Source organism: Panthera tigris, chromosome F2 (assembly GCF_018350195.1).
Source record: "Panthera tigris isolate Pti1 chromosome F2, P.tigris_Pti1_mat1.1, whole genome shotgun sequence".
NCBI classification, from domain to species: Eukaryota; Metazoa; Chordata; class Mammalia; order Carnivora; family Felidae; genus Panthera; species Panthera tigris.
In genome coordinates this window covers 60427075-60493998 of record NC_056676.1, presented here as the reverse complement: position 1 = coordinate 60493998, position 66924 = coordinate 60427075, and the positions used below count along the sequence as shown (strand labels likewise).

The window sequence follows — 66924 nt, the reverse complement described above, 5'->3', positions numbered from 1 at the left end:
TGGGTCCAAACTTGTCCATCTCACTGCTCTACTATCCTTAGCATAACCCTTGTGCTCATGGTCCAAGATTACTGCCGGAGCACCAGCTATCATATCTACATTCCAAGCAGAAAAATGGAGGAAAAAGAAGTCTGGACTCTTTTTTTTTTTTTAATGTTTATTTATTTTTGACAGAGAGAGAAACAGAGCATGAGTGGGGGAGAGGCATAGAGAGAGGGAAACACAGAATCCGAAGCAGGCTTCAGGCTCTGAGATATCAGCACAGAGCCCTATGTGGGGCTTGAACTCACAGACCATGAGATCATGACCTGAGCAGAAGTCAGACACTTAACCAACTGAGCCACTCAAGTGCCCCGGGTTGCTGCTTTTAAAGAAATCTTTTAGGAACACTCACATATCACTGAGTAGAACATATTCACTTGGCCACACCTGCATGCATGGGAGTTTGGGAAATGTAATGTTTTACCTGGGGCCATGTGCCAAACTAAAGGAAAAGGGAAAGATAGTGGGAAGTAGTTCTCAGTTTAGCATGGAACTCAATATAGACCTTTATTCTATATCAATAGGAAAGAGAAAATTATCAGATCCAACTACAATAATATTAAAATAGTAACTATGATTTACTGAGCTAGATGCTTTAGTTCATCTTGGGCAATGAACACCACAGCCATGAGGCTATAGATACTATTTAGCCTAATTTTACAGATAAGAAAACTGAGTTTCAGAGAAGTTGAGCAACTTGCTGAAGGTCACACAGCTATGGAAAAGCCATGATATAAACCAAGGTCTACCTGGTTCCAAAGTCTGTTCTGTAAAAATCTTTGCTCCTTGATATGGTTCGTGTACCAGCAGCCTCGGAATTACCTGGAATCTTGCCCCCCCACCCCCGCCAAAAAAAAAAAAAAAAAAGCAAACAAACAAAAAATAGAATTTTTGGACCCCACCCTAAACTGCCAAATGCAGATCTGCAATTTAACAAGTTCCTGAACTGTAAATCTATTAAAGTTGGACAAGCATCATTCCCTGCCATTCTGCCATAAATATATCAGACCTCACTGATAATAAAGTTCGCCTTTATTCTTTAGGGAAAGAATTTCAGTCAGTTATATTTTAGTGTGAGTTTATATAATAATGTTAATTCCTCACATAGGATTAGCAGATAGGGGAATAATTTCCAAATAACATGGAAATTACATTAGTTCAAATATGATTCCTTTCCCCAGCACATTAACTTTTTGCCCCCATCAAGTTAATGCAAAGCAATTAATACAGTTGAGCACCTAGCCACAGAAAGCACAAGACTGTACATCACTCCCAATCACTTCAAGTCAGTACTTGGCTCAGTTTAGCCACATGCTGTGTCTCTAAAGTGCTTACTGCTGGAGTTTCCTTTATCTCTGTGCATTTTGTCCTTGCCTCTTAACTTAGCAGCTCCCACCTTCCCTTTCACCCCTTCCATCAAGCCACCTTCCCCTTCTTTTTAGGAAAAGTACTCTATTTACTAGGTTACGTCTTTGATGAATGGTAACTTAGTATGTCTTTTTTAAGTTTGCAAGGATTTTTCATTAAGATGTTAACATTTTTGATAGTTGTATAGGATTTAAGAGACCTACCCAGCTTAATTTTCTTCCAGTTTGCCCTATTATTTTTAGTAAGCAGTTTTGCTAAATGAAAGGAACAAAGTATATAGTGTTACAACAACACAAATGCCCACATTCTGCAATGATTAGAGGGGTTCAGAAGAAACACTATCCATCTACTTTTGGATAAATACCCGTTATTCTCAAAGGTGCAGCACAATGCACAGAAGAGATGATGGGCTTGAAGACAGAAGAAATGCATTAAAGTAGTCACTGACAAAAATCCCCAGCTAAAGAGTTAAAACTGCTCTCGGCATTGAAATGCAGTTAGTATGATGAAAGTTTCTGAGACAAGTCCAAGTGATTAGCATAGGCCCCTACCCAGCTTCTGCTTTTGCAGCTTCACCTGGTCTCAACCTCAGTTCTTGACAAACTCACAGTCTCACCTGGCCCACAGACCTATATCATCCCTGGGCCTGCTCGCCTCTGGTGATTTTTCTTTGCTGACACCTACCTGTCTGATCAGATCTTTTGTACACTTGGACAGAGAGATTTGCAGTCCCTCTCCAGTGTATGATACTGACTCAAACCCATATGCTCAAAGCATGGGGCTGTGAATGAAATCTACCATTTATGTGGCTCACAAAGCTCTCTCTGACACACACCCCATTACCCAGTCATTTACTTAATACCTCAGCACATTAAGAATTAATATTTCGATGTTTTGTCCTCAATCTGATATAATTTCTTATGTCTTCTTATATAATTTCTATGTCTCTTTATAATATTTTTGACTATGGTTGTCCTTAAAATGCATTCCCGCTTTGGGGCACCTGGGTGGCTCAGTCGGTTGAGTGGCCGACTTCGGCTCAGGTCATGATCTCGCGGTCCGTGAGTTCGAGCCCCGCGTCGGGCTCTGTGCTGACAGCTCAGAGCCTGGAGCCTGTTTCAGATTCTGTGTCTCCCTCTCTCTGACCCTCCCCCGTTCATGCTCTGTCTCTCTCTGTCTCAAAAATAAATAAACGTTAAAAAAAAAATGCATTCCCGCTTTGATCAAAATATTAAAGTCCCTTCTATTTTTAAATGTTTTTAAGCTTATTTTGAGAGAGAGGGAGAAAGAGAGCGTGCACACACAGTGGGAAAAGGGTAGAGAGGAAAGACAGAATCCCAAGCAGGCTCCGCACCATTAGCACAGAACTGGAGGCAGGGCTCAAATTCACAAACCAAGTGATCCTGACCTGAGCCAAGATCAAGAGGCAGACACTTAACCAACTGTGCCACCCAGGTGCCCCTCCAGTCCCTTTTAAAGATAAAATGGATATTGTTGACATTCGAGGAAAAGCCAGAATATATGATTGTTTTCCCAGTTACTTTCTGTCCATTTCTCTGCTTAGTCCAGAATCTTAACGAGGCTATTCACTCTAGATTTTCTTAAATAAAGTTTAGAACTTTCATGCAACAAATATTTTATACTTTGATTTTTTTTATTTAAATAAAATTTTTAAAAATTCTGGTGCCACATGCTCGATACTCACCCATTACTAACATTGAAATACTCCTGAACATCTATCCATTTGCCTTATATCTCTCCTAATCGAATGCCTCCTACTTACCATATATAGTTTTTTTAATTTTTTTTTATTTTTTTAATGTTTATTTATTTTTGAGACAGAGAGAGACAGAGCATGAACGGGGGAGGGTCAGAGAGAGAGGGAGACACAGAATCGGAAGCAGGCTCCAGGCTCTGAGCCATCAGCCCAGAGCCCGACGCGGGGCTCGAACTCATGGGCCATGAGATCGTGACCTGAGCTGAAGTCGGACGCTCAACCGACTGAGCCACCCAGGCGCCCCTATATTTTTTATATTATAAAATAACCCTCCTTTTAAAATTTGGCAACTCAAAGGAATAAGTCTACAAAATTGTGTGTAAATCTTAAATAATTACCAATCAGTTGGTAATTTTTCTCTGTAACTATTTTTGTTTCACATTCTCAGTTGTGTGTGTATGCATGTGTTGTGTGTGTATGCATGTGTGTGTGCATGTCATTGTGAAATAAGAAAGAACACAGCTGCTTTCATAAACATATGCAGAACAGTGGCAGCCTCCAGTTCTTCAGACACGGATTGTCCCAAATCACACAAGTCATCAACTGAATAATCAGAAAAGGAAAACAGGATATTTTCAACCAAAGAAGATGAAAGCCGATTTAAATTGGTCCTGTCATGGTTTCAGTCAAACAAATCTACGGTTATTAAAATTAACATGCAGAATCATCAAATAAGTATTGCCAGGTAAAGGAGATAGTGACTGCAGCTAAATTGTATAACAAGAAAAGTTAACTTGACATTCTGGTACAAGGAGATCAATGAATATGTCGATAGGATGGGACTTTAAGCCAGAACAGAACATAAACCTTGGTCAAAAGAATCAAATTCAGCAGATTTAGGTGACTAGGGCTGTATGTGAAGAAACTATATAAAAATCCGTGAAAGGGAAGGTGGGCTTCGGTGGAGATCTAATGACTAAGTATAAAAATGGTTCAAGAGGAAAGAAGTGATAGTACCTTGGGAATTCAGCACTGGAGGGAAAGTGGGAGCAGAAGAAAAGTGAGAGAAGAGAAGGGGAGAGGGGGAGAGAGAGAGACATTTTCAAATATGGAGTACAAGATGGACACAGAGTGTAGTTAAGAGGGACATTTAAGAGTATCCAGGTATTTTCAATGTTCTTAAAACTTGAGTATCTGATAAATATTTGCCATACCTTGCTATTTCATTGCTCAGAAAGAAGGAACAAGAACAATAGCCACAATGTACTGAGTAATAACTCAGTTCCAAGCATTATGCTACATACTTTGAATATATGATCTCATTTAATTCTTTCAACAATCATGAAAATTATTTTCCCCATACAGGCGGTAATTGGTAGGGCCATTTTGTAAAGCCCTCAAATTTTGGGCAGGGAGGGGATTTACTTTACAGTTATAACATTACCCTAAGTAATACAGAAGATCAGGGTAGATTCTCTTGAGGAAATAACTGTGGAACTAAGATTGTGGAAGATTAAGAATTAGACTAAGGGCATGGTCTCATGGTTTGTGAGTTCGAGCCCCATGTCTGGCTCTGTGCTGACAGCACTGTTTAACTAAATAAACATTAAAAAAAAAAAAAAAAAAGACTGGGGGTGGGGGGTGGAAATACAAGACTATTCTAAGCACAAGGAACAGCCAGTGCAAAATTCTTGAGGCAGGAGTACTCATAGTGCATTTGATGATTTTAAAAGTGGAGAAGTGGAGTGACTGGGGCACAGTGCAGGGGCGCAGGGGTGGTGCAGCGAGGAAGCTGGAGCAGGAGACAGGGGCTACATCAAGTATTCTGGGTAATAGCCTAAAAGCTATGGAAGAGTTTTTAAAGGGGAGGGGACTGTTCACACATGTGTTTTGCAAAGGTTCTTTTGGCTGCACTGCAAGGAATTGATTAATTGAAGAAGAACGAGAGTGGAAGAGGAGAGACCAGTTAAAGTAGTCAATGAGAGAATAGAAACTTGGTGAAATGGACAACAAACAAAAACAGAACAAAACTAACCTTTATATAACCTTCCTCCATCTGCTCTGTGTCAGTGTATGGCTACCCAGTCTAGACCATATAATCCTTATAAGTTCCAAACCAGAGGAATCATCTTTGCAACTCCCTCTACCACAACTCCATAAGGAATCCGTTACCATTTCCTATCGGTTTTATTTCCTTAAAAACAAAACAAAACACACACACACAAACGAACACAAATTACACTTGGTCATTTACTCTAGTCCTCTCCAATATGCCTGGATGGTCTTTCTAAAATGCAGAATCCTCCATCAGTGTCCATATACATGACTTTCGGTTTTTTTCTCTTCTGTCCTTAGTTTGTTCTCTACCGCCACAGGACTTTTGTACATGCTGTTCTCTCTTCCTGGGACTCAACCTCCACATCCCAGCTGCAAAATTCCTCAAGAAAGACCTCTCTTCCACTCCCAACTGCCCTACTTTTGGGTCTCCTTGTATATTTGACTTTTTTTGTGCCACAGGCATGTCTAAAAATTTAAAAATCCCTCCCTAGCTATACTGAAAGCTTCATGGAGGCAGGTTCTATCTCTGTTGTACCCCAACTATCTATAAATCTAGGTTGACTGAACCCTTAGATTTTATGGAGCTTGTTTAAGGGTTTTATGTTACTTTCGTCGCTACAGAGCCATTAAAATGAGTTTTTGTGTCGTGGCAAACAACGATAGCTCTTCCCTCTAAAACAAGTGCAAGAATAAAGGTAAAAGCCAGGGAGGGATTCACTTCCCTGGCAAGCACTGCGCGTGCGCTATCTGCCAGGTTCTCAACTCTTGAAGACGCTCTGGCCAGAAAATCACCTTAGCGCCTGCTTAGTTCGGGGCTGCACAACCAGAGGGCGGGGTCCAAAGAGGAGGAAATGGTCACTGCGCCTGCGTCCGCTCCTTCTGGGTCCTAGGCTGGCTGCGCAGGCGCATATGTACCATTTTGACCGTAAACATCCTGCCGATTTGAACCGAGGATTTGGGCGGCAGGAAGAGCCGCGGCGTAACGGCAGCCATCTTGTTTGTTTGAGTGAATCGGAAAGGAGGCGGTGGCTGTGGCGGCGGCGGGAGCTGCTCCGAAGCTACACCTCACAGGGGCTCCCCCCCCTTTCCCCGCCCCCTCCCCCGACCCTTTTCCCCTCCCCAGGCCACCCAGCCCGCCCAGCTCCCGGCGGAGTACAAGGTAAGATACTCGGCCGGCCCCTCTTATCCTCCGGCTCCCTCCCCCTACCCCTTCCCTGCCGTCCTGCCGCCTAGCAGCCGGGCTCGGGGAGGGGGGGTGGGGGGGGGGGAGCGAGGGAGGAAAGCACTCGCCGTATCCCGGGACGGTGGCCGTGCTGCCACCCTCCGAGCCCTGGAACGGCAGCGCCGCCTGCCCAGGCCTCTTTCCCCGGGCCCGCCCTCGGCCAGGACCCGCGCAACCTGGGCCCGCATTATCGCTTGTCTGGTAACAAATGGTTCTGGTCCGTTCCAAGGCCGAAAAAGCCGTTACTCCTCCAGTCCCTCGGGGGCCACGTCTCCCGGAGGAGGCAGAGGAAACCTTGGGTCCTGGAGGGAAAGGAGGAGGTTTGAACGAGCCCGCTCTGGGACTGGGCCGCCTACTCGGGCAAAAATGGCTGTCTAGGAAGACGCGGGGCGGGCGGCGGCGGCGGGTCGGCGCCCGCGGTGGCAGCTCGGTGGGGCAGCAACCGTCTGCCGAGGTTGGGTGCGGGGGGTCGGAGACGTGCGGGCACTGCCCTCGCGGGCGCTGTGGACTCAGCACGGCGACGGGCCCCTCGCCAGGGATTGCTGCTGCTCCCCCTCCCCTTTTTTTAAGGAAATATTTTACGTTGGGAATATTACACACTGGACAGACCAATAGAAAACGAGACCAAGGGAAGTTGCTTCTGATTCTTAGGAAATTAGCATAATTGGTCCCCCCCCCCACCCTACTTTTCTAATGATTAGGGATATTGAGTGTTTTGATAATTGATGTAGGGATATTGAGTGTTTTGATAATTGATGTAGAGACGCTTTGGGAAGGTGGTTTCTGACAAATGCTTGAAGTCTTTCTCCTTTCTGAGAAAGTCTTTGCGATTGATCTGCTGTGATAGAGTGGGGTGACACTATCTACTTGTGGTGCCAGACCTAGCGGCATTCTTTCAAATTTGGAAGAAGGAAACGCTGGAGGGTTTGTCTGCCCACCCTATGATTGTAACGCTGTCTTAAGGGTGCAAAACCGCGCTAGTGCTTTTAATGATTTCTGGTAAAGGCTTATGTCTGTCAGCTTTCTTTGCAAGCGAAGTTTAATATTTGCTCTCATAATGCTGTTTAGAATCATCACTGAAATCCAGAAAAAAATTCTTTTTAAAAATGAATGCAAATGCCAATGAGCTGTGTGAATCGGCAGAATTTTAGAGACGGGCTGGAGAAGCTTTCCTAAGTTGTAGAGTCTTTAAATTTATTTTTGTTTTTAATGTTGGAGGCAATTTACAATTATTTTTAGAAAGACACTGATGAGGACATATACCGTAACCAGTGATTAAATTATTTAACAGTTCGTAAATTGTTGAGGTGACAGCAGTGCATAACTAAGGGACATAGTGCTTTTCATAAACAAGTCAGAATTACATTGGTAAAGAGTAACCTTAATAACTTTTTTGTTTATAAAGACGACACATTAGTACACTCTACACTTGTTTTTCACTTAGAGTGGTAGGTTTAAAGTATTCTGAAAAAATTTTATCTTTCATAGTTTGGTGCAGAAGGGAAATTTCTAATGTTTAAGAAATAAAGGTTTTGTGTATTTTGTTTAAATGTTGGGATGTCAGATTGTTAGGCATGATCATGCTTTTTATTTTCTGCTGTGAGATTTTTTTTCAAATTTACTGTTTATTTACATCCCGGTAGGATTGTGCTAGTTTGCTGTTCTGTTTCATTCTCATCCTTTTTGGTTAACATCCTCATTTTATAGATGTGAAAGCTAAGACTCAGTTAAATAACTTTTAACCATTACAGAACAACTCAGGAGGGAGCTGAATTTGAATCTAGGACCTTTTGATTGTAAAATTGTTGTTCAAAGAATGTTAGTAGCAGAAGGGTGGGGAGCTCTAGTGTGCAGGGTTGGAAATAACTTCTGTTCCTGAGGCAGCCCCCAAACTTCCAGAGATCATCACATTCTTATCTGAGTTTTAGGTATAGATGTTTTCCAAGGTTAGTAAATCACTGAATTTCAACCTTCCAGGTTTTTATAGTTTGTGAAAATGAACCACACAGACTAAGCAGCTTAACTTGTTAGTTAATGGCAAAGCAGGATTGTGTCTTGACTTGCAATATAATAGTTTTTACTTTGGGTGATATTTGTGTATGTTCCAAGTTAAAGTCGAACAGTACAAAAAGATAGGTGTCACTTTCCCAGCAGACCCGCTTTCCAAAGGTAACCAGTGTCATCAGTTTCATTTGTACACCACAGATAATTTATGTAAGTGCATTAAATATATCTTACAGAGAGAGCCTTCCTTTAAAGAATACATATATGTATACCATTGTTTAAGTCTGCATGGAATTCTGTTATATGGCTGTATTAATTTGTTAAAAGTCACTAATTAGCAGCCAGGTAAATTATTTCTAATGTTTTGCTGTTAAAAGACATGCTGGCAAGGCAACACAGTGTTGTGTTAGAGGTGTGAGCTCTGAAATTCAAGTTTCACTTGCATTAAATGCTAATGACCTTGGTACATTGTCCATTTTCTCTGTTTCCTCATCTGTAAAATGGGCTGGTACTTACCTCATGACTGTCGTTAAAAGGATGGACACATCAGTTTTTAACATTTTTTGTTGTTATTATATATCTCAAGGTATGCCATTGGCATTATTACTGGAAGTGCAGTTTCTATTTCAAGTGTTTGAGATTTTCATAAGATGTTGGCAAATTGCCCTTAAAAGAGGTTATCCCAATTTATACAACCATTGTCCTGCCCTGCTTTCTAACAGATGAGTGAAATATCATAATGACTAATATCATGGTAGAAACATTGTATCTACATTGTAGAAACAAGGCTGTAATTTGCCTTTTTTTGTAAGATCATAAATTGTCATTTTTTCCATTTCTAAATATGTTCAAAAATACTGATTTGTCATTTCACTTTAGACTTAAATTACTTTTTAGGCTATATTGAAAAAAGTTTGCTGCTTTAGAAAAAAATGAGAAATCCTGAAATTGCGTAAGCTATCCTCTCAGACCAAATACAGGCTTTATGCTAAGATCTTTTACAAAGGATTAACAGACTTAGAATTTTCAACATTTACAGAGATTAATCAACTTTTTTTTTAATTAAAGTATGCTAATACTAAGAAAAAAGATTGTTCAAAAGATTGTACTTTATTTAGATATAAGCCAGTTGTTGATCTACCACTGTGCTTCAGACGTCCTATAGTTTTTAGGGTGATTTCCTCTTGCTAATTGTTTCCCAGAATAACTTTCGCACCACTTTGCTTTAGTTACCCCATCCCATGCCAAGAAAGCATCTATTTAGGAATCTTTGCCTCCACATAACTGGGATATTTTAGGCATGGTACTCTGACTAGCAGCTTAAGTCCTGGCCATGAGTTACTGACACCTGTTGAAAAGTGCCAGTAGTTTTAGTTTCTAAAATTTCCAGAATTTTTTACATATGTCAATTATGAGATCACTTGGTGTATCTCATTTCCTTATTCATTAAGCACGTATTTAGTAGTTGTTATGCAGCAGGCAGTATTCTAAAATCTAAATATTAAGGAGATATTTGTTTGGAATACAGCTATCTTCTATAGTGAAAATTGGGACTTCTTGTGTATGACAGCAACTGTATTTCTAAGAACACATTGCCATATTGGATTTCTACAAAATCCTGTAGACTTTATTTATAGCGCTGTAGAGGCAGCTTAATTTTCAGGCTAACAAACATTAAGGCTTAGAGTAAAAGCATTGCTTTGCAACATAGGCTCTCTTTGATTATGGGAAGTCTATTTGGAAATATAAAATACTGCTGAGCAGGATATAAGATACACTTGAGGAGTTAGTGTTTAATTCTGTCGTAGAGTGTTTAATCTGAATTCTTCCTACTTTTCACATTCCTTAGTCACATTTAAGAGAGTTCACAACATTGGGCAGTTGATGAAGCCTGTTTTTGTCTTTTGTTTTTTGTTTTCTTTTGAAACAGTTTTCCTAGTGTGAATTAATAATGATCCTCTGGACACATCTGGTTCAGCGATTGAAAATTTCAGGACCCTTTGCCATTAAGTAATAGAAAAATGGAAAGGAGGCAAACCTGACTGAATTACTCTTGCACCACCACCCTCTACCCTTTCAAACTTTTTTGACAGGCATGAAATCTCTTGCCTATAATATGTTTAACTAATATATATTTCCTGTACAACACTGGAAAGAATGGATACAGTTGTTAATTCAAAATACAATAAGCAAAATTCTCATTATAAAATTTACAGATTCTCATTTTAAAATTTACAGTCTCTGCAAAAACTTGAAAATTTGGAGTTAACTTACTCTGGATATTTTTTTTAAGCTAATTCTAAATTTTACATTCCCACTGGCAGTGTATAAGAGGTGAAGCTTCTCTGTATCCTCACCCACGTTTGATGTTGCTATTATTTTTTATTTTACATTTTAATAATGTGCAGTAATATCTCGTGGGTCTAAATTTGCATTTTCTTAATGACTAGTGATGTTGAACATCTTTTCTGGTTCTTATTTACCTTTGGTATATCCTTTTCTGTGAAATTTCTCTTCATTTCTTTTGCCCATTTTCAAATTAGATTTTTTAAAGTTTATTTTGAGAGAGAGTCCTTGAGTGCACATGTGCAAGTGGGGGAGGGGCAAAGAGAGGGGGAGAGAATCTCAAGCAGGCTCCAGGGTGTCAGTGCAGAGCCTATGCGGGGCTCCAACTCCGGAAACTCTGAGATCATGACCTGAGCCGAAACCAAGAGTCAGACGCTTAACTAACTGAGCCACCCAGGCACCTATCTAATTAGATTTTTTTACTTGTGTTTTTAGAATTCTTTATTCTGGATCTAGGTTCCTGTCAGATATGTCATTTTCAATTTTTTCCCCATTTTGTATCTTTGCATTCTCAGTGAACTCTTTTATATAACAAAATTTCTTAATTTGATAAAGGCCAATTTATTACCTTTTTTTCCTTTATGGGACATGTTTTTGGTGTCCTGTCTAAAAATTCTTCCCAAGGTTTAGGTACTAAAGGTTTTCCCCTCTGGTTTTTTCTAAAAATTTTATAGTTTTACATTTAAGTCTGTGATTTATTTTAAATTACTTTTTTTTTAAGCTTACTTATTTTGAGAGGGACAGCAGGGGCAGAGAGAGAGTCTAGAGAATCCCAAGCAGTCTCTGCATAGCCAGCTTGCAGTCACATGCAGAGCCCAGTGCGGGGGTCAGACCCATGAAACCATGAGATCATGACCTGAGCCAAAATCGAGCATTGGACCTCAGCCAACTGAGCCACCCAGGCACCCCTGAATTACTGTTTATATAATGCATGAGGTTTGGATCAAGATTCATATTTTGTGGATGATATCCAATCACCATTTGCTGAAAAGACTGTCCTTTCCCCTTTGTCAAGCTTCCTCATCTTTGTGAAAAATCAGTTGGAGTTATTTATGTGGATTTATTTCTGGGTTTCTGTCTTGTTTCATTGGTGTGTGTGTGTGTGTGTGTGTGTGTGTGTGTGTGTGTGTGTGTTTTCTGCCACACAATGTTGACTATTGTAGCTGTTAGGTAAATCTCGAAATTGGTTAGACAAATTCATCCCACTGTATTCTTTTTTAAAAAAGTAGTCTTAGCTATTCTCGTTCCTTTGCCTTTTCCAAAGAAATGTTACAAAAATCTTGTCAATGGCTATAAAAAAAAACTCAAAAGAATTTCAATAGGCATGATGTTAAAGTTTCTTTTGAAACTAAACATACAGGGGCACCTGGGTGGCTCAGTTCAGCATCCCGCTCTTGATTTCAGCTCAGGTCATTGATCTCATAGTTCCGGGGATCAAGCCCCACATTGGGCTCTGTGCTGACATCCTGGAGCCTGCTTGGGATTGTCACTCTCCTTCTCTCTCTGCCCATGTCCTGCTTGCATGCACATGCATGTGCTCTCTCAAAATAAACATGAAAAAAATAAACATACACTTGTCGTGCTACCCAGCAATCATACTTCAGGGCTTTTGCCCCAGAGAAATGAAAACTCTGTTCACCAAAAGTCTATATACACAGGTGTTTATAGCAGCTTTATTTGAAACAGCCTCAAACTGGAAACAACCAAATGTCCTTCGATAGGTGATTGACAAAGCAAATAGTGGTGTACCTCTCTATCCCATGGAATGCTACTCAGTGATCAAAAGGAACATACTATTGATAACTGGCAACAACTTGGGTGGATCTCAAAAAGAGTGTTAGACTGCTGAATCCAAAAAGTCACATACTATATGATTCTACTTATATGACCTTCTCAAAATGACCAAATTAGAGATGAAGAACAGAGTGGTGGTTGCTGGGACTTAGGAATGGTAGAGAGGAAGGAATGGGGGTGACAATTAAAAAGGATAGAGAGGAAGAGCTTTGTGTTGATGAACTAGTTTTGTATCTTATTCACTTGCAGTGGTGGTTACACAAATCTGCACATGTGATAAAATGGCATAGAACTATACATACACTTGCACCAATGTCAGTGTCCTGGTTTTGATACTGTATGTGAGATGTCACCATTGGGGGAAACTGGTTAAAGGGTAAGTGGGACCTCTCTACTATTTCTGGGACTCCTGTGAACCTATAATTATTTCAAGAGAAAAAATGTTATAAAAATGTTTATGTACTTTTCATGTGCTATGGGTGTGCTTGAGTTTATTTCTGTAAAAACATGACTTGTATATCGTATTGTAGTCGTAGACATTTTAAAGAAATTCATCTGGCGAAATAGATTTTTTTAATCTTCTATGTAAGGGTAAATAAATAAAGGAAATATCAACACAGTAAATGAAGGAAACATACACAGTTAATGTACTCTATAAACTGGATTTTTTAGGGTGCCTTTTTTTTCCTTCTGTATCAACACATAGCTTGCTAAAAGAAAAATGTGTACTTGTATTTCCACTAAGACTATTTCAGTCATAAGATAAATGTTACGCTGTATCATTGTCCTGATACAATGTCCTGTTAGTGTTTAAATTATAATTGGACAAGTGCTTTTCAAGTTCTTGAGTTGGAAAAACTATATATATAATGCTTGTTTAAGCCTCAGCTTTTCTAAACTACTCACCTGTAAAGGTGGACCAACCCACCTACTTTTATCTGGTACAATATGAAATACTTGTTAGCACAGTACTTGTCATGAGGTAGCAATTATCCTATAAAGCATCTAGCTGAGAATCCATTGTTAATGGGGTTCTAAAAATGTAAATTTACACACTGTTTAATATCTGTTCCTGAGTATTCTTGGACATACTTTTCTTGCAATAAAGAATTTTTTTTTTTTTTTTTTTTTTTGGCCAGAGGCAGACTCTTTTCCACAAGTTAGTGATCAGGGTAGGAATGGAATGAACACTTGATGGAACTTCAAAATGGAAAAGAGTTTTCTGGTGACAATTTTTACTTTAAAAAAAAATGGCCCTTTTATTTTGGGTATGAAAATGATTTGACTCTTTTGTCCCTTTTCAGCTGCTATTTTGGGGTCTTTTTCTTGCCCTCTCAAAACTAACACAGTAGATTGTTTTCATAAATGTATATACTGTACTTTGTTCCACCTTTCATGATTCCATATTTAAAAGAATAGGAAACTTTTATTTTCATATTTCTTCTATGTCTTGATAAATGTTTGTTTTCATATGGTAGTTATATTAACTTTTTTTCCCTTTCAGATTTCCTCCTGTTTCATAATCAGCCGGAACAATGTTCTACGCACATTTTGTTCTCAGTAAGAGAGGGCCTCTGGCCAAAATTTGGCTAGCGGCCCATTGGGATAAGAAGCTAACCAAAGCCCATGTGTTTGAGTGTAATTTAGAGAGCAGTGTGGAGAGTATCATCTCACCAAAGGTATGTTTGTTGTTGATATTTTTATTCACTTTGTAGATTGTTTATTGATATGTGAAACAATTCTGTAAAACAGCTTTTTAGGTTTACGTCTTCTTTGGAGGCAAAGAAAAATTTCTAGATTACCCAGAGTTCCAGTTTGGTATGCTATTCCCTTTAAAAATTCTGTAAGTGCACAGATCTTTTCATTTGCCTGTTTTCATGGTAGATCAGCGTGAGATCAGGCACTACCCAAATATATTTCTAGATGTTTTTGTACTTAAACATGTGTATAGGTGTTTCTAATTTGGGAATTTATAAAATATTCAAAATAAGGACCCTTTAATTAGAAACTGTTGTAGGGATCAGATCTAATTATTGTAGCCATCTAGTAAATAGTATCCATAACTCTTGTACCTCCTCAGCTCCACAGGCCTACTTGCTGTTTCTTAAAGATATCAAGCTTTTTCCCTGTCTCAGAACTTTTATACTTGCTGTGCTCTTCCCCTAAATATTTAATTATTGTGTGTCTCCCACTAGCATGGAAGCCTCATGAATGTCCTTACCTTATCTGCCTTGTTTACGGCTCTGTTCCTAGAGGAGCTTTTATTAACATCCTGTGAAACTGTTCTGAGGCAGTGGTTTTCACCCTTGGATTTCACAAACAGTGTAACTAGAAATAATCCATGTTTTTTTGTGTTGCCAAGAAAGGACCTTTACAACATACACAATTACATGTATTAACATCATTAACACTTTGTTGAGATAACGTTGACTTCAAAATGTATAAGGACTAATCTCAAAGGAAAAGTCCTTAAATATGATACAACACACACACACACACACGTTACGTCTGTGTTTTAAAGGTCCTTTTGTGGACCTTGTATTAACCCATATGCGCTCTAGTTGTCCTGTCGAGAAAATAGTCCAGATACAGCTGTCTGGACCGCATTGAGAGCTACTCTTAGAATTGGCAGTTTGAATGATGCTGGCTGCCATGATGTGTTAAATAAATAAGGGTAGTTCTTTATTGCTGAAGAAGCAAGGGGATCTCAGATGAATAAAGCTGGGATCTAGAAAAGACTTGTTCAGAAAAGTCGTGTGGGAGAGGATATGTTTTAGGAGAGAAAAGTGAAAGTTTATATGTGTAATGAGAGCTAAATTACAGAGTTTCCACTTGTCTACAGAATTTTGGCTGGTTTTAGAGTTAAATTTGGTGGCATTTATTGGTTTTAAGGAAATTTCTATCATATTATTTCTAAGATGTAAAGTGAAAAATTATAAAATGAAAAGTTTACTAACAGGGAAATAGGTGACCTCTAGTCCTACCACCTAGAGAAAGTTTTAGTATTTTGGTATGCATTTAAAATGTGTGCATATATTTTACACATAAGCATGTATACACAAACTGCATTATATGTTTTATAACAAGACTACATTCAGGAAAAGCTCTGTTCATAACTTTACCATCATTTTTCATGGTTGCATTGTATAGTGTCATGGTCTCTTATCCATAGAATTTAAATACAAAACATAGAAACAGGTCATTTGTGTATTCATATGTTCACTGTAGAACTACTAATGTAAATGATTATTGGAAACAGCTTGAACTAGATGATCCTGGGAATGTCTTAATATATGTCATAATTACCTTAATTCTAAAACACTTTTGGCCCCAAGGATTTAACATAAAAGATTATAGACCTGTAATTCATTGTTTCGATTATACATGATTTATTTTACCAGTGTCTTTTTTAAATAATCTATAATTTTTCCTAATTTTTTGAATTTTACTTCCACTGGTCCTGTACTGTGTGCAACCATTAAAATTACGAAGATTTTTCTACTTGGTAGGACTACAGGTTTATTTTCCTCTTTTTAAAAAATAACCATTGAATAAACATTGCTTGCAAAATCTTTTGGTCACATCTGTGGACTTTTTGTTGTTGTTATTCATTTTTGAGAAAACACGAACCTGGAAGGGGCAGAGAGAGACAGGGAGACACAGAATCTGAAGCCGGCTCCAGGCTCTGAGCTGTTAGCACAGAGCCAGGCAAGGTACTTGAACTCACAAACCATGAGATCATGACCTGAGCCGAAGTTGGATGCTTAACCAACTGAGCCACCCAGATGCCCCCCCTCTTTTTTTTTTGACTCAAGATTGTTTACTATGTGAGGTTAGGATACATCAAAACCAGTCTTGGATTTTCATTGATCTTTGGTTCCCATCTGTAAATTTTTCCTTAGTGTTGATGTTTAGGAAGATAAATGATGGGCCAGGTGGTATATTTCTGATATGCATTAATAGTTTGCTCTGTGGGGAGATAGTACCAGTTTGCACTGCTGGTCGAATTGTATGAGAATATGAGGTTTTCTACTTTTCATAGGTATGCTTACTGAGAGAAGTGAATGGAAAAAGGAGAAGTTGAGCTCTTTTCTTGAAATTGATATGTGTGACTAATCTTTAACACCCATAAGCAAATATTAAGGGTGATTTGGCTTAGAAGGATAACATTTTTTCATAGTATGTGCAGAGTACTTTGTACACCTTTAGGGACACTACAAAAGAATACAAGATAATCTGATACGTGAAGGTATGTAGCAGTTGCCACAAAGTAAGGCATACAGTTCAAGAATAATGTAAAAAACTGTGGAGGGTGTGAGAAAGAACAACTTACTTTAAAAACCATTTCTAAGTGGGTTTTTTTCAATGTTTATTTTGAGAGAGCATGTGTGAGTGGGGGAGGGGCAGAGCAAAGGAGAGAGAATTCCAGGCAGGCTCAGCCCTGTCAGCCCAGAGCCTGATGTGGGCCTCTGATTCATGAACCTCAGGAACCAAACTGTGAGATCATGACCCGAGTCAAAATCAAGAGTTGGATGCTCAACCAGTTGAGCCACTTAGGCACCCGTCTAAGTGGGTTTTTATGATTGATATTGTTTTATTTTGATAAGAATATATATTTCCACAGGTGTACTAACTCAAAAATGTCTGTTTGCTCTTGTGCAGTTCTTGTGAGGGATTTTAGAACAAGCGTCAGACATACAGCTCAGTTGTAACCTTGTGGCTTCTGCCCCCTCCCGACACTCCTCTGTTTGAACAGCCACTGGTAACCTCTGTAGAGCTTTCCCTGGGTACATAGCCTGTGTTCCGTATTACACCTATACTCTTAACGTGAGCTAGCTCAACAGCAAAAATGGCCATACTTCATATTACCTACTTCTTTGCTAAACTCTGAACCAAACTCATCCAGAAAGAAATCTTTTGCCCAAACACCACCTTTTTAAAAAGTTTCCAATTCTTTACAAGATAATGGCATGCAGTGGGTTTTAATTTTAAATCCTTCCTCCTTTCTTAGGTAAAGGTGCAGTCAATATTAAATTTTCTAAGACCACATCATAAAAGTAGATTCTTTCCATTAGGAACAGTGTTTTAATTGGGTCTTTTCATATCAAGGATGATAAGTCCTGGATTTGATGACAAATTTTTAATTTTAGATATACTAAGAATAGCAGTAACTTTTATAATTTATGTTGTAAGTCATGTGAAATTGCCATAAAGACAGAGCCTGAGAGTCCTTGTAAATGGAATCCTAGGCTGCTATAGACAGTACATATATAACTGAGAAATACAGTGTTTCATTTTATAAGTAACATAACATTTTATAAGTAACATTTTATAAGTAACATACTAATTATATTTGAAGCAAATAATTAACAGCTTTCTTTGCTGCCTTAGAAATTGAGATCTGTGGTATGATTTGGAAAATAATCTGGGAAAGTTTGAGTTCATGTTGTCTTGTTCTCAAAAACTTTTCCATATTCTAGCTAGAGGAATTGTGAATCATGCTGTTTAGTTCGGTGTTTACTGTGCTTTCTTTTCCCAACTACTGCATCTCATTCCACACAAGCATTGATTGAGATCTACCTTGAAAGGGAAAAAAAAAAAAAAAACAGGCTGAGGAGTGTATTTTCTTGTAAACAAAAAAAAAAAAGGTGGGTTACCATTACCTTTCAACTGTTATTATGCCTTCCAGTCAACCGATAAACTCAGTGAAAAAGGTCTTAAACAGCGAAGAAATTAACAGTCACTTAATTAGAAGTTTAGAGATAGGAAGATTCAGGTTTAGTTGAGTTCTTTCAATGATGTCATTCATCTAAGGACTCACCAGTCTCCTGTTGGCTTCTTGTTCTTGTACTTACAGCCTCATGACTACAAGCAGCTCCAAACCCCACTGCTCACAACACAGGAGGGAAAAAAGAGAGAGGCGTTCTTCGTATTGGGAAAATCTCTCTCAGAAGCTGACATACTTTATACTTTTTCTTGTTGGTTAAACTGGGTTATGTGCCCACTCAAAAAGCATTAGCAAAGAGGAAAGAGTTCTTCAAGGCTGAGAACATTCACTCCCCGGACAAAATAGAGTTCAGCTAGCTAGCAAGAAGCAATCGCTCTGGATTGGCAAACAAAAGCGCCACACATTCCTTAATGTGCTTATGATGGCAGTCTGTGGGATGCCTTGGTACCTGCTGCATAGCTTCCTTTGTGTCTGTGTTCACTCATGAATTACTGCTAGTCTAGTCCTGGTCAATACAGATACTCGAAATTTATAGGTAAGGCACAAGTAAAATAATTATAGGTGATTTATAAGGTAACTTCAAATAATTAATGATTAAAAGTATGAAGAGAGAAAGTGAAAACTGCCCATCAATTGCACAGAATACAAGCTTTGAAGTATGATTACCTCTAAAACCAAAAAAAATAACTTTGTAAATTAATGTTTTATTCCTAGGTGAAGATGGCGCTCCGAACATCAGGACATCTCTTACTGGGAGTAGTTCGAATCTATCACAGAAAAGCCAAATATCTCCTTGCAGACTGTAATGAAGCATTCATTAAGATAAAGATGGCTTTTCGGCCAGGTATTGTTGACTTTTTTTTTTTTTTTTAACCTTGGATTTTCTCATGCAGTATGAAAAATTGCAAAACCTATATTCTAGTTCCATTTGTTTTGTTCTAATATTAATACAGGGGAACCTTTCAAAAACAGGGCTAGGCTTGGAGAGGCAGTGGTTCAAGGGAAGAAACCCACTTCAGTCGTACATATGGAATTATGGCAGTCACCCCTTTTTAAATGCCTTTTCATTATCTTACATAGAACTGAGTCAGAATTGAAACGTTGAAAGCTGATTGTTACATGAATTTTTTAAATGTAACTTAAGAAAATCTTAGGATTTAAAATTTTTTTCCCAAATAAGTTTAGCATATTCTTAAAATTCACTTTTAACTTGAGACTTTTATTAAACATTCTTTATAGTGTTATGTTGTTTTAGGTAGTGATTGGCTCTAAAACTGGATTCTAGCAACCAAATTTCCATCTGCATAGATAATAATTATGATATTTATCTGACTTCATATGTCATTTTATAATTTTTAAAACAATGATGGAATTTTATTCTAATTAAAATAATGAAGAGATGCCTTATATGGTAGTTTTTACCGATTATGTTTTACTACTTCAATTTATTTTAACATATGAACTGAAATCTTTGAGATCTAAGATTTTATTTAAAAGCAAAATGTTTAGGTAGAGGCTATGGTACTTAAATGATCTCTAACATGTAGATAATTGCATTTTGCTTAAGTAACCATGCTTTTTTATTTTTTCTTATTTAAAGCAATGCGTTTTTAGCATACACTGAAGAATATAAGGAAAACCAAAATAATGTAATCCCACTTACCCTAAAATAACCAACTCCTCTTGATATTTAGGGTGTTCCTTTCCAGTCATTCCCCTTCTTCATAAATGTCATGTTTATGAAGAAAACTGTTATTAATGTTTATTTGTCATGTCCTTTTCAAGACTTACCACTTTAATGCATTATTAGTGCTTTGACTTTTTTTGGAAAGCAAGTAATTTGGCTTATGAGTATAGAAAAACAAAAGTACTTGAGCTTTGGTGGTACTTTGCATACATTATCAATCTTTCGGGACTATAACCTTAGGAGATTATACTGACTTTACCTTCCTCTGATCCCTAGATAACCTGTGATATAACCAGGCCTTCAAGCTTACCATTTCCTTTCCAGGTGTTGTTGACCTACCTGAAGAAAATCGAGAAGCTGCTTACAATGCTATTACCTTACCTGAAGAATTTCATGACTTTGATCAGCCACTGCCTGACTTAGAGTATGTCTCTCCCTCTTTTAATTGTTGACTTGGTCTACGAATAACATTATTGGTTTCCAAATGTATAGTTTTCCATGGAATGTTTTTTTTTTAACATTTATTTTCAAGAGACAGACACACACAGTGCAAGGGGGGAGGTGCAGAGAAAGGGGGTTACAGAATCGGAAGCAGGCTCCAGGCTCTGAGCTGTCAGTGCAGAGCCCAACGCGGGGCTCGAACCCACCAACAGTGAGATCATGACCTGAGCTGAAGTTGGACGCTCAACCGACTGAGCCACCCAGGCGCCCCTTCCTTGGAATGTTTTGACACCAAATTAACATGAGGCTCAAATGTATAAGCTTTCAATTAGGATAATGTATAAATATGAAACATATAACCTAGAATTGTTTCTTCTGTAAGAAAACCGTACAGATGTCAACTTTAACAAAGCTAAGATAGAATTCACATGTGCTTAGGCCAAAGCTTGTGTAAACAGTTTCCCAGGTTTGTGCTTTACATAAGGATATTAGTAAACATGAACTATTGGTTCATGACTTTTCTCTGGAGGTATATATTAAAGTTATCTATAGTTATCCTCTTTGCCAAGCTAACTTAAAGAGCAAGAAAGGGTCATTGTCACAACATCCAATTGAGAAAGTTGTACAGAGATGACCATTCTAGCATAATATTGTAGTATATTTCTCTTTTCTCAAGTCCCCAAAATCCAGCTGTTACCATGACAGGGAATGTGCCTATAACTTTCCATGTGATTTAGTAGCACAAGTGACAACCAGAAAACTCTTACACTACGCCCCATTTTTTTTTTTTTTGACAAATTTTTCTGCTTTGTAAAATGATCTATGACTCCTAATTCTGATTTATTTTTGTGTGTGTGTGAAATAATGCTAGGTGCTATCTAGCTCCTTTCCTGTTTTCTTTTTCCTCTTAAACTTCCATTTTTAAAAAATTTTTATCATAGAAATTTAACAGCCAAAAATTAGATTAGTATAATGAACCCCATGCACTGTTGTTTAATTTGAATATATTGCCAGTTTTATTTCATATGTATTTCCCCAATTCAACCTCCAACCCACACTGGATTATTTTAAAGAATATAGATCTTCCTTTCTCTGTAAATACTTCAGTATGTATCTCTTTTGAGGTAAGGAATTTTTTTTTTTTTTTAATTTTTTTTTAACATTTAATTTTGAGAGAAAGAGAGAGCAAGCACAAATTGGGAAGAGGCAGAGAGGGAGGGAGACACAGAATCTGAAGCAGGCTCCAGGCTCTGAGCTGTCAGCACAGAGCCCAACGCGGGGCTCGAACCCACAAGCCGTGAGATCGTGACCTGAGCCGAAGTCAGACACTTAACCGACTGAGCCACCCTGGCGCCCCAGGAATTTTCTAAATATATCCATAACAAATCCCATCTTAAAAATTCTTTAATGTGATATCCAGTCAGCATTCAAATGTCTCTCGTTGACACATAGGCCTTTTTCCTCCCAGTTTAAGTTAGGGTCTGTACACATTCTGTAAACTGCATTTGGTTGGTATGTTTCGGAAGTCTCTCGTGTTTTTATTGGCATTTGCTAAAAAAAAAAAAAAAAAAAAACGGATGTTTTGTTTTGAAGCATTTACATTCTGAATTTTCCTGATATTCTATATTGTTTAATGTTACATGTTTTTTATTTAATATTTTTTAAATAATAGAGATTATTTGTTAGAAGAAGAAAGTCTCAGAAAAGCTGGGTAGCTTCAGTGTTCATAACACCTGTAAGTTTCACAACCCTGATGAAAACTCATGCCTGTCTAGACCATGCACTTCTAAGTTTTTCCTCTGTATACTCTATTACCTTATGTAGTGATTTCAGCATATTCTATTTTGCCTGCCGGTCACTTATGATTTTTAAATAAGCATACAAAATAAATTCCAAATCACTGTTAAAATTCTTAAATTGTAGGGGTGCCTGGGTGGCTCAGTCAGTTAAGCATCCCAACTTTAGCTCAGGTCATTCACGATTTCACAGTTCATGGATTCGAGCCCCGCATCGGGCTTTGTGCTGACAGCTCAGAGCCTGGAGCCTGCTTCGGATTCCGTGTCTCCCTCTCTCTCTGCCCCTCCCCCACTCATGCTCTGTCTCTCTCCATCTCTCAAAAATGAATAAACGTTAAAAAAAAAAAACTGAAAAAGATTCTTTAATTGTATTTAGTATTCTATATTAAGACTTATAAACCATGATAACTTGTGTGCATGTTTTTTCCTTATAGAGAGAATTAGGATTTTATATATATATATATATATATATATATATATATATGAATGTATACGTGTTACAGTAAGTCTTGAGACTAAAACGTATTTGAAATTCTTTTAAAGTGACATAGATGTGGCCCAGCAGTTCAGCCTGAACCAGAGTAGAGTGGAAGAAATAACCATGAGAGAAGAAGTTGGGAACATCAGTATTCTACAAGAAAATGATTTTGGTAATAGAGAAACAGATCACTAGACACTAGCTAATGTTAGAATTATGTTGTTGCACTACTAGCAATTTGAAAAAGAAAACCCAGACATATGTTACATTTATGATGACAGAAAAACAAAATTTTATCTCCTGTATTTTCATCAAAAAAAGAATTTGCCTTCCTACCAGTATATGAACCGTCATTTCCATTTATGCACCAAACTTGATTTTGTCTACTCCTGTCCCCCATACACAGTGATAGAACCTATGTATGGATCTGTGTGAAAAGTTTGAATATTGAAGTAATACATTTAATCACTTTGGAACAATTTCATTATGTACCTACTATTCTTTTTGAATAGTGTTTAAAACAAGTTAGCGGAAGTATTTTCTTGATGAAAACACATTGTAACAAAATCTGAGTATTTATGAGACCTAACCTACATACATACTTAAATTTACCTGATATATTTAAGATGATGTAAATATGGATCCTACTTTTGAATTTGCTAGTCATGCCCCAGAATCAGTTTATGAAATATAAATGCTAAAGGTTTAAAGTTTAAACTAGATGTTTTAATACTCAAGTAAGACTTCCATAAGTAGATGTGGCATCACAATTATCATAAATCGTTAGGTGCTTTCTTTTATAACAGTGATGTTTGTAACTTTGTTTACCTTATCACTAAAATTTGTTCAGGCGACTTTGGAATGGATGATCGTGAGATAATGAGAGAAGGCAGCGCTTTTGAGGATGACGACATGTTAGTGAGCACTAGCGCCTCTAACCTCCTGTTAGAGCCTGAACAGAGCACCAGCAATCTGAATGAGAAAATTAACCATTTAGAATATGAAGACCAATATAAGGATGACAATTTTGGAGAAGGAAATGATGGTGGTATATTAGGTAGGTCACAACAAGGTGGTTATTTTATAACATTTCTTTGTTCAGTTGTGGTGTTTTAGAGCAGTCACTAATTTTATGCCTTAAGTAGCTCTTTTGGTACAGATGTGTGTATTGTGACCATTTGATTTCATTGAAGTTCTCTGAAACTAGCCTAAAAATATGATGTACCTGATTTTCTTAAAGGTGCTTGTCTCAGAGTGTTAAGGTTTACTAGTTCTTAAAACTTCTCTATTTGTGTTTGATATCTATATTAAGTAAATATGTTTTAAATAGAGATATGAACCAGAAAATCTAAATTAAGAATGAGAAATTTTTTTGTATATGGTTTTATACTTTTGTATGCTACCTTGAAGAGAAACAGATGGAAGTTGAAGTTTTTTAATTTGGTTGATTTTCATGTAATTGTATTTCCTAGTGATTAGCTATTCTTTTAGCATTTCTTTTTCAAGTTATAACTAAATTACATTCCCTATTTCAGATGACAAACTTATAAGTAATAATGATGGTGGTATCTTTGACGATCCCCCTGCCCTGTCTGAGGCAGGTGTGATGTTGCCAGAACAGCCTGCACATGATGATATGGATGAGGATGATAACGTATCAAGTAAGCATTTCCTGTTCAGTGACCTGGACATGATTATATGGTAGTTAGAAAGGCATTTAATGTAGACGACCGTAAACTAAAAGTTCCAGCTTTTAATGAATTGTAAATCTTCTTAAAAACAGTGCTTAGTTCTTATTCTCTTTCATGTTTAACTCTGTCCCTCCCCTTTTGTGGCCAGTAGGGTTCACGTCTGGAGCAACTCCTTCATAACTAGAAAAGTGTTGGTTATTGTTACCAGTGGGTTTCTTTCAGTTTCTCAAGGGGATTTTGTCCTGCCATTTGTAGGAGATGTATTACATACCCAAGGCTTTTGTAACCAAATTTCTGTTTTTATAGTGGGTGGGCCTGATAGTCCTGATTCGGTGGATCCTGTTGAACCAATGCCAACTATGACTGATCAGACAACACTTGTTCCAAATGAGGAAGAAGCCTTTGCTTTGGAACCTATTGATATCACTGGTGAGCAAATAGACTTTTTCGACATATAAAATTTAGAATATAAGGTCCTAGTTCTGGCTGCTCTTCTCTAATCTGCTACTCTTGTTTTAGATAACTAAGCTTCTTTCTTTTTGTCAGGTATCTATTATAGAATCTTCAGTTATAATCCAGATATCTTACAGAATATCTGTACAGGTCGCTCTGAAATATAGAGAACACGTTTTTTGCTAACGTGTATCTTAGTCTTTGGGGGTTCCCAAAAAAGATCACAGGTAACAATTAGAAAACATTACAAGGCATTTTACAAGATTGATTACCTTCCAAAGTTCTTCTAGGTTCTGTAGAGTTGGGCTATCATCTGGGAAAAGCTAAGCATGTTCTTTTTTTATTTTTTTATTTTTATATTTTTTATTTTTATATTTTATAAATATTTTTTATTTTTTTATTTTTATTTTTTTAACTGGAAATGTGATTCTAAAATAAGCACTTTTAGTGCTTATTAAGAAACAAAGCCAAACATACTGGGGTGCTGTTTCTCAATAAAAAGGGCAATTTAAGATAGGTAAATTAGATGTGAAACTAAAATTTCTAGATGGTTTATGGGTACTTTGGGGTGAATACTTGAAATTAGTTACACTATAAAAGTGATAGCTGTATCCTGAATTAAATAGAACAAGATAAACTTTTTTTCTACCTAAAACTAGAATTTGATCACCAAAAATTGCCTTGGGCTTCTGGTATATAAAGTGTGCTTGGTAGACATCTATTTAGAAACTGAAAATAGAACAAAAAACAAGTCTTTATCCCATGGAACTTAAGTACTAGTTAGGGGAGCATGAGTAAGTACAATATGTACTGTATTAGTGACCGATTTTGTAGAGAGCTATAAATAAGGCAAAATAGGTACACCGCACTGGTTAAAATAGGATAATCAGAGGGCGCTTGAGTGGTTCGGTTGAGCGTCCAACTTCGGCTCAGGTCGTAATCTCGCAGTTGGTGAGTTTGAGCCCACATCGGGCTCGTTACCGTCAGCCTGTCAGCACAGAACCCACTTGGGATCCTCTGTCCCCCTCACTCTGCCCCTCCCCCCTGACTTGCACTCTCTAAAAAAATAGTAAAAAAAAAAAAAATAATCAGGATTTGCAGTCTGTTTTAAGAACTTCAACTTTCAGAGACGGGAACTCAGTAGCTGGAGAATAAGTGTTGTACAGGGGCTGTCACTGTATAACATCTCTTTGAATCTTGAATTTTGAACTCCCTGAATGTTTTATACATAAAAATCAGTGGAGGTATAACATTTCTGACAGGATGTGATGTTGAGGAATTTGTAGCTTAAGAAATTGAGAGAATGCTGCCTACTTTGCTGAGTTTTTGGTAAGGATTACGAGTACAGGCAGGATGGAGAGTAGAGCTCCAGGTCCATCTGGGTGTGGGCTTTTGTTTTACTTCATCAGTCTGCTTGTACAAGTGCCATATGTGAATTGTAACTTCTCCACTAAAAATCATAATAATTGCAACCATTTACAGAAGACTAAGTATTTTACAACTCCTATAAGTGGTTGGCATTATTTCAAGTGAGAAAATAAAGGGATAAGCAAGGTGAAGTTAACTTTTCTAAGTGGTCACTTGGGTAATAATAAATTACAAAACCCAGTTCTTGAGCCCAGATCTGAATCAAGTATGATAGGTTCCTTTTTACACTGTAAACCTACATGGGAAAAATATATTGGCACTTGAATTATTTTACTCATTTTGTGCCTAAAGTCTATAAATAATTCAGCAAATTTTTATCAAGCACCTATTGTGTATGCCAGTCTCTATTCTACATGGTACTCCAGAAACATCAGTTAAAACGGATTCTGCCCTCTTGATGTTTTTCTACCAGGTGTACAGAAAAGTAGGGATACAATGAGACCAACTCTGGTGGCTCTTTATTTCATGATGGCCTCACAGGAAAATGACCTTATTTTCTTCTATCATTCCAGTCAAAGAAACAAAAGCCAAGAGGAAGAGGAAGCTGATTGTTGATAGTGTCAAAGAGTTGGATAGTAAGACCATTAGAGCCCAGCTCAGTGATTATTCTGATATTGTCACTACTTTGGATCTGGCACCACCCACCAAGAAATTGATGATGTGGAAAGAAACAGGGGGAGTGGAAAAACTCTTCTCCTTACCTGCTCAGCCTTTATGGAATAACAGACTACTGAAGGTAATAGAGTTTGCAGAATTTTTTTAAGTTAATTTTTAAAACTTTTGAATCATTTTTGATCAAGTATTTTCAACTATATGGCACTTTTTTTTACTTAAATCACAATATACTGAACATAACCTATCTGAAAGATTGTGTTGACACCTGTATTTCTAAAAGATGCAGAAGGAATTTTTTCTGTATGAAAAAGCTGCTGTGGTTTTTAATAATTCTCTCTCCTCAACCTCTGATAAATTACTAATTCTATTACCTTAGCATACACTGTGCTTCAAGCCTACAATCCTTAGATACCGCTTTCAAGCCAAACCATGGCGTGGTTCTCCTTTTCCTGGAATAAAGAATTCTCTGATGGGGCACCTGGGTGGCTCAGTCCACTGAGCGTCCAACACTTGGTTTCCACTCTGGTCACAATTTCATGGTTTGTGGGTTTGAGGCCTGCTTGGGATTCTCTCTCTTTGCCCTTCCCCTGCTTGTGCACTTGCTCACTCTCAAAAAAAACAAAACAAAACAAAACAAATCTCTCTGGCTTTAAATTTATTTAATAAAAATTACTTACATCTCTAGGCTCTTTTCTACTCATTTTAGGTTCCATACTATTCCAAAACAAGGTCCAAAAGTGGAGAATGCTGAGTGAAACAGTACTATTAGACTGTTATTCTAAAGTTGAAATATGCATAGAATTGATTTTACGATAGATGTTACTAGAAAGTATTTCAGAGCAGCAATGCTATTGTAAAATTTATTTACTGGAATCTGAGTGATGGAATTATTTGGAAGAAAGTCTTTAAGGTATTTCTACTCTTTGACTTAGTGATCTCATTATTAGGAAAATTCCTAAGGAAGTAATTCAAAATATGGAAAAAAAGCCGTTTCTGTGAGTATGGTCCATTACAGTGTTTGCAATAGAGCAACAACAAAATAGCAAAAAAATGGTTCAAATGTGGTATGTACACATGTACATATATATCTCCACTCTGTGGAATATTAAATAGTTATTAAAATTAAAAATGATAGTATTATATGGAAATCTTATTAACTAAGTGAAAAAAAAACAGTATGTAAAACCACTTGGTATGTTTCCAGTTAGAGTAAGTGTATGAATATGAAAATAAACTGCAGGCAAACAAATTTAAAATTTTAGTGTTCTCTCCAGGTTACAGGATAGTGGATAATTTTTCTTTATTGATTTTTCTGAAATTGCTGTACTTACAATTTGTTAACCTGTATTTAAAAATTAAGACGGAATGAAGTGTGGATTTAACATGAAGTAGAAATCATACAACTATATTAAAATGTACTTAATGGAAAATAGAAATGTCAGTGGTGGATTTTAATATGATTTTTATTTTATAATTGAGATTTTTTTTTTTCCCTAGCTCTTTACACGCTGTCTTACACCACTAGTACCAGAAGATCTTAGAAAAAGGAGGAAAGGAGGAGAGGCTGATAATTTGGATGAATTCCTCAAAGAATTTGAAAATCCAGAGGTTCCCAGAGAGGACCAGCAGCAGCAGCACCAGCAGCGTGATGTTATCGGTATGTTCTGTTAGAATAGTTCCTTGATGACTTACCTGTATATTGGCAGAGTAGAAGAAATCAGGAACAAAGGGGTATACTCAAATTTTTGGACCTGAAAATCCATTCCTTACTATAGTGTTCGATTTCTTTGTTAAATATAAGCTTTCTGGTTTTGGAAAGGTTTAAAGTAGGACTGGCTGAGTAATCTTCTGCTAAAAGGATTATCCTGCATTGGGTTGGAGGTGGTGAAACTTGTCCTTTTAAGGCCCTTTTCCACCTTTAAATGTATTGGCAACTTGAGTAATATTGGGGGGGCGGGGAGAGGTGGTAAAATTTATTTGGCCTTCTTCATTAGAGAAAAAGTACTCTTAATATATTAATATTAAAAAGTAAATTCTCTAAAATATTATTAATGAGTGTATGATCCACATCTCCTCTTCATATGACCAATTGCAGATGAGCCCATTTTGGAAGAACCAAGCCGCCTCCAGGAGTCCGTGATGGAGACCAGCAGGACAAACTTGGATGACTCAGCCATGCCCCCACCACCTCCCCAGGGAGTGAAGCGAAAAGCAGGACAAATTGACCCAGAGCCTGTGATCCCTGTAAGTAAGCATATCAGTCATTAAGAATTTTAGATCCCTAGTAATAAGGTTATCTAAGGAGCTCTTATGAAGTATTAATGGCAGGGAATGGGTCTAGAGAGAAAGAATGGCAACCGAAGATGTGAACACAGTGTGTCCTAAGTGGGAGAAGATATCTGGGAGTTTGAGCCTTTCTGACTCTTCTTGGATAGTTTTGTTTCAGAGGGGCCTAACATGACCATCCTTGGTTAATGTGAAATCCTTGATTCTGAACTTGGGTCCAGTTTATTATTTTTCTTTCTCAGACAATAGTCCAGGTGAATCTGACAATTGTAGATTAAAGATGAAAATCATTATATAGAACCTGTTAAATTCTTTAAGTATCAAATATGTCATGAGTAAAGTGAACACAGGTTGTCACTTTTGTAATTAACACCTAGTTCCAGGTGTCTGACCAGTTTTTTAATAGGTTTTCTTCTCCTTGTAAGCAAGATTGAACAGTTTTTTCCAGTTTGACAGATACAAATGACATACGTATTACTTTACAGTATACAACATAATGATTTGATACTATGGAATCCTTTCCCAACACACATACATATATATATTGTCTTACGTGATTTTTTTTTCTTGTCCTGAGAACTTGTAAGATCACCATACTGTGTATTAGATCTCCAGAACTTACAACTGTAAGTTTATACTGTTGGACCATCTTCTTAACCTCTAGTAACTACTGTTGTACTCTTTTATGAATTAACCTTTTTTTATTCTACCTGTGAGAGCATACAGTATCTGTCTTTCTCTGACTTACTTCAAGTAGCATAATGCCTTTATAGTTCATCCATGTTGTTACAAAAGGCAGGATTTTCTTTCTCGTGGTAAATATTCCATAGTATATGTATCATATCTTCTTTATCCATTAATGGACACGTTGTTTTCATATCTTGGCTGTTATAAATAATGCTGCAGTGAACATGAGGGTGCAGATAACTGTTGAAGGTGGTGATTTCATTTCTGTTGGATAAATACCCGGAAGTGGAAGTGCTGTTCTAATCTTTTAAGGAACCTTCATACAGTTTTCCATAGTGGCTGCACCAACAGTGCACAAGGGTTTCTCTTTTGATGCTAGTCATTCTAACAGTGTGAGGGGATCCTTCATTGTGGTTTTGATTTGCATTTCCTTGCTTCAAAGATGTTGAGCATCATTTCATGGACCTTTTGACCATCTCTAGGGTCTTTGGAAAATGTTTATTCACCTCCTGTGTCCATTTTTGAATCAAACTGGTTTTATTTTTGCTCTTGAATTGTGTGAATTCTTTATTAGGGATATTAACCCCTTATCAGATAAATGATCTGCAAAGATTTTTTTCCATTCTATAGACTGCCTTTTCCTTTTATCCATAGCATCCTTTGCAGAGCTTTTTAGTTTGATGTAGGTCTATTTGTTCTTTATTGCCAAGACCTATTTTTTTTTCTTCAGTATATGAAATTTATTGTCAAATTGGTTTCCATACAACACCCAGTGCTCATCCCAAAAGGTGCCCTCCTCAATACCCATCACCCACCCTGCCCTCCCTCCCACCCCCCATCGACCCTCAATTTGTTCTCAGTTTTTAACAGTCTCTTATGCTTTGCCAAGACCTATTTTGAGGAGCTTACCCATCCTGTGTTTTCTCCTAGTAGTTTTGTGGTTTCAGATCTTACATTCAAGTCTTTAATACATTTTGAGTTGATTTGTGTGTGTGGTATAAGATAGGGGTCCAATTTTTCCAGAACCATTATTGAAATAAGATTTCCGCATTGTAGGCTATATATACACGGGTTGATTCTTGGGCTCTCTATTCTGTTCCAGGTTCCTGTAGTATGAGACCATTTTAGGCTATCTTATTAAATAATCAGAATATACTGGTCATGAAGTAACATCTGGCTACCCTCAAGTTCATGTAGGATAGGAAAACTAAAATAAGTATAAAGGGAGTAAGGTGTAGTGTGAGGCTCCCTAATCCTAAGTTTATAGAATAAATGAATCTGGGCAAAAGGATGATTTTTTATAACCTTAGGCTCTTGGTTCAGCCTCCATCAGGAGGTTTTGGCAGAAGATTCCTCTGCCAATTTTAATGCCAATTTTAAGAACTAGTTTCCTGTGCCCTCTGATGGTAGAGTTGTCAAGGAGAGCATCTTCCTGTATGAGCTCAGGAATGAGGGTGGAAACAGGTATCAAGAGAGTTACTCTAGTACTACTATCCTGGAGGAACTTGTTTTGTAATGTTCTTCACTGTTTACATTAAGCCTGTGAGAGGAAGGATATTCAAGAGATGGACTCAGAAAGATAGTCTCCTCATTCCTGTAATTTGCTGCCAGTAAGAGCTCCAAGGCAAGCCCATTAGTAGTTGTAATAATCTTAAGACAGTTGTATGTAGTAATGGTTGATAGTACAGGCTATTTAACGTTAAAGCCGTTTTGCGTTGCCTTAGAGTTAGTGGGTGGGTCTGTTTTGTATGGTTTTTCCTAAAATGCTACTAGACAAAGTTCGGGGGGTTTTCTGTTCCCTAGTTTTTCTTGTGATTTACAACTTTCTCACATGGACTTTATAGGTATTTGATGCCTAAAAAGTAAGTATAAGAACACAACACTTTTGTTATAATGGGTTAATTTTTTCTGTACCCTAATGTTAAAGCTCTTTAAGAAGAACAGATCAAGTTTTGGTTTTAAGGAAGTATGGCAATATGACCCAGTATTTCTTTCTACTGTTTCAGCCCCAGCAGGTAGAGCAGGTGGAAATCCCCCCTGTAGAGCTGCCCCCAGAAGAGCCTCCAAATATCTGTCAGTTAATTCCAGAGTTAGAACTTCTACCAGAGAAAGAGAAGGAGAAAGAGAAGGAGAAGGAAGATGATGAGGAGGAGGAGGTAAGGAAATACTGGAAAAGAGATCTGATGAATAAATTCCCATCCCAGATTTAGCAAAAATCTTAAAACAGCTCTCTTTTACTTCTCATATTAGAGCTAAGGTAATTGATGTTGAGCATCACAGTGATGAAAAATGTTCACACATAAACAAAATTTAACCAAATTCTTAATGATCTGGATCATCATTAAGAACATCAAGTTTTATGCTCTGCTATACCTCATTGGCTCCCTTGTGGGCTTTTGAAGGACACACGACTGCCCTCTCACGGATTTCTTAAAGTCTAGGTGGTTTGTACCTGCTTTTATTATCTTGTGGCCAATTCTTACTATTAGTGTCTGCCTCTGGTATGACCTTGCTCTCTGTGGCCTGGAAAGCACATAACCATTTTCCATGAGTTTTGTTTTCATTAGATTGGGGTGAGATGTGACTTGGCTAAAAGAAAGATTTGAATGGCTTTATTTTTTTAAAAGAAGAGGTGCTTTGAGAATGGCTTTTCTTGGCTGTTTGGGGTCTTTCTGGACCTTTGAGGCTGTTCTAGGTAACTTAGGATTTATTATTTTGATGCTGTCAGCTATTTTAAATTTACAATAAAAATGTTAATAAAATATCTTCCAGGAAGTTTAAATTTCTTCTAAAGACTAAAGGTTATGGATTGGGTATATATTTTCATGAGTATCTGTATTTATAATTTATCATCATCATGCCAACCATAGATTTTATAACCATTTAGTGCTTGAGTACCACCTTTTTTTACAGTCAGGATTTAGCCCCAGAGCTGCTACTCTTCTATGCACTAATGTATGCCACATTATCTCGGACTCAGTGTTGAGTCAGTATTTAAAATTCTTGTGTATTTTATTATGTATGAAGCTGTAAACTCCCGGTTCTTGGAAATGGGGTATGTAGTTCCGGCATAGCAGTCGCCCCATGCCAGCTTCACAGAAGACAGGTCTGCAGGTGACTGGGAGCCAGGCAGCGCAAGTAAAATCAAGTATTAGCCCATTTCTTTTAAAACACTATCCAGACCAGTAGTACTTCCTCATCTGCTAATCTGTATGCTCTTTGGTACCAGTCTGCAAGGAGATGAGCTATATATTCAGTTAAGTGTTTGCTTACAGAAGACTTTCTTCTGTAAGTTAGGCAAGTTCATACTAGACACAGATACTTTCTGTTACTCAATACACAATTTAAATTAGACCTTTAAGGATAACATTTTGCAGAACACTTTTGTCAGCTTTTTTATGTGTCGGGTGGGGTCATTTTCATTCAGGATGAAGATGCTTCTGGAGGTGATCAGGATCAAGAAGAAAGAAGATGGAATAAAAGGACTCAGCAGATGCTTCATGGTCTTCAGGTACGTGTGCCAGTCCATACTTAGAAAGACTTGAGTGAAGACTTGACATTGCTCCCTCAAAAAGCAACATGCTATAACCAGAAAGTCTACGTTTGTGACACTTTTTCCAGCACTACGTGTTCCAATACATATGCCAAGAGTAAGCCTGGGCTGCCTCAGTCCATTAAGTGTCCAGCTCTTGATATCTGCTCAGGTCATAATCACACAGTTTGCCTGTGTCATGCTCCACGCTGCCTCTCCCCCTCCAAACAAATAAGGCCTTAAAAAAGAAAGAGTAAGCCTGGAAAGCATCCAGGTGAACAATTTGCAGTGGTTATGCTGCGAAGGTAAACTGTGGTGGTGGCTTATGGAATTCCTCTGTGTGTCTGCTACTTTTTAGGGATCATTGACTGTATTTGTTGGATCATTATTTGAGCATCTATGAAATACCAGGCATGTTGCTTAAGGTTTCCCAAAATAGAGTCAAAGGATCGAGAGATTTTTAAAAATAAGCTGAGGGGCGCCTGGGTGGCTCAAACACCTGACTTTGGCTCAGAGCCTGCTTCAGATTCTGTGTCTCCCTCTGCCCCTCCCCCACTCATTCTCTGTCTCTCTCAAAGACATTAAAAAAATAAGTTGAAATCTTAGGAAGAGTTAGTGCTCAGTTTTACTATCGTATCACATTTGCTTTTCCCCTTTACCTTCACTCACTATTGAAAAAAGTCCACTCCCACCAGAATACATAGTATACTCTTCCTAGTATCCAAAATTAGCATCTTTTTAATATTAGCACTTTACTGGGGCTGTCGGTTCAGTGTCCAACTTCAGCTCAAGTCATGATCTCACAGCTCATAAGTTCCGAGCCCCACATCAGGCTGTGCTGACAGCTCAGGGCCTGGAGCCTGCTTCCAATTCTGTGTCTCCCTGTCTCTCTCTGCCCCTCCCATGCTCATGCTCTGGCTCTCAAACATTAAAAAAAAAAAAAAAAGCACTTTCCTGTGAGATTACTTTAATTCTTCCTTTGTTTTATTTCAGCGAGCTCTTGCTAAAACTGGAGCTGAATCTATCAGTTTGCTTGAGTTATGTCGAAACACAAACAGAAAGCAAGCTGCAGCAAAATTCTACAGTTTTTTGGTTCTTAAAAAGCAACAAGCTATCGAGCTGACACAGGAAGAACCATACAGTGACATCATTGCAACACCTGGACCAAGGTTCCACATTATTTGAGCAGCTAGAAGCATTATAGCTAGTGTTCATTTCACTAGTGTATACAAATTGCCCCCATGTGTAGGGCACACAAAACCCTTTGAGAAAATTTAGATTTTTGTCTGTACAAAGTCTCTGCCTTTTTCTTCATTTTCCAGTATTTTAAATTTATCAGTTTCATCTTTAAGGGAAACTGCTTATATGGATGTGTTTGTGTTCTGATGGAGAAACAAGCACACCCGAGGACCCAGAAGATCATTTTAACAGTTCAGAACAGTTGTGTGCAATATTGGCGCATGTGATGATGAGTAGCAGTTGAAAGTCGGGATTTTTATCTTAGTTCTCCATTATTGCAGTGGAAAGGAAAACATGTCAGGAAAAAAACGCTGGACAGTTAATTAAGAACTATGGTGTGAGTCTTTGACAGAAAGAAGTTGTCTTTTCCCACTAGTAACACTGGCAATCTTAACACCTATTTTTAGGGATGGTGCCCAAAACAAATTGTCCTCTTGAGATACGTTTTAAAGTGTAATTCCATAATGACCAAGAGGGCGTGTGAAATTGTGCTATATATAAGTAAAACCTTTCAGCTACAAAATGATAGAACTTGGTTTAAAGTGTTCTATTTTGTAAGTCATTCCATTTGAAACTTTTTAATGAACCTGACTATCCTGAAATCTGTTGTTTTAGTGAGGCTCTAAAATGAGCCAAAGTAGACTTTTTAGAGTAGAATAAATATAAAAACATTTTATAACTTTCCAGAAGCTATAAATCAAAGTTTTAAAAAGATGTTTGGATATATTTGAGTATTCAGATCATGAAAATAGAAATTGCTATGCCAACTGAAAGGACAGACTGATGGGAAATTGTACACCTGGTTGACTTAGCCCTTAAGCAGACAATGCTGTTAATAACTAATGGCTTCTCTGATATTTATTACAAGTTTTAGTACTGATCTTTTCCCAATGCTGCACACTCCTATGTTTGGAACTTTATTTTTAATGGCTTTGCAACAGAAATCCTATATCCGGTTTCCTGTAATTTAAGAAAAACATCCAAATAAAGGCTTTATTATTAACAGACCAGATAGCACCAGAAATTATGTGACTATTATGATTCTCAAAATATGTCTTAACTTTTTAGGGCAAAATTACACTGAAAGTTCTAGCTTAAATGTTGGCACTTTTGTGGAAAAAAATCACTTTTCAAACTCAGACTTCAGTGTATACCCAATAATTTTAAATTATGTGAAATGTTTTAAATTAGTGAACTCGTAATTACTGTTTTGATGATTCAGTTTCTTGAGAATGGTAATTGTATAAAATTGCTATTGCAGCTTTATTTTCAATATGTGCCTGTAAACCATGGATTTTTCTCCCTTTGTAAAAAGTCATTGTAGATAATTGAATGTTTGATTATAGAAAGGTCATTAGTTTCTTGTTAACACATTTTGTTAGTCTGGTTTTGTTGCTTATCGGGTTTAATATTGTTCTTGAAAATAGTTGATGCTATGTTATGTATAACTTTTCTAATAAAAGTTGTGTTATAAGCTGTAAATTTTGGAGTATTGTTTTGTTGATGGTGTTCCCCAGGAAAAATGTTAATTATGCCTCATCTTTTGTTTGCCTTCTCTAGAATAATTGCTCATACAGATAGTGAATTTTTCAAGAAGTCTTGGGTTAAAAAAAATGAAAGAATAGTGTCTTTGTCAACAGAAGGGCCATATGATCTGAAACTTGGGTAGATATACAGTGATGATATATATTAGCATGTAATGAAATTAAAATGAAAGTAACCAATGGCTAGTGCTGAGGAATCTTTGGGGCACAGATATATCCCTGTAACTGCTAAGTACCTGCAAATTATGACGTGCCTATTGGTATATGCCCTTGCAGCCCTAAACAAAGTTAGCCGATGAACTGGAGGTTTCCTGAGCCCATCTGAGAAGGCTACTGAAAGCCTGGGCATTCAGTAATTTGACATGTCCCTACCTGTGCACATTCAGCCTTACCCTGTTCCCAACTGTGAGCTTTAAGAAACTAAGATGGTTTAAGCCTTGCTAAATCTTAAGCATTAAATAGTTTACTGCTGTTTGTAATAGGAAAACCAGTGTTTACTAAGCACCTATTGTACTCAAACCCAAACATTCTTCAATTTGAGGCTCACCACCTATGGTAAAACAGACTAGGGGAAAATTATAACCTAATGTGAAAGTGATGGAGTCTAGAATACAGCATGCCAAAATATCTGGGGATGGTCCAGAAAACGTCCCAGAAAATAAAAATCTTTTGGCCAACATTTAAAAGATGGAAAATAACTTAGATTTAGGGTCCAAGATGGCATCGTAGAAAGATCAACTCACCTCCAGGAACACACCAAATCTATGCCTATTTATAGGACCATTGTTCCTGAAGAAGAGGGTTGGACGACACCTTCACAAGAGAGACCACTTACAGAAGCAAGAGGCAGACAGGACAACAAGGGAATCAGATGCTATGAATGGTGATGGGAGGGATAGTACTGAGGGACTGACTGCAGATTCATCTGCCCTGGGGCACAGAAAAGGAGCCATGGTGGAAAAGAGCAACCAGTATATAAAAGATCCAGCCCTAGAACCCTGCCAAATGGTGGGAGAACTGCTGGAACTCTCTCTAGGTATGAGGGGTTTACATTCCCACTCTACCTTGATTAGGGGCACAGTCCCTGCACCATAGCCAGCCAGTTCCCTCAATGGACCCTGGGACATTTCTTATAAGGAAATGCCCGCACACCTCTCCTGGATATCCTGGGGCACAGAAAAAATAAAGTTTGAAACACCAGAAAATAAAAGATGCAGCCCCAGAACTCCACTGAACAGCAAGGAAGCTGCTGGAACTCTCCCAAGTCAGAGAGGTTCTCAAAGCACCATGGTTTACGTTCCCCCCTACACTTTGGTCAGAAGGGAAGGCCTGGGTGCCCCAGCCAGCTTACCACTTCGTGAGCCCCAGGCCCCTAACCTAGAGTAGTCCCAAGAACTAAATGAAACAGATAAGCAATATGCCTGATAAAGAGTTAAGTAATCATAAAAATGCTTTCTGGACTAAAGAAAAGAGTGGAAGAACTCAGAGTTGCAACAAAGAGGTAGAAAATATGAAAAAAGAGCCAACTAGATTTGAATACAATAACAGTTAAAAGTACACTAGAGGGAATCAACAGATTAGCAGATGCAGAAGAACAGATTAGCAATCTAGAAAACGGGGTAATGGAAGTCAGCACCCAAGCTGAACAGCATAAAGAGTTTTTAAAAATAAAGATATGTTAAGTGATTTCTTGGACAACATCAACAGAACATTCACATTATAGAAATCCCAGAAGGAGAAGAGAGAGAAAAAGGAGGAAAACTAAAATATACAGCTGAAAATTTCACTAACCTAGGAAACAGATATCTGGTTCAGGAAGCAGAGAGTTCCAAACAAGATGAACCCAAGGAGATCCACACCACAACATGTAATAATTAAAATGTCAATGGTTAAAGATAAAGAGAATTCTTTAAACAGTAAGAGAGAAGCAAAAGATTATATGCAAGAGAAACCCCATAAAACAGCTAAATTTTCAGCAGAAAATTTTCATGCCGAAAGGGAGTGGAATGATATATTCAAAGTGCTGGGAGGAAAAAACCTACAACCAAGAATGTTTGACCTAGCAAGATTCAGAATTGAAAGACAAAGACTTTCCCAGGTAAATAAAAGTTAAAAGCACATCACCACTAAATTGGCCTTATAACAAATGTTAAAGGGACTTCTCTAAGAGGAAAATCCATAATTAGACATAATCAAAATATGAATTAAAAAGATATAAAAACATGACATACACATAAAAATGTGGAGAAGTGAGCAAAAAATTATTTTAGAATATGTTTGAAGCAAAATGACAATAACTTAATAGAGATTGCTACGTACTTAAGATGTTATTTATGAAACTCATGGTAACCACAAACCCAAAACCAATAACAGATGCACAAAAAAATAAAGCCAAACATAACGCTACAGAAAGTCATTTTTAAAAAAAGGCAAGAGAAGAGACAACTACAAAAACAACCTGAAAACATTTAACAAAATGCCAATAAGTACATACCTAATAATGATTACTTTAAATGTAAGTGGTCTAAGTGCTCCATTCTAAAGACACAGAGTGGAATGGCTTAAAAACACAGGACCCATCTATGTGCTACCTACAGAAAGACCCACTTCGGACCCAAAGACATACAGACTGAATGTGAAGATATGAAAAGATATTTCATACAGGTGAAAGCAAAAAAAAAAAAAAAGGGGGGTAGCAGGTCAGCAATACTTATATCAGGCAAAATACATATTAAGACAAAGATTGTAACAAGAGACTAAAGCCATTACATAATGATAAAGGAGCCAATCCAATAAGAGGATATAACAAAAAATATCCACCCAACATTGGAACACCTAAATACATAAAGCAAATGTTAACAGACATACAGAGAAATTACCAGTAATAACACGAGTAGGGGACTTTGATACTCCACATGTCCATGGACAGATTTTTCAGTCAGAAAATAAGGAAACTGTCTTTGAGTGACACATTAGACCAGACGGACCTAACATATATATAGAATATTCCATCCCAAAACAGAATATACATTTTTTTCTGTTGCGTATGGAACATTCTCCTGGATAGATCATGTTAAGCCACAAAACAAGTCTCAACAAATTTATATGTGATCCAGACTAATGCCATGTTGGACAAATCTACCATGAGGACCTTTTGACCAAAAATATTCTCAAGTACAGCTCCTCCCACCCTGATTCCTTTCTTTTGCTTTACCACACTCTTAAGTACACACTCAGGGCATAATGTTCTTGATCTATTTCGGAGATAGGACTTACTAAATCCCACAGTATCCACCAGAAATTATTAGGATGGACAAATGACTTCAGTAAAGCTGCAGGAAACAATATAGAGAAATCTGTTGCATTTCTATACACTAATATTGATGTAACAGAAAGAGAAATTAAGAAAACAATCCCATTTACAGTTGCATCAAGAAAAATGAAACACACAGGAATAGATTCAACTATGGAGGAGAAAGACCTATATTCTGAAAACTGTAGAACACTGATGAGAGAAATTGAGAATGACACAAATGGGAAGATACTCTGTGATAATGGATTGGAAGAATACTGTTACAATGGATTAGAAAAATAATATCATTACAATGTCTATATTACCCAATCTACAGATTCAATGCAATCCCTATCAAAATACCAACAGTATTTTTCACAGAACTAAAGCAATCTTCAAAGTTATATGGAAGCATGAAACACCTAAATAGCCAAAGCAATCTTGAGAAAGAAGAACAAAACTAGAGATATCATAATTCCAGATTCTGAGATATATAACAAAGCTATAGTAATCAAGATAGTATGGTACTGGCACAAATATATAGACACATATATCTACAGAACAGAATAGCAAGCCCAGAAATAAACCCACCATTTTATGATCAATTTGTCTATGGCAAAAGAGGCAAGAATATACAATGGGAAAAAGATAGTCTCTTCAATAAATGGTGATGGGAAAACTGGACAGCTATAGGAAATAAATTCAAACTGGACCGATTTTTTACATCATACACAAAAATAAACTCAAAATGGATAAAGTCCTAAATGTAAAATCTGAAACTATAAAACTAGAAGAAAACATAGGTGGTAATCTCTTTGACATCAGCTTTAGCAACATTTTTCTAGATATGTCTCCTTAGGCAAGGGAAAACAAAATTAAAAATAAACTATTGGACTCCACCAAACTAAAAAGACTTTGCATAGCAAAGGAAACCATCAACAAAACAAAAAGGCAACCTGCTGAATGGGAGAAGATATTTCCAAATGACATATCCAAAAAAGTGTTAACATCTAAAATACATAAAGAATGAGAGGAGGGGCCAAGATGGTAGAACAGCATGGAAGGTTTTTTTTTGCATCTCTAGTCCCTGAAATCCAGCCATATCAACACTAAACCATCTTGCACACTGAGAAAACTGATTTGAGGATTAACACAACAATCTGTACAACCTGAACCACAGAACTCATCAGGTATGTGGTGCAGAGAGATGAATGGGGGAGAGAGAAACCATGGAGGACAGGGAGCTGTTTTTGCTTGTGGAGAGAGGACAGACACTGGGGGAGAGTATGGGAAAAGCACCCTCCACCCCGAAAGCAGCTGGAGAAAAGTGGAAGAGTGGCAACAGTCACAGGGATTGAACTAAAATGGGAGAAGGGAGAAAGGAGAAAGGAGAGGGTTTAAATTCCATTAAGATTCTATAAACCGGGGAAGTGCAGAGTCTGAAACTCCACAGCTGGACACCTGGCAGTGCCCTGGTGGGAAGGGCAAAACTCCAGGTATGGAGAGGGAGGTCCAAGGAGTCCTAGGGCCAAAACGAGAGTGGCAGTTCCCCTTCTGGGAAGACATTTGGTAGACGCTGTGTGTGGCCTCTCCTCAAACAAAGGTCCCAGTGGACCCCAGAGACAACCACATTTGCTGGTATTGGAACAAGGATGTTAAGGGGGAAGGCTGGTGCCAGATGTGTGTTGAGATTTACCATAATCCCTGAAATGCTGCTGCTACATGATCATGCAAACTTTTTCTGGAGTGGCTGGCATCCAGCCGCAGTCTCTGGGCATGGATTGCCAGCAGCATGGTCTGGGAAATGTTGCTGGGGGCAGGCGAGCACCTGGTCATTGCTCAGCAAGACCCTCCCCCAGAGGGAGGGAGGTGCCGCCTGGCAGGCTGATGGCTTGGTCACAGACAATGTAGAAGTAGTGGTGAGTGGACAGAAGCCGGAGAAAAAGGAGGGGTGCTTGATTGCCAGTTAGGGAGAGAACAGAGTTCTGAACTAGAGACTGGGTAGCTGGGTGGTGCCATTTTCACCCCTCTTGCACATGTGCATACATGCCTACACATGCCACAACAATCCACCCCAGTAAGCTGAGCAGCACCCTCTAGTGGAGAATAGAGCCGTTACACTAAGCTGTGCCCAGCTAGGCCAACCTCACTCTTGAGGAACCCCACAAGTCTCTCCCTCTGCTTAGTTTACAGACTATAAAGTGCTTCATATTTTGACTTCTAGGGGAAACTGGATGTAAGTTCAATCGTATTTCATTCTGTTTGCTGATCCATCTATTCAATTTTTTTCTTTTTCTATTCTTGAATACAGAAAGAAAAAATATTTTTACTTCCCATTTTTATTAAAAAGATTTTTCTTTAATTTTTTTCTATATTTTTTACTTTTTTGTAAATTTTTTAAATTCTAATTTACTTTCATCATTTCATTTTATTCTATTTATTGTATTCATTTTTTCAAATGAATTTTTTTCCCTTTTTTTCTTGATCTTTCCCCAGATAAGGAACCAAATACACCTAGGATCTAGCATCCTTTGATTTTTTTTTATGTTTTTTTCACTTTTTAATTTAATTTTTATTTTTATTTTTATCTTTTACTTTATTACTTCCTTCAAAATGACTAAGTGAAGGAATTCACCCCAGAAAAAAGAACAGGAAGAAATGACAGCCAGGGACTTAACACAGATACAAGCCAGATGTCTGAACCAGAATTTAGAATCACGATAATACTACTACTAGCTGGGGTTGAAAATAGATTAGAATCCCTTTCTGCAGAGATAAAGGAAGTAAAAGCTAGTCAGGATGAAATAAAAAATGCTATAACTGAGTTGCAATTTCAAATGTATGCCACAGCAGTAAGGATGGATGAAGCAGAACAGCGAATCAGCCAAATAGAGAGCAAACTTATGGAGAATAATGAAACAGAAAAAAAGAGGGAGACTAAAGCAAAAGAGCACAACATAAGAATTAGCGAACTCAGTGACTTATTGAAAAGGAATAACATCAGAATCATAGGAGTCCCAGAAGATGAAGAGAGAAAAAGGGGTAGAAGGTTTATGTGAGCAAATCATGGCAGAAAACTTCCATAACCTGGGGTAAGACACAGACATCAAAACCCAGGAAGCACAGAGAACTCCCATTAGATTCAACAAAAACTGACCATCAACAAGGCATATCATAGTCAAATTCACAAAATACTCAGGCCAGGAAAGAATCATGAAAGCAGCAAGGGAAGAAAAGTCTACAAGGGACTGAACCTACAAGGGAAGACAGATCAGGTTCACAGCAGACCTATCCACAGAAACTTGGCAGGCCAGCAAGGCTGTCATTCAAAATAAGAGAGATAAAAAGTTTCTGAGACAAAAATTAAAGGAGTTGGTGACTAATAAACCAGCCCTGCAAGAAATTTTAAGGGAGATTCTCTGAGGGGAGAAAAGACGGGAAAAAAAAAAAAAAAAGACCAAAAGCAACAAAGACTAGAAAGGACCAGAGAACACCACCAGAAACTCCACTCTACAAGCAACATAATGGCAGTAAATTCAAATCTCTCAGTACTCACTGTAACCATCAATGGACTAAGTGCTCCAAGAAAAATACATAGAGTAACAGAATGAATAAGAAAACAAGATCCATCTATATGTTGTTTTGTTCAAGAGATCCATTTTAGACCTAAAGACACCTTCAGATTGAAAGTAAGGGGATGGAGAACCATCTATCATGCTAATGGTCACCAAAAGAAAGCCAGAGTAGCCAGAGTGATATGAGACAATCAAGATTTTAAAATAAAGACTGTAACAAGAGATGATGAAGGGCATTATATCATAATTAAGGGATCTACCCCCTTAAAAAAAATCTAACAATTATAAGCATTTATGCTCCAAACGTGGTACACCCAAATATATAAATCAATTAATTACACACATAAAGAAACTCATTGATAATAATACCATAATAATAGGGAGCTTCAGCATCCCACTTACAACAATGGACAGATCATCTAAACAGAAGATCAACAAGGAAACAATGACTTTGAATGATACACTGGACCAGATGGACTTAACAGATATATTCAGAACAGTTCATCCTAAATCAGCAGAATACACATTTTTCTCAAGTGCATATGGAACATTCTCCAGAATAGATCACATACTGGGACACAAGTCAGCCTTCAACAAGTACAAAAAGATTGAGATCATACTGTGCATATTTTCAGACCACAACACTATGAAAGCTGAAATCAACCACAAGAAAAAATTTGGAAAGATAACAAATACTTGGAGACTAAAGAACATCCTACTAAAGAATGAATGGGCTAACCAAGAAGTTAAAAAGGAATTTTAAAAGTACATGGAAGCCAATGAAAATAATAACACCACAGTCCAACCTCTGGGACACAGCAAAGGTAGTCATAAGAGGGAAGTATATAACAATCTAGACCTTCCTAAAGAAGGAAGAAAGGTCTCAGGTATACAACCTAACCTTATACCTTACAGACCTGGAAAAAGAACAGCACATAAAACTGAAAACCAGCAGAAAACAGGAAATAATAAAGATTAGAGCAGGAATCAATGCTATCAAAAGAAAACAAACAAACAAACAAACAACAGTAGAACACATCAATGAAACCAGGAGCTGGTTCTTTGAAAGAATTAACAAAATTGATAAACTCTTAGCCAGTCTGATCAAAAAGAAAAAGGAAAGGACCCAAACAAATAAAATCAAGAAGGAAAGAGGAGAGATCACAACCAACATAGCAGAAATACAAACAATAATAAGAGAATATTATGAGAAATTATATGCCAATAAAATGGGCAATCTGGAAGAAATGGTCAAATTCCTAGAAACATATAAACTACCAAAACTGAAACAGGAAGAAATAGAAAATTTGAACAGACCCATAACCAGCAAAGAAATCAAATTAGTAATCAAAAATCTCCCAGAAACAAGAGTCCAGGGCCAGATGGCTTTCCAGGGGAATTCTACCAAGCATTTAAAGAAAAATTAACACCTATTCTTTTGAAGCTGTTCCAAAAAACAGAAATGGAAGGACAACTTCCAAATGCATTCTCTGAAGCCAGCATTACCTTGATTCCGAAACCAAAGACCCCACTAAAAAGGAGAACTACAGACCAATTTCCCTGATGAACATGGATGCAAAAATCCTCAGGAAGATACTAGCCAACTGGATCCAACAATATATTAAAGGAATTATTCACCACAACCAATTGGGATTTATACCTGGGATGGATGGCTGGTTCAATATTCAGAAAGCAATCAATGTATAAAAGAAAGGACAAGAACCACATGATCCTCTCAATAGATTCAGAGAAAGCATTCGACAAAATACAGCATCCATATATGAAAGACCCACCAATAATATCCTCAATGGGGAAAAACTGAGAACTTTCTCTGTAAGGTCAGAAACACGACAGGGATGTCCACTCTCACCACTGTTGTTCAACATAGTATTGGAAGTCTTAGCCTCACCAATCAGAAAACACAAAAGAATAAAAGCATCAAAAACAGCTAGGAGGAAGTCAGACTTTCACTCTTTGCAGATGACATGATACTCTACATGGAAAACCCAAAAGATCCCACCAAAAAACTGCTAGAACTGATCCACGAATTCAGCAAAGTTGCAGGATATAAAATCAATGCATAGAAATCCGTTTCATTCCTATACACCAATAATGAAGCAACAGAAAAAGAAATCCAGGAATTGATCCCATTTACAATTGCACCAAAAATGAAATACCTAGGAATAAACCTAACCAAAGAGGTGAAAAATCTGGACACTGAAAACTATAGAAAGCTTATGAAGGAAATTGAAGAAGACACAAAAAAATGGAAAAAGATTCCATGCTCCTGGATTCGAAGAACATTGTTAAAATGTCCGATACTACCCAAAGCAATCTACATATTCAATGCAATCCCCGTCAAAATAATACCAGGATTCTTCACAGAGCTAGAACAAACAATCCTAAAATTTGTATGGAACCACAAAAGACCCTAAATAGCCAAAGCAATCTTGAAAAAGAAAACCAAAGATGGAGGCATCACAATCCCGGACTTCAAGATGTATTACAAAGATGGGGCGCCTGGGTGGCTCAGTCAGTTGAGCGCCGACTTCGCTCAGGTCACGATCTCCTGGTCCGTGAGTTCGAGCCCCGCATCGGGCCCCTGTGCTGACAGCTCAGAGCCCGGAGCCTGTTTCAATTCTGTGTCTCCCTCTCTCTGACCCTCCCCCATTCATGCTCTGCCTCTCTCTGTCTCAAAAATAAAAAAAATAAACATTAAAAAAAATTTTTTTAAAAAAGATGTATTACAAAGCTGTAATCATCAAGACAGTATGGTACTGGCACAAAAACAGACACATAGATCAATGGAAGAGAATACAGAACCTTGAAATGGACCCACAAACGTATGGCCAACTAATCTTTCACAAAGCAGGAAAGAATACCCAATGGAATAAAGACAGTCTCTTCAGCAAGTGGTGCTGGGAAAACTGGACAGCAACATGCAGAAAAATGAACTTGGACCACTTTCTTACACTATACACAAAAATGAACTCAAAATGGATGAAAGACCTCAATGTAAGACAGGAAGCCATCAAAATCCTCAAGGAGAAAGCAGGCAGAAACCTCTTTGATCTTTGCCACAGCAACTTCTTACTCAACACGTCTCCAGAGGCAAGGGAAACAAAAGCAAAAATGAACTATTGGGACCTCATCAGAATAAAAAGCTTCTGCACAGCGAAGGAAACAATCAGCAAAACTAAAAGGCAACTGACAGAATGGGAGAAGATATTTGCAATTGACATATCAGATAAAAGGTTAGTGTACAAAATCTATAAAGAGCTTAGCAAACTCAACACCCAGAAAACAAATAATCCAGTGAATGGACAAAAGACATGAATAGACACTTCTCCAAGGAAGACATCCAGATGGCTGACACATGCAAAATGCTCAACATCACTCATCATCAGGGAAATACAGATCAAAACCACAATGAGATACCACCTCACACCTGTCAGAATGGCTAACAATAACCACTCAGGCAACAACAGATGTTGGCAAGGATGCGGAGAAAGAGGAACTCTTTTGCATTGTTGGTGGGAATGCAAGCTGGTGCAGCCACTCTGGAAAACAGTATGGAGGTTCCTCAAAAAATTAAAAATACATCTACCCTCTGACCCAGCAATTGCACTCCTAGGTATTTATCCAAGTGATACAGATATGCTGTTTTGAAGGGGCACATGCACCCCAATGTTTATAGCAGCACTATCAACAATAGCCAAAGTATGGAAAGAGCCCAAATGTCCATCAATGGATGAATGGATAAAGATATAAAGATGTGGTGTGTGTGTGTGTACACACACACACACACACACACACACACACACACACAATGGAGTATTATTTGTCAATCAAAAAGAATGAAATCTTGCCATTTGCAACTATGTGGATGGAAATGGAGGGTATTGTGCTAAGCGAAACTAGTCAGTCAGAGAAAGACATATCACATGACTTCACTCATATGAGGAATTTAAGATACAAAACAGATGAACAAAAAAATAATATAAAAACATGGAGGGGGACAAAATATAAGAAACTCTTAAATATAGAGAACAAACAGGGGGTTGCTGGAGGGGTTGTGTGAGGGGGAATTGGCTAAATGGGTAAGGGGCTTTAAGGAATCTACTCCTGAAATCACTTTTGTGCTATGTGCTAACTTGGATAGAAATTTAAAAGTTAATTAAAATTTTAAAATAAAATAAATAAAATATATAAAGAACTTACACAACTCAACACCAAAAAAAAACAATCCAATTAAAAAATGGGCATGAGGGGTACCTAGGTGGTTCTGTCAGTTAAGCATCCAACTCTTGATTTCAGCTAGGTCATGATCTCACAGTTCCTGGTATGGAGCCCCACATCAGGCTCTGTGCTGACAGGGTGGAGCCTACTTACGATTCTCTCTCTGCCTCTCTTTCTGCCCTTCCCCTGTTCTCTCTCTCTCAAACATTTTTTTTAATGTGTAGAGGACCTGAATATACATTTTCCAAAACATACAGATGGCCAACAGACAAATCACTCAGATGCTCAACATCAAAACCACAAAGAGATATTACCTCACACCTGTCAGAATGGCTTGAATCAAAAAGACAAGCGGGGCGCCTGGGTGGCTCAGTCGGTTGAGCGGCCGACTTCGGCTCAGGTCATGATCTCGTGGTCCGTGAGTTCAAGCCCCGCGTTGGGCTCTGTGCTGACAGCTCAGAGCCTGGAGCCTATTTCGGATTCTGTGTCTCCCTCTCTCTGATCCTCCCCCGTTCATGCTCTGTCTCTGTCTCAAAAATAAATAAACATTAAAAAAAATTAAAAAAAAAAAAAAGACAAGAAATAACAAGTGTTGGCAAGGATGTACAGAAAGGAGAACTCTCCTTCACTATTGGTTGGAATGTAAATATGTGTAGCCACTGTGAAAAAACATTTGGAATTTCCTCAAAAAATTAAAAAATAGAGCTACCATATGAAACAGTAACTCCATTACTGGGTTTTTGCCCAAAAAATGGAAACACAATTCAAAAAGATATATGCACCCCTATGTTTATTGCAGCTTTGTAATAGCCAAGATATGGAAGCAACCCAAGTGTTCAATGATAGAGGAATAAGGAAGGTGTGGTGTGTATACACACACACACACAGACACACACACAGTATTAGCCATAAAAAAGAATGAGGTCTTGCTATTTGTGACAACGTGGGTGGAATTAGTATTATGCAAAGTGAAGTAAGTCAGAGAAAGACAAATACCATATGATTTTACTTATATGTAGAATCTAAAAAACAAATGAATAAACAACCAACCTAAAAGCAGAAACAGCTCCGTAAATACAGAGAACTGGTGGTTGCCAGAGGGGAGTATGTAGGGACGTGAGCGAAATGGGTGAAAGAGAGTAGGGGATACAAGCTTCCAGTTATACAATAAATAAGTCATGGGGATAAAATGTACAGCATAAATATGGTCAATGGTATTGTAGTTGCATTGCATGGTGACATATGGTAGCTACACTTATGGTGACCATAGCATAACAATAAACTTGTCAAATCGTTATGTGGTACACCTGAAACTAATGTGTCAACTCCAGTCCAATGGGAAATAAAAATTTTTAAATAATAATAAACACTTAAAAGATGGCTCAGCATAGTAAGTAAGTGAAATGGTTTGTTTTAGGTGTAGCAGAACCATGAGTATGGGACTAAATACATGGAATGAAAATGCCTCGATGGGAACTTTGAGAGTAGAATCCTGTCTTGGCTTCTGTCCTCAAGCTTAGAGCTACCAAAAGGGTGCAGCAGAAAGACCAATGGCTCAAGGGTCTGGAAAACCAACTTCTAAAATTCATTTGATTATGGAGCCTAAAACTCAAGAAGCTTTATTCTCTACTTCTAAGATAAAATGAAAATCAAGTCTCACTGTCTCTAAGAGTTGTGAAAATCCTGTGAACTAGTTAAAAGCATTAGAAAAACCCCTAATCTTTATTATGAAGGAGATAACCCTTTGATTCAGGCAACTCAGGTGTCCGTGCTTGAGCAAAACTCTTATTTTTTTCTTTCCGGGGTCACCTTGTGAGATGAACATCTTCACTTGATCTCTTCCATCAATTGATCTCTTCATTCATGTCAGTTCACCTTGAGCATTTCCAATACCCGGTGATTCTATAATTTCAGTACATTCCCTTGTTACCACTACTTAAGTCTATGACAGCCTCATCCATTCACAAGATATGCAATGAATACTATCAACAATTCTCAAAATGTTAAAATGCTCATATGAATAGCACATGTGAAAGCTCTAGTTAACCCATTAATAAGGTAAATAGGATAGTAACTAAAATAAGAATTTTTAAAATGAGATTTTTATGAAATAACTGATTTGAATACAAAGCTAGCTAATATTGTCAAGTTAAAGCAATAAACACTTGTGATATATCTGAGCCCTAATCAATTATGAATCAGTGCTGTCGAATGTAAGCCCCTTTATGTAATTTTAATTTTTCTAGTAGTCACATTGATGAAATTAATAACCCATTGAATCCAATATATCTCCAATACTTCAGAATGTAATTAGTCCTTAAGATTTATATTCCACTTTTTTTTTACTAAATCTTAAAAATCTAGCATGCGTTTTACATTTATGAATTCATACTAGCCACAGTTCAAATGTTCAATAGCCATATGTGACTAACAGCTACCATATTAGCACGGTTCAACATGACATTAAAAGTTTACAAAGTCTTAAGATAATATCCCTAAATTTATTCAGGATGTTTACAGTTCAAGAATGCACAAAACAAATTTCTCTGCCTTCATAGAGCTTACCTTCTGGCATATAGACAAATAATGAATAAACTTACACTTAAAATCTAATATGTTAGGACAGATACAGGTTGTAAAGATAGAGTGGTCAGAGGAGACCTCATTTAAAATGTGAAGTTCTGAGCAAAGAGAAAGTTGAAGGAGGGAAGAGAGATGAGGGGATGTACCAAAAAATGTTTCAGAAAGAGCCAACAGCTACAGCAAAGACTCTGACGTGTAAGTATGCCTGACGTGTTTAAGATGAAGCAAGACCAGACAGTGATTGGAACAAAGTGAGTGGAGGAAAGTAATAGTAAATAAGGTGGGAGACATAAGAGGGACCAGAGCATGTACAGCCGAGGTTCTCCATCTTGCTGCCCTTGGCAATCAAACAAGGAACTTTAAAAAGTACTGATGCTTGGGTCTTAGTCCCCACAGAAATGTGTCTCCAGGTTCTTATTTCCCACTGAACACAAAATAGTTAAATGGATGCATGGATGGAATGGATTTATAATGTAATGGATCTCCCACATACTCTTTGAGTAACATTGATGCTTCTGTAAGGTAAATCTTATTTACTGCGTGGATTAGAGTAACCCTGACATTCTGCCACTAGTACCCAAATTTGAGAACAATGGGTTAAATGAGAAGTAAACTGGTATTTGAAGTTAAATGGACCAGGGTTGCCATGAGACTCCACTTATTCAACTACAAATTTGGGCCATTGGTGCAGAACTTGAAACGTCTTGTGAGGATTATGTGAAATAAAACGTGCCTAAAACAGTGGGCACTCAATAAGTAGTGGCTACTGTAAAAATGTTTCAAGCAAAGTATTCATATTAGAAAATGGAGTTTTCAGAATACAAATGTGACAGAGTGGAATGTAAAATAGGAGAATGAAGAGACTAAACATCACTGTCAACACTAGGGGATCTGAGTTAGATGCCAGAGGAATCTGAAGGACGGTTGCCCTCTGACCATCCCTCTTTATCAGCACATCATTTTCTCTGCCTGCAGTGCACTTGATGAAGAGCAATCCTCAAAATCCTGCAAAGATGGTGATACAGGAGTTTCCTGAGTTCCCTTCATCCTAAAGACACAAAAAATACAGCTACACATGGAGAAATTTCCTTTAAAAGAAATCCAGAACCAGCCAAGCAACTCCTACACATTGGGTGAACAAAAACCAAAAAACCCACATCAAAATGGGCAGGAAAGTCTGAGTCAAGCCTCTCCACAAGCCCCACTCCCAGCATGGCTACATACAATCATGAAGGAACTCAACTCCTAGCTTCTTTCTGAAGAGAAAAGGGCTTGGACTCCACACCTACCGCCAAAATTTTTAAGACTCTCACCTGAGAAACAGGCCCCAAAGTGCCTAACTCTGAAAGTTAATGGAGCTCACATCCATGATACCAACAAGACTATGTCAAACAAAGAAGAAAATCTTAACAACTGCATGAGTACTCAACCACAGTTATCCCCCAGGGTTCAGCACAAAGAAAGCAGGAAAAATCACCCATCTCCCCAGTCTTTCTCTGAAAGGTGTCTACTTTCATACTTTTAAAAGCCGCTGCTAAGGGTCAGGCTTTTAATTTAGCACACATATGGGGGTTACTGTGATCCTGCCCAGAAGCCAGGGAAATCAGCAAATACCTCTCTTTACCTTCTCCCTCTAGCTCACTGTAAGTCAGTATCATTTTTTAAAATGTTTATTTATTTACTTTGAGAGAGAGAGGCAGAAAAAGATAATCCCAAGGAGGCCCCTCACTGTCAGTGCAGAGCCCTATGCAGGGCTCAAACTCACAAACCATGAGATCATAACGTGAGCCAAAACCAAGATTAAGATGCTTAATTGACTGAGCCACCCAGGCACCCCTGTAAGCCAGTGTCTTCTTGAAAAGGGCTTGTATACACATCAGTAGATCCAGTACCTCCCCAAAATGGTTCTCGTATTGCCACAGTCAGTGAGCAGAACTGGCTGGTTCTGGTGCCCCCACAAAGGAGCACCATGGCTGCCATACCTAGTGAGCAGCCTCAGTTAGGTCAGGCACCCCCACATTCTCCCAAAGCGGGTCTCACCTGTTGGGGGGTGGGCAGCAGGGCAAGCCACATAATCACTAGCATCTCCATAATAGAGCCAGGACTTGCAGTCAGTCATGCAGCAATCATGGCCCAGCCACAATAGGGCACATGTAGCCCCCACGGAAAACACCCCTGGAGTATCTGGCTCTGGTGATTAGGAGGGATTGTGCTTCTGAGCCCCAAAAGATACCTTCTACATAAGGCCACAACTTCAAGACCAGGAGACATGGCTGATCTACCTAATACAGTAAAACAAACACAGAGAGTCAGGCAAATGAGGAGACAGACAAATATGTTCAAAATGAAAGAACAGGATAAAACCTCACAAAAAGAGCTAAGTGAAATGGAAATAAGCAATTTATGTGACAAAGAGTTCAAAATAATGTTGTAAATATGCTCAGCACACTTGGGAGAAAAATGGATGAATACAGTGGGAACTTCAACAGAGACAGAAAATATATTTTAAAAAAATCAGAGCTGAAGAATACAATAACTGAAATAAAGAATATAAGAGAGTGTATCAACAACTAATTAGATACAGAAGAATGGATCACTGATTGGGAAGACAGAATAATGGAAATCACACAAGCTGACCAACAAAAGGAAAAAACATATACATGGAAAAGAAACTTCATAAGGCTATCAGTTGATTTTTCAGCAGGAACTGTGTAGGCCAGAAGGGAATGACACTATATATTCAAAGAGCTGAAAGAAAAAAAAAAAAAAAAAAAAAAAAAAAAAAAAAAAAAAAACCTACAACCAAGAATATTCTACCTGGCAAAGTTACCTTTCTGAATTAAAGGAAAGATAAAAATTTCCTAGACAAACAAAAGTTAAAGGAGTTCATTACCACTCAACTAGCCTTACAAGAAAAGTTAAAGAGATGACCTTTTTAAGAGGAAAAGAAAAGGCTGTAACAGAATAAAATTATGAAAGGAAAAATTTTCACAAATGAAAATAAACATATAGTAGGAATGCCCGGTTGGCTCAGTTGGAAGAGCATGTGACTCTTAATCTTGAGGCCATGGGTTTGAGCCCTACATTGGGTGTAAAAAACATAAATAAAACTTTAAAAATAAGTAAGTAAACATATAGTAAAAGTAGTAGATCAATCACTTCTATAAGGTTAAAAGGCAAAAGTAGTCAATTCAATTACATCTAAAATTTTAGTTAAGGGATCAACAAAACAAAAAAGATGTAAAATATGACATCATATACATAATAAAACATGGAAAGGAGACTAAAACTGTACTGCGCTTTTAGAATGTGGTCATTTTTTTGTTTTATTTTAGAGAGAGAGAGAAGGTGTGAGAGGGGGAGAAGGGGATGAGGAGAGAGAGAGAGAGAGAGAGGATCTCAGGCATGGGACTTGATCACCCGACCCTGGGATTTTGGCTTGACCTGAGTCAAAATCAAGAGTCAGAAGCTCAACCACCTGACCCACACAGGCACCCCTAGAATGTGTTTTAATTTAATAGGCCATTGACTTATTATAGACTGCTATATACTTAGGATGTTATATATGAACCTTATGGTAACCACAAACCAAAAAGCTGTAATAGATACACAAAAAATAAAGAGAAAGAAATCCAAGAATAACACTAAAGGAAGTCATCAATCACAAGGCAAGAGAGCAAGAAGAAAGGAACAGAGAACTGCATAACCAATCAGAAAACAATTAACAAAATGGCAAAAAGTACATACTAATAATTAATTTTCAATGTAAATGGCCTAAATCCTTCCATCAAAAACATAGGGGGATGGAATGGTTAAAAAAAAAATAAGACCTGGGTGACTGGGTGGCTCAGTCAGTTGAGCATCCGACTCTCGACTTCAGCTCAGGTCATGATCTCACAGTTTGTGAGTTTGTGCCCCACATCAGGCTCTGTGCAGTGTCAGCATGGAGCCTGCATGGGATTCTCTTTCTGCTTTCTCTCTGCCCCTACCCCACTTGCACTCACTCTCTATTTCTCAAAATAAATAAACTTTTTAAAAAGTTTTAACAATGAAAAATGAAAAACAAGACCCACCTATATGCTATCTACAAAAGGCTCACTTCAGACCTAAAGACACATACTGACTGAAAATGATGGGATAGAAAGATATTTCATGCAAATAGAAGAAAAATAAGACAAAATAGACTTCAAAACAAAGACTGCAACAAGAGACAAAGAAAGGTATTAAATAATGATAAAGGAGTCAGTCCAACAAGAGGATCTAACAATCATAATTATCTGTGTACCAAATATCTAAATATATTTAGATAATATATAAAAAGTATATATTAACAGACATAAAGGGAAACGTCAGTATTACAATAATGGTACTTTACTTCCATCAATGGATAGGTCATCCAGACAGAAAATAAGGAAACAGCAACTTTGAACAACACATTAGACCAGATGGATTTAACAGATAAATATAAAACATTACATACAAAAATAGCAGAATACACATTTTTTTTCAAGCACACATGGAACATTCTCCAGAACAGATCACATCTTAGGCCACAAAATAAATCTCAATAAATTAATAAGATTGGAATCATAGCAAGCATCAAAACTGAACACAATGCTATGAATTTAGAAATAAGTTTAAAAAATTTTTTTTAATCTTTATTTTTGAGAGAGAGGGGGAGGGAGGGAGGGGGGGAGGGGCACAGAGAGAGGGAGACACAGAATCCGAAGTAGGCTCCAGGCTCTGAGCTGTCAGCACAGAGCCCGAGGCGGGGCTCGAACTCATGAACCGTGAGATCATGACCTGAGCTGAAGTTGGATGCCCAACCAACTGAGCCACTTAGGCACCCCTAGAAATAAGTTTTTAAAACACAAACATGAGGACACACACAGACTAAAAGTGAAGGAATGGAAAAAGCTATTCCATGTAAATGGAAATTAAAAGAAAGCTGGGGTAACAGACATTATAATTAGAGACAAAGAAGGGCATTAAATACTGATAAACAGGTCAATCCAACAAGTGGATATAATATTTGTAAATATTTATGTACCCAAGACAGAAACCCCTAAGTATATACAGCAAATGTTAATAGACCTAAAGGGTGGGCTAAATAGCAAAAAAGTAAATCCAGGGGACTTTAATGCCCTACTTTCATCAATGAATGAATTATTCAGAGAGAAAATCAACAAGGAGGGGCACCTGGGTGGCTCAGTCCATTAAGCGTCCAACTCTTGATTTTGGCTCAGGTCATGATCTCACGCTTTGTGAGATTGAGCTCTGCATCAGGCTCTGCACTGACAGTGTGGGATTCTCTCTCTCTCTGCCTCTGCCCCTCACCTTCTCTCTCTCTCTCTCAAAATAAATAAGTGAACTGAAAGAAAGAAAGAAAGAAAGAAAGAAAGAAAGAAAGAAAGAAAGAAAGAAAGAAAGAAAATCAACAAGGAAACATCTGCTTTAAAGGGCATGTTAGACCACTTGGATTTAGGTATGTACTGAACATTCTATCAAAAAGCAGTAAAACACATTTTTCTAATGTGCCCATGAAACATTCTCCGGGATACGTCATATGGTAGGTCACAAAACAAGTCTCAATACTTTTAAGAAGACTGAAATTGTATCAAGTATACAATGGTATGGAACTAAAACTGATTATAAGAATAAAACTGGAAAATTCACAGATAGGTGGAGATTAAACAACATGCTACCAAACAACCAGTGGGTCAAAGAAGATATCAAAAAGGAAATAAAAAATATCTTGAGATAAATGAACATTGAAATAAAACATACAAAAATTATAGGATGCAGCAAAAGCCATTTTAAGAGAGTTCACAGCAACAAATACCTGTATCAAGGAACAGAAAAAATATCAAACAAATAACCATTCTTAAGGAACAAATAGAAGCAAAAACAAAGAGAAGAACAAATAAAGCCCAAAGTTACTAAAAGGGAGGAAATAACAGATTGGAAAAGACTGATGTCATTACTATCTGATTGTTTGAACAGATAAACAAAATTGACAAACCTTCAGTTAGACTCACCAAGAAAAAAAGAGAGAGGGTTCAAATAAATATAATTAGAAATGTAAGAGGAGATGTTAGAACTGATACCAGATATACAAAGGATCACAAGAAAATACTATGAACAATTACATATCAACAATTTGACAACCTGGAAGAAGTGGATAAATTCCTAGAAAGATACAACTTACCAAAACTGAACCATGAATAGAAAATCTAAACAGGCCAATTACTAGTAAAGACATTGAATAGGTAATCAAAAGCATCCCAACAGACAAAAGTCCAGGAACAGACAGCTTCCTTGGTGAATTCTACCAAACACTTAAAAAGAATTAATACCATTAATTCTCAAACTCTTCCAAAAAAGAGAAGAGGAGGGAACACTTGGAAATTCATTTACCAGGCCAGCATCATCATGATATGAAAACCAGACAAGGATGCCACAAGAAGTTACAGGCCAATATCCCTGATGAACAGAGGGGCAAAAATCCTCAACAAAATATTAGCAAGCCAAATTCAACGATACATGAAAAGAATCATTCACCATAATCAAGTGGGATTTATTCCAGGGATTCAAGGACAGTTAAATATCCACAAATCGATTAGTGTGATACCCTTTATTAACAAAATGAGGGATAAAAATCATATGATTATCTAAATAGATGTAGAAAAAGTATTTGACAAAATTCAAAATCTGTTCATGACAAAAAACTCTCAACAAAGTGAGTACAGAGCAAATGTACCTCAACATAATATAGATCATATATGACAAACCCACAGCTAACATCCTACTCAATGGTAAAAAAATAAAAGCTTTTCCTCTAAGATCAGGAACAAGAAAGCTCACTCTTGCCACTTTTGTTCAATCTAGTATCAGAAGACTTATCCAGTGCAAGTAGGCAAGAAATAAAAGGTAGCCAATTGGAAAGGCAGAAATAAGACTGTCACTATTTGCAGATGATATGCTATTATATATAGAATACCCTAAAAACTTAACCAAAACACTACTTGAACTAATAAGTAAATAAGTATTATGGATAAAAAATCAATGTACAAAATATGTGACATTTCTATACACTAATAGCAAATTACCAGAGAAATTAAGAAAACAATTTTATTTATAATCACATCAAAAAGAATACCTGAAGAATGAATTTAACCAAGGAATTAAAAGACCTGTGCAATGAAAACTATACTACATAGATTAAAGAAATTGAAGACAAAAATAAATGGAAATATATTCCATGCTCATGGGTTAAAAGAGTCAATATTGTTAAAATGTCCATGTTACCCAAAGCAATTGACACATTCAGTGCAATTCTTATCAAAATCCTAATAGTATTTTTCATGAAAATAGAAGGAATAATCCTGAATTTGTATGGAACCACAAAGACCCTAAAAAGCCAAAGGAACCTGGGCAAAGAACAAAACTGGAAGTATCATGCTACCTGATTTCAAGCTATACTGCAAAGCTATAGTAAACAAAACAATATAAAAACAGATGTGTAGATCAATGGAACAGAACAGAGAGCCTAGAAATAAACCCACGTTTTTATGATCAATTAATCTATGACAAAGGAGCAAAAAATACTGTGTAGAAAGGGCAGTCACTCTAATAGATAGTGTTGGGAAAACTAGAAATCTACATGCAAAAGAATAAAACTAGACCACTATTTTATACCACACAAAAATTAACACAAAGTAGATTAAAGATGAATGTATGGCATGAAACCATAAAACTCCTGGAAGAAAACATAGGTGGTGAATTCCTGACATCAGTATTTATACTGATTTTTTTTTAATGTTTATTTTTGAGAGAAAGAGAGAGACAGCTCATGAGCAGGGGAGGGACAGAGAGAAAGGGAGACACAAAACCAAGCAGGTTCCAGGCTCCGAGCTGTCAGCAATGAGCCCGACGGGGGTGGGGGGGGGGGGGCGGGGCAAACCCACAAACCGTGAGATCACAACCTGAGCCAAAGTCGGTGGCTTAACTGACTGAGAGGCACCCAGGTGCCAAGGTACTGATTTTGGGGATCTGACACCAAAAGCAAAGGCAACTAAAGCAAAAATAAAAACTAAAAAGCTTTTAAACAGAAAAGGAAACCATCAACAAAATGAAAAGGCAACCTATCAAAAGGGAGAAAATATTTGTAAATCATATGTTTGACAAATCATGTTTGTGAGTTAATATAAAATAACTCACAAAAGTCAATAGCATTAAACCAGTCTGATTCATAAATGGACAGAGGGACTGAATAAACTTTTCCAAAGAACTAAAAATAGCTAACAAGTATATGAAAACGTGCTCAACATCTCTAATCAAGGAAGTAAAAATCAAAACCACCATGAAATATTACTTCACACCTGTTAGGTTGGCTATTACAAAATAAAAATTAAAAAAATACATAAGAAATAACAGGTGTTGGTGAAGATGTGGAAAAAGGGAACACTGTGCACTGTTGGTGAAAATATAAATTGGTGCAGCCACTATCAAAAACAGCATGGAGATTCCTCAAAAAATTAAAAATAGAACTACCATGTGATCCAGCAAATCCACTTCTGGGTATATATCCAAAGAAAATAAAAATACTAACTTGAAAAGATATATGTTCATTGCACCCTTATTTACAATAGCTAAGATAAGGAAACAACCTATGTGCGCATCCATGGATGATATATGGATAAAGAAAATGTGGTGTGTGTATATAATGGAATATTATGCAGCCGTAAAAAATGAAATATTGCCACTTATGGCAACATGAATGGACCTTGAGGGTAGTATGCTAAATGAAAAGGTCAGGCCCCAGAAAGACAAATATTGCATGAGCTCACTTGTAAGTGGAATCAGAGAACAAATTGGTGGTTACTGGAGGTGGGGGTTGAGGGGTAGGCAAAATAGATGAAGGGATCAAAATGTACAAGCTTCCAGTTATATAATAAATATATCATGGAAAGTAATGTAAAACATGATGACTTGAGTTAAGAAAACTATATTAAATATTTGAAAGTTGCTAAGAGATATTAGATCTTAAAAGTTCTCATCTCAAGAAAAAAAATTTTAACTATGTATAGTAACAGATGTTAACTAGTCTTTTTTGTGGTGATCATTTTGTAATATATATAGTTGAATCATTATGCACCTAAAACTAATATAAAGTTAGAGGCTAATTATACCTCAATAAAAATAATAATAGTAGTAGCTGAGGACTTTCTGAACCTGGGGAGAGAACTGGACAACCAAGCTCACAGAGCTAATAGCATGCTTTTATCTCAATGCAAAAAGACTTTAAGACATAGTATAATAAATCTGTCAAAAATCAAAGATAAAGACTCCTAAAATGAATAGTTAAGGAAAAAAAGGTAATAACCTACAAAGGAACTTCCATTAGGCTATCAGCAGATTAATCAGCAAAAACCCTAGGTGAGGAAAGAGTAAATGACAATTTCAAAGTGTTGAAAATAACATTTTCCAGCCAAGAATATTTTATCCACCAATGTTATCCTTCAGATATGAAGAAGAAAGATTTACCTAGACCAAAAAAAAAAAAAATCTGAGGAAGTTCATCACCACAAGACCTGCCTTCTAAGAGATGCTGAAATAAGTTCTTCAAGCTGAAATAAAAAGACTAATCAGTAACATGAAAACATACAAAAGCATATAGCATCCTGGTAAAAGTAAATATACAACCAAACTCCAAAAACTCCAATTCCATAATAGGATAGTGTATTAACCACCTAACTATAGTATAAGAGTCCAAGGGAAGGCATATAAAAGAGTATAAAAAGAGTAAACAGTAACATCAAAAAAAGAGTAAATAGTAACATCAAAAATGCAAAGGGGAAGTAAAATAGTGAAACTTTTGTAGATGATTGAAATTAGATTGCTATCTGCTTAAAATGGTCTGTTTTGCCTATGTAAGATGGGTCTTATGTGAGCTCATGGTAACCATGAGCTCAAAGTCTAGAGTAAAAGGACAAAAAATAAAGGGGAAACAGAGCATATCACCATGGAAAATCACCTATTCACAAAGGTAGACATAAACAAAGGGAATACTAAACAATGAAAATACAACATAACTAATAAACTATTAACAAGATGGCATTAGTACGTCCCTACATACATATAACTCTAAATGTAAATGGATTGAATTCACCAATCAAAATGTGCTGGAGGCATCATGCTTCCTCATTTCAAACTATATTACAAAGCTATAGTAATTAGAACAGTATGGTACTAGCATATAAACAAACACATTGGCCAATGAAACAGAATAGAGCTCAGAAGTAAATCTACATACATATGGTCAATTAATTTACAACCAAGGAGCCAAGAGCATATAATGGGAAAAGAATGGTCTTCAATAAATGGTTATTAGATAACCTGGAAGCCACATGCAAAAGAATTAAAATAGAGCCCTATCTCACACCATACACAAAAATAAACTGAAATTGAATCAATTCAAAAGACTTGAATTTAAGTCCTGAAACCATAAAACTTCTAGAAGAAAACATAGGGAATAAACTCCTTGACATCAATCTTGGCTATGACTTTTTGAATTTGACACGAAAAGCAAAGGTTAATAATGGGAAAACAACTACATCAAACTAAAAAGCTTTTGTGCAACAAAGAAAACCATCAACAAAATGAAAAGACAACATAAAGAATGGTAGAAAATACTTGCAAATTATATATCTGATAAGGGGTTAATATCCAAAATATATAAACAAGTCATACAACTCAACAGCAAAACAAATAATCCAGTTACAAAATGAATACAGAAACTGAATAGACATTTTCTCAAAGAAGACATCCAAAGGCCAATGGGTACATAAATAGGTGCTCAACATCTCTACTTACCAGGGAAATGCAGATCAAAATCACAATGAGATTTTTACCTCATACCTGCTATAATGGCTGTTATCAAAAAGATAACAGGTAACATGTGTGGTGAGGATATAGAGGAAAGGGAACTCGAGTGCACTGTTGATGGGAGTCTAAGTTGGTACAGCCATTATGGAAAACAGTATGGAGGTTCCTCAAGAAATTAAAAATAGAACTACCATATGATCTAGCAATCCCACTGCTGAGTATATATCCAAAGAAAATGAAAATGTGAAGAGATAGCTGTGCATTCATGTTTATTGTAGTATTCACAAATACTACAATATGGAATAGTAGTATAACAATAGGAAAAATACGGAAACAACCTATGTGTCCACCAATGAATGAATAAGGAAAATATCGTTTCTTCCTTTCTCTCTTCCCCCTTCCTTTCCCTCTCCCCCTCCAGCCCACACATACACTGGAATATTATTTAATCATGAGGAAGAAGGAAAGCCTGCCTTTTGTGACAAATATGGATGGACCTTTGATGAATAATGCTAAGATAAATCAGATAAAGACAAATAATATATGATATCACTTATATGTAGAATATAAAAAATTAAACTCATAGAGAATAAAATAGTGGTTACCAGTGGCTAAGGGATGGTGGGAATAGGAAGATGCTGGTCAAAGAATAAAAACTTCCAGTTATAAGATGAATAAGTTCTGAGGATCTGATTTAAAGCATGATTATTGTAGTTAATAATACTGAATTATACACTTGAAAGTTTCTAAGGTACAGATCTTAAATGTACTATAAAAAAGAAATGGTAATTATGTGATGAGATGGAGGTATGAGCTTATCCTATTGTGGCAATCATTTTGCAATACATTAAGTGTATCAAATCAACATATGTGCAACTGAAACTTACACATTATTATTCATCAATTATATCTCAAAGCTGGGAGTGGAAGGATAAATGAAATGAATGAACGTTTATTGTAATTAATTACATTACATTTCTACCATCTTGGAAAGGAATCCTGGTTTTAAGATACCTTTTAAGGATCTTTTTCCAAATAATTAAATTATATAGTGCTAAATAATTGGAAATAATCACAAATTCTTAGAAGTCAGAAAGGGTCCTCAATAGTTGTTTGTGAGAGTCCTAACTCAAAAGTAGATGAGTCCTAACTCAAAAAGATACCATTTAGAAACCCTCCACCTATTAAACTTCTACAGTGGTATAACCTACTGGTTATTCATGAGAGGATATCAGATTAGACCTACTGGTAGAAAGATCATTGACTTCACAATCAGGCACACCTGGGTTTAAAGCCCAGTTCTGTCATGAGTGTGGCAAACCTCTTCCTGTCTCTGAACCTCAGTTTCCTTATCTATAAAGTTGGATAGCAATACCTACACTTCATGAGTTTGTGAGGGTTAAATACTCTATGGATGCAAGAGGCATCAAGCCGGGCCAACAGATGGTACCCAGAAATTATCAGTAAGTATGTAATTATATCCTTCTGTACATTTCTCCTTTTATCATTTTACATTACCACTACAAGCAATTTCTATAAGACTCTTAAATCTCTTTTATAAAAATCATTTAAAAAAATTCTCTCATAAAATTTGGAAGCTAAGGGATGAACATAGACAAGAAGCTACATTCCATAAGAGTGGGAAGCAAGCCCTGTATACATGAGCCCTGAAGGTGGAGTTGGAGCCCAAGGACAGTAGTGTATGAATGGGCCATTTTGAAAATAAGGAGTCACTTTTGACTACTTTTCTTGCCCTGTAGTCTTGGTTTCATGCTGTTTCCTCTAAACACTCTGACATTATAGTCAACCAGCAAGTTCAACATAGCAACTTTTAAAATGGTGAGAAAACGTGGTTCTTATTTCAAGAACGTGCTCCCAGGAGCATCTGTACCAGCTCTGTATTCCACCTGCTTTTCTTCTAACTGTGCTTGTTATGCATGCACACTTTTAGGCCAGCTAGGCTGGTAGTGGAAATGAATGAAATGGCCAGGTATACAGCAATAGAGGGTGAGAAGGGACAGTGGTGGACTGGAGGGGAGATGGGAGGACAGTGTCTGAACTACCAACTGCTGGTTCAGAAAAGAAGATCTGACATGGCACATTCTAGGGTTTACCAAGAAAGGTCAGGAATCCCTATTCTTATGTGGACACTAGTGATTTTTAAATGCAACATAGGATTCAAAATTGTTTTCAATATCCCACCGGCCACACATCTGCAGACAGATCTAGCCCACTAGCCTCGGGTTTGTGGATTCTGCTGAGCTAAATGTGAAGATTGTAAGGGAAGCAATTTGGGACCACTCAAGTTAGTCTCCCAGGGCCCTTTTCTGAGTCACTGCTTCAAAGACCACAGGTTGACTGCTTCCTCTTTAAAGAATATGGTCTTATTTTTTCCCAAAGTTTTTATTGGATTCTCCAGGTCCACAGGGAGAATTTTTACCTGACTTTATGCTTCAGGCTATGCTCTGCTAATACCTTATGTGATAGCTGTTGTATAGGCATTATATAAGCACATAACCTAATGAAAATCTCTTCTTAGAATCAGGGCTAGAAAAATTTTAATTTAAAGACAAAAGTCTCATCCCCTCAAATCCCCAAAAGCCAAACAACAGTGATTCTCAGATGTTATGAATTCAAGAGTTTTGTGGGAGACTGAATCTGTAGGCTTTGGCCCAAGAATCTGCCTTTTAAACAAGCGTTCCTGTGGTTCTGAGGCAGGCAATTCCCAAATGACATTTCCAGATATCACAATTTAGCCTTATCCTTAGAATTGCCTCTTCGAACACTTGGCCAGCATCTGGAGCCCCAACTGGTGGGAGGAAGAGCCCTCCATGATCAGCTATTATTTATGCTCTAGGATGAATTCTCAGTTGCCCAACAGCTGTTCAGCAGGAAATTCTCATACAATTCAAGGATGGAATGAAGCTCTCCAAGTTGAGCAAACTGGTATAGGGTTATTTCCACAGGCCATCTGGCCAAAGGAGTTTTCATGTCCCATTCTATTTATCCCAGCTGCCGAAAGTCTCCTCCATGCTAGGAAAATGAGTGAGGACCAACAGATGGATAATAATCATATCAATGGCAATAATGAACACCAATGGATTTTCTTTATCAAGTGAATTTGACCTAGTGGTTAAGGGAATAGGATTTGAATAAGGTAAAGGTGGGTTCAGTGTCAGCTCTGCCTCTAACTAGGAACCATGATTAAGGTCTCAACTTCTCCAAGTCTTGGTTCCCTCCTGTGGAAAATGGTAAGTCTTCTGTAAGTCTTTTGTTATTAAATAACACAAAACAAGCAAAGCACATAGCATAGTGACTGGCCCATCGTAGCTGCTGTATTTTGATTAACTGTTACTCAGGCCAGAAACATTTGGGTTCTTTACCCTGAGGAAGGTAGGATTTCAACTACCAGGAATGGATATGAGCAAAATAGACATGGCTCCTGCTCTCATAAAGCTACTTTTTAGGTGACTGCAAGAGAATCGGGATGGTTTCTCTAAAGAAATAAACCCACCTTTGATTTACCCAGAAAAATTGTTCTCCTTCTCTATTTCCATGATATTTCATCTATACCTCTTTGAGGAAACCGCAATATACTACAATTTACCTGCTTATTTATCTTTCTTTTGACTACTTGACTATGAACTTTTAGAGGACTTGTCTGTAATTTTAGAACTCCTTAGGCCATTGAGTGACTAAGAGTTGGGATGTGTTAAATTCTTGTTGGATTCAGATTCACCAATGCTAAAGGATGAAAATAACTCATCAAGGCAACGTCTATAGATGTTGGTCTTAAGGGTAGAATATGAATTCCTACGGTTTTTAAAGTCTCATTAGCTCGCCTTAGAAAACAAAGGGAGAATAATTTATCTGCCAGTTTCCACCTTTCAGTTGACAGAGGTTTGTTCCATGGGACATTGACTTCCCTTCTTGGGTCCACAGGCAGATTCTCCAGCCTCCCCTGCTTTAAAGAAGCCCCAAGGCAGCAGGCTAGAGGACCTATTAGGGTTTGTCCTTGTAAAGTTGTTCAGAGCTCACCTAACAGAGGTGGTTGGATTGGAACAAGTAGCCAAAGGCCAGATTCAGCTAATACATTGATACATTTGGAGGAGAGTCCCTCAGAGTTTAAAGGAGTGGTAAAATACAGGAGAACACTTGGTTTGAGATTCTAAATCCCCATAATAATTTTTGGTGTGAAACTTTGCTTTCCAGGAAACAGAAGTATCCCTTTCTTCATGCTCTTTGAAAGGTAATGGCAGCTGATAAATCTTGAATTTCTTTCCCAAGCCATCCCAAATGTGATTAGAGGGACTCAGATGAAATAACGGAAAATGCCACATTTTCTCTGTTAAAGACGTTGCCCATGAAATATTGTCCCCTACTTCACTCATCACGAGGAACACTAAATGAGGTCATGTGTGTGCACACACACACTGCAGTCTGGGAAACTCCACAAATGTAAAACAACAACACAGATTCCTCAGGAAGAAGAGATACCACATTAGAGGAAAATAATGTTAGCCTTTAATCTGAAAGTCAATTTTAGCATGTAAGAGGATGCCACATAGCTAAGGTTGATTTCCTGGGGTAACTACTCCAAGCTTTATGAACTTAAAGGTTTGGGGAAATTTCAGCACTTAAGGCTTTTCTTAAGGAGACTCTGGAGGCAGAAACAACTTTTCTACAATCTTTTCAAAACTTTGCCCCAGTCAATGGTTTCCTTAAATACACCCAAAGAATAAAAGGAAGAGGGGTATTTTCAATTTGACAAACATTTATTGAACACCAGACACTATGCTAGGTGCTACTAACATATAGAGACATAATCCTTGCAACTATCCCTTCAAAGACTTCAAGGCAGAAGTGAGTGGCATTTGAACTCAACTTTGAAGAATAAGTGAGATTTTCTTTGATGGGTGAGCTACAGAGAAGAAGAGGGAAGGATGTTCCAGAAGGAAAGACTAGTACAGGCAAAGGCAAGGAGATACAAAGTAACAAGGTTGATTTGGAAGCTTGAACCTAACTAGGCACAGGACAGGACTAACTCTCAAGCTAATAAGCAATCTTGCTGGACTTTCTACAGGTTCTAAGCTCAAAAGCCACCTAGAATTTGTCCTCTTTCAGCAGTCTTCTTATGTTTACCAACAAATACAGCCTCTCAAGAGCCTTTTGTGCTTTCATCTTTTAATCAGGTCATATGGGATTTTTATGCCTCAACAAACCAGAGAGTAGAAAGCTGAAAAACATTTCCAGACAATAACAAGTTTGCTTATGGAGTAAGAACACTTTTTGTCAGTCTTTCTAGTTCCATCTGTTTATTTATGGGCTTCACAAGCCAGAAAAAACTTAATTGCCCCATCATGCCTTCCATGTTTCTGAGAGCTTGGATGATAAGAACACTGGGCCCTGGAAAATCAGCTAGGAAAAGAAAGAGCCAGAGGAATCCAAAGTCTTCAGACTTTTCCCTGAGTTGCTTATAGAGGCATTCATGGTGAAGAGTAGCAAAAGAGGGAGGTCCTTGACAATAGGGGGTGAAGAGCAGTCACATGAACACTTAGTTTTCCTAGAATCTTTTGTTGATCCTGAGCCAAAGTTCAAGGCAAATCTTCATAATGGCCCAAAGGTGACAAATAATTAATAGCTTAGGCACAGTTACTTTTGCTCTTAGGAGAATCACAAAGTTAATAGTAATAATAATATAATTTATTGCCCACTTAATGATAGCAATATATTTATCATGACTACAATTTGTAGAACATTGTCTACGGGCCAGGCTCTACATTAAGCATATCAAATGCATTATCTCATTTATTTTTTTCAACATCTCTAGAAGGTAAATTATATTATTATTACTTCATCAACAGATGTGGAAGCTGAGTATGGCCTAGACTATACTGGTCAGTGAAGATTTCGTTTGTTTGACATTTCACAGCTCAACTGTAGTTAAGGGAGACCATGTAACTAACGTGTTCTAGCCAATGGACTCTGTGCAAAAGTGAAACACAGTTTTTTTCAGAATTGAGCCCATGAGGGGCGGCTGGGTGGCTTAGTCGGTTAGGTGATCGACTTTGGCCCAGGTCATGATCTCACAGTTTGTGAGTTTGAACCCTGCGTCGGGCTCTGTGCTGACAGCTCAGAGTCTGGAGCCTGCTTCTGATTCTGTGTCTCCCTCTCTCTGCACCTCCCCTGCTC

General features: G+C 37.4%; 1 protein-coding gene across 2 annotated transcripts; it reads left to right on the top strand.

Moving 5' to 3' along the window:
- Window positions 1-6262: 6262 nt before the first annotated feature.
- On the top strand, window positions 6263-36094 carry RAD21 (RAD21 cohesin complex component). Of its 2 annotated transcripts, none has more exons than XM_042972875.1 (14): window positions 6263-6344; window positions 14056-14230; window positions 18994-19123; window positions 20291-20390; window positions 22747-22853; window positions 23532-23738; window positions 24217-24342; window positions 24679-24801; window positions 26766-26989; window positions 28366-28525; window positions 28964-29112; window positions 31848-31997; window positions 33269-33352; window positions 34367-36094. In XM_042972875.1, the coding sequence occupies exons 2-14, from the start codon at window positions 14087-14089 to the stop codon at window positions 34556-34558; spliced, it is 1896 nt and encodes a 631-aa protein (XP_042828809.1). In that variant the 5' UTR covers window positions 6263-6344; window positions 14056-14086; the 3' UTR covers window positions 34559-36094. The 2 variants fall into 2 exon arrangements, with proteins under 2 accessions (XP_042828809.1, XP_007075634.1); XM_007075572.3 differs by lacking the exon at window positions 6263-6344 and adding an exon at window positions 12801-12927.
- The last annotated feature ends 30830 nt before the right edge of the window (window positions 36095-66924 follow it).

Coding starts and splice junctions, on each gene's coding strand:
- RAD21 (XM_042972875.1), top strand. CDS start 14,087: ATGTTCTACGCACATTTTGTTCTCAGTAAGAGAGGGCCTCTGGCCAAA. Junction 23,739..24,216: donor AAATGATGGTGGTATATTAG/GTAGGTCACAAC, acceptor TCCCTATTTCAG/ATGACAAACTTATAAGTAAT. Junction 24,343..24,678: donor TGAGGATGATAACGTATCAA/GTAAGCATTTCC, acceptor CTGTTTTTATAG/TGGGTGGGCCTGATAGTCCT.